This window comes from Diadema antillarum, unplaced genomic scaffold (assembly GCF_040938485.1).
Source record: "Diadema antillarum isolate AM-2024a unplaced genomic scaffold, OU_Dant_1.0 seq00002036_RagTag, whole genome shotgun sequence".
Taxonomy (NCBI): domain Eukaryota; kingdom Metazoa; phylum Echinodermata; class Echinoidea; order Diadematoida; family Diadematidae; genus Diadema; species Diadema antillarum.
In genome coordinates, this window is record NW_027272688.1 from 250,947 (window position 1) to 323,035 (window position 72,089).

Below are 72,089 nucleotides of genomic sequence, written 5' to 3' on the forward strand. Positions count from 1 at the left end.
TGTACAGATGAAACACAAATCTAAAAAGCTTTGGCTGAGCAAAAACAAAAAACATTTGAACAATGTTCATGAACTGATTGGGTCGTTAGGGTCATAATAGGATACGGGAAAAAATGCTTTTAGCATGCATCAAGAGCAAAGATGTAATAAATAAGACATAATAGGCTTGTAGCAAGAGTATCAAAATATCTCAAAAGACGCATCATGTATATGATAAGGAGTGAGAGAAAAAGAAGACAAGTGTGAGAGGATTAGATTCAACATGTGAAGAGGGATGGTCAATTCTTTTCAAAACAACACAATGCAAATTGCCCACAAACGAGGAACACATATTCACCAGGCAGCATCACCTAGCCAGTCCATGCCCCCCGTTCAAGCCACCCCCAACCCTCCCCCCAAAAAGGATCACATACAATGTTGGTCAGTCAACCTTGGGGGCCATCAAATCATCGGCATCATCTACATGCCTCATCTTAACTCTACAAGGCATGTTCAGCCCCAACTCCTCAGAAACACCAGCCAATATTACCAAATCTACTACACATTCTTTTTCATCTTAAAAAAAGAGAGATCACATTAAAGATAGCAACAATGAAAATACTAGATATCTTCCACTTCTTTCTAGCACACATGAATGAATTTGTACAATGTAATATGTTTTCGGACAGTTCAGTGTCATTCTCATTGCAAATTTGAAATTTGGGTCACGATCAGGGTCGCTTTTGTTTTTTGATTCAGTGTTCTCACTTTTAACAAAACATCAAAACTTTGGGGTTGCGATTATTTGCAAATAGTTGATCTTTGCATGTTATGAATGGTATGGTTACTAGTCTATGTCACACAGCCAATTCCATACCTGGTATACCGTGGTGTAAAGTAAAAATATCCAAGAGCGACAAATGCTTTGCACTGTGGGATATAAAAATCAAAAGTTCTTGTGGTCACCATTCTCACTGCACAACTTTGCTCCTTTTGGCAAAAACAACAACAAACAAAATATTGTGATTTGGATCCGAAAGCAAATCTCCCGAATAAACAAATTTCTGTTCTAACAGTAAAAAATGTCAAAATTTGGGTCGTGATTTTGGTTGTGACCCAAAATAGCATGTTATTTTGAATGCAATGAGAATGATACTTTTGTCTCCAAAATTCTGACAAAAAAATATTACACCTGTCCAGACAGGAAATGGGTACGGTATTTTCCCGCTGTACATTTTTCTCCCCTGCCGAGTCCTCTCCGATTCAGAAGGCAATATCCCCACGGGCCGTAGAGTATCGAATGAGCAACTTGCGCAAATTGAGGATGCTATATCAAGCTTTTTTTTTGGGGGGGGGGGTAGAAAAATAATTTCAACACAAAATCACATTTTCTTGGATGACGTATAAACCTTACAAGATATGGGTAAACTTTCCCAGTGGTTAGCCAAACATAATTGAGGAGCTAGTCTATACACGAGGAGCTGGTCATCAGGAGTCAATATTGTTTTCAACAATCCCTGCTACTTTGTCTTGTCAAATAAACGAACGTGGACCTGTTCATTTTGCTTTTATCAGATTGGGGTCATCCTAAATTCATCAGCTGCGGATGAACCACGCAGAGTTTATACTTCGCATACCATACATTGACATTGAAGGTGATTTTTCTTGCTCGTTTGCTATTGCTTGCTTGCTAGAGTCAGTGGCTGAAATAAAGGGGGGGGGGGGAATGAATGGTAGCGTACACAACAAAGACAAACTTTACATAATTTTTAATTTGTGTAACCTGAAACACATTACAGCACTTCCAAACTTGCAAAATCAGTTGTTCCTTCTAACAATGAAGTGCCATCGAGGGCAGACTCAAATAACCCATTGTGTGCTCTGTGCGAGGATTGGCACACAAACCCCAGTATCGAACACACTTTTCAAAATTGCTAGCGCAATCAGGGTTAAGCCAGTCTCCTACTGCACAAGAAAAATGTAATTCACGTGAACTTGTTATCACACATGATCATAAAGCCTAGTGAGCATAATGCAGCATCAAAACTATGTATGTACTCAGCAACTTTTTTTTAAACACATTCAGCAGCGGAAACATCTCTACTCCGTCATTACCAATGACATTTTCATGTAGCATTGACACATTGGACACAACCAAAACGAATAAATGGATGCAACATAAAACATGAAAAAATATCTGTCAACCCACACTGGGATCATAATACTGATAAAATCTGAATGTGCATCGTCATAACGGTCAAATGCACTAGCTTTGTGCCTTTAATCAACAGATGGGACTGGGTCAAATGACTGAAGATTTATAGTTCCGCGGTTGATCGATCGCCGAAATTGAGTAACCAAGAGCCTTGCGTACTAGTGTCTGTCGAAAACGCCTACACGATAATTAATCCAACAACACATACAACGTGCAGAAACCTTTTTCACTACGACAAATAAACCAGCAACACGCAGGGAGAAAATACAAGCTACCAAACGCTGATGACACAGTTGGCTTCTGAAGTCTTCAACATTTTCTCTGACCTGGCCAATTTACTTCACGGTATTAACCCTTTGTGCGCTTTGCCTGCTGATTGGCACAGAAAAACCCCATAGCACTGTGCACACTGTCCAAAGTCTCTGGCCCAGAACGGGTTTATAGGCAACACCTTAACTCTCCCGTAGAGCCTCCATAGACTCGACTTGCATTTTTTTCAAAAACATTCACAATCAGCTGACGTACATGTATACAATGATGTAGATTTTCTCCCTGATACAAAACCTGTTCTGACTTTATGAACACATTTTCTTTTTTTTTTTCTTTTTTTACTCAAGATATATCTCTCTCTCACTCTCTCTCTCTCTCTCTCTCTCTCTCTCTTTGCTTAATATTAGTCTTCTTTTCTTTTAATATCAAGATTCATGCACTGTAACAATCACACAATTAGTGAACCAATATCTATAATCTATCAGACACATACAATGTATTTCTTTTACAACATTTATTTGGTATTTACAGTAACACAAAGACACTAAACAACACAAGACACAAAATACAGGCATCCATGAATGCATGCTAGACGTGAGCTACATGTCCGGGTGATCAAGCAGGACACCCACATATTAAATCACTCCTTATGCCTGATAAATTCTCCAAACATTCATTTCAGAGTTTGGTATCGTCAACTTTTTCCCAGACTCCAAGCTTTTTAGAGATACATGTCCATGACTTGCACTATCGGTACTCTATTACGAAAACTGTATGCAGAAATGATAGGCAAGTCGGAAACCAGATAAATACAGCATGAAGATATGACCTTTAGAGTGAAGGTGCAGTCAAGTATGTCTGCGATCAGGTTTAAACACAACATATCAATTCAAAACGCTGTCGTAACAGGCATCATAGAAACAAAGCAAAACGTTTCCAAATTATCAAAACAATCTTTATAGGCCTTGAACTGCTGACAGGAGGTAGTTCGAAGATTTCAAATTTTCATTTTCAAATAAACATCAAAACGTCAGTCAAAGCACCAAAGTTGACAGTGGTCAAGGCTTAAAGGCAAAACATAGTTCTCAGAAGGGCTCAAAATAATGCTTCCACCATTGGGAATTTGCTTGAATCATATGGAATGGATCTACCAAAAAACCTGTCTGGCTGATGTGATTTGTGGGATAGGCCGAATGAGTTGTTCTGGAGTATTTTGAGATCCAAAGTGAAAAATAATGTTGATTGTAGTGTATAACACCTTTATCCCTTTGAAGCGTTTTCATAGTTCAGTAGTCGACAAGTGTAGAATGTGTAGTTTGTTTGCTAGCAGTAGTGTTAAACTGCATACAGCAAAACAAGCTGCATGTGATTCATTTTCGCCCAATGGATACTGCTATGGCCCAATACTATGTCATCAATGTAATCAATTACAAATTACCACATAGCAACCACAATTTGGTATGCTCCCATAATTGCAATACTTAAGGTGTATTTTGGGGGGTAATATTTTGCATTTTTGCTATTATCCAACCCAAATCATGTTATGACAACATTATTTTACACATTTCTTGATATGCATACGTTTCAATCTTACTGTAAAAATCAGCAGTATTTGCAGACACATGGGAACTATGTTTTACCTTAGAATGCTTGCGACTTTGTCAATGTACACTTTAAATACAATAGTGAGGGAATCACATAATTGTGTGAGGAAAGTGAAATAATTTGCAATACTTTTCAGAAGTATTGACCTTCATTGTCAAAACATTCCACCATAGTCCTCATCCCTTACTGTGAAATATCTACTCACAATACAAAGCTACAATCACCTATCAAATGTGCTGGTTTCCCATTGCCTTATTATCAAGCACATAATTATATATGTTTGCTTTTCTGTTACTTAATAGTGCATGGACATACATGCATTCTTAATTAAGCCATTAAATCATTCAATGACTTAAAATATTAAAGAATATGTCCATGAACTCAAGTCGCAGAAGTCTACAGAGGGATGTCAGGTTTGCAGGTGACAGTCTAGTTTTGAGGTGTGTCAGAACATACGCCAATCAGGACAAAAAACACAGGATATGTATCAGGACATGATCCTATAGCACAACACTTCTACGTTATATGCAGGTACAGTTAATCATTTCTAGTTTCTTTCTTTCTTTCCTACGCTGCAGGGAGCTGCTTGCACATTCCAAGAACTGAGAAGAAAAACGGAAACTGCATTTTCATTATCAAATCCAAGGAATACTATAGAATTTCAAACTACCCCGTAGACAAGTTGAGCAGACATCCAACATTAATTTCCCTTTAAAATCTTGCAACTGTATACAGGTTAATGGTCTGGCGATATCGGAACGGACAATCAAATCAATCGCAATGGCATCATGCCTTTGGTGCTTACGATCAAGCAGGTCGATGACAAGTTTCCCCCTCAGCTTGGTGTTATCAGCTGAGTACCGCACACATTGTGACGGCTACACATTGACGAAAGCCAGCCTAATTCCGCAATCAACAATTTATTACAAAAGCTGATGACATTGCGAATGCATGGATCAAATTTGATATTTACACCCATTACTGTGATTCCCACAAAAACTAAGCGATTGCCAGTATGGTTACTGTATAAGCTGTTATTTTCACTTATAGATATTTTCCTGAATGAGGAGGTCACAGACAATTTCACAAGATGTCATTTATTTTTGTGAATTGACACCAAAACATATCTTAAGTGCACTATTACCCGAGCGCATGGCGACATTTCTGTGTGCTGTAAAATTCCCGGTCCAAAAGTGATTCACAAAATTTGCAAAAATAAAACCATCGCGAAAAATAACAGCCTATACAGTAATGTGCAACGTACCAGCAAAATGCCATGTTTAAAGGGGATGGCTAGTATAACTGATCAGTGGCAATCAGTGGGAATGCTGGGGGATGATTGTTCCAATTCTTGTGTAAGGTTACATTATTATATCTATCGTTGCGTAAAAATTATTTGCTTCAGAACGGTCTCGTATTCAAGTAATGTGCAGTTTAATGTCCAATCACTGTAAAGGAATGCTAACCTAGAAACATGAAACTGCACATTACTTGAATATGAGACCATTCTGAAGCAAGTAATTTTCACACTACAATAGATACAGTGTATATAATGTACTCTTAAATGAATCCCACAAGAACTGGAACAATCATCCCCCAGTATTCCCACTGATTCCCACTGATCAGTTACTAGCCATCCCCTTTATCGCTTTCACATACAGACATCTTATTGTGTAGAACTGCCTATACCCACTGCTCTTGGCAACTTAAGTTGACAGATTTCATTGTGTTGTTTATAGTCAGTCCCACAACGATTTAGAGTCTTTTGCTGGAGACAACTAGTGACACTTATCCCCAAATTTCAAACCAATCTAACACAAGCTGAGAATTCAGAGGACATATCAGTGGCGGATCCAGGGAGGACCGCAACCGGCGCACGCCCCCCCCCCCCTTTTATTTTTTTGTTGAAAAAAAAGAAATAAAAAGAAAAAAAATGGGGGGAGGGATGCGTGCGCCCCCCTTTACTTTTGTAAACGCGCCCCCTCTTTACGGAATTCCTGGATCCGCCCCTGCATATTATTCAGGGTTAAAGCAGATAGATTGACTTTTGACTGATATGTTGCACAACTGATTCCAGAGATGACATCAACCCATTCTGCGCCAATGAGTCAAACGTGCACAAATTCCACATGAAAACCTATGGACAGGTAATCAATGTGTCACACAGAGGGTTAGAGATCAGGTTTGGAGCATTACATCTGGGGGGTGTTTCATCAACGTTTGTCAGCGCTGACAGTTGTCAGCACTGACAATTTCAGCAAAATCCTTGGTTTGGATTGGCTGAGATGCTCTCGTCACTGACTGTTACTATGGTGATTCAAGTTGTCAGCGCTGACAAACGTTGATGAAACACCCCCTAGGTCAATCTTTTATGATCGCATGTTTTTGTTCTTGTTTTTGTCTATGTTTTCTTTTTCTTTAGAAAGGGAGAGAAAGTTAGCATAATTTGCTTCTCACATGATACTGTGAAATCACGGATTGGATTTGTAAAGGTTTGTGTGAAGCCTGGCACAAGTACAGTTGTACCTCGTCCTGCTATTATGAGAGCAGCAGCCCAGCACGGAACTGCACACATGGGATTATAACATCTAGGCAGTACTCACGTGTCCTCGCTAATACGATTTTAATTCTGGTATTTTTCTCTGCTTTTACGGAGTAAATTCTCACTGTTCTTTGACTGACACAATCACTCATAAACTGTCGATATTAATAAACGCTACATCACATGATGACATAAAAAACTTTCTACAGATTTTCACAGGGAATCTTACTTTACGGGCATTATGTCATGCCTTCCCCAACATTAGCAACTGGGAGCAACAAAAGCATCCTGCATGCTGACAAAGCTCTCTCTTGTGAGAGTGTTTTAATAACCTGATTCTGGCTAATCAAATGACTTTGTTATCATTATCTTCTTTTTCTTTGTGTACATCTGAACCACACTTAAACAGACTAGGAGGCTCATACTTTCACTTAAATATGTTTCTGAAATAATATTTGGCCAGTCATGCTCCGCACAATGTCTTGCGATCAAGTTTTATCCAGCCGTTGGTGCACTTTTGTGATCTGGATGGTTTAAGCTCACTTCTGCCATTGTGTGGTAATTTGAAGTCTGCTTGTTTCCTCGCTGGTGAGGACTTCAGGACCGGCTTCTAAGGTTGACCCCATCATCCTCTGTGTTCCTCCTACAGCTACGGTGCATAGCAAGGCACAGACAATAATAGGGACTTTTCGATTTCACCTCCTGGACGTGGACGTCGAGGTAATGACTTCACTTAAAGGAACTACGAATGCTCGAGGTTCTCCAGCACGTCCAACGCTAGAATCGCGAATGCCTCTTCCAAGGATTTCACGTCCCCCTAGATTCAGGATGTGAGTGATGTCATCGCTTGGCACACCAACTGCCAGCCGAAATGTCCCCAATGCCTCAAACAACACGGGTACCTCTTTCTCTTTGCGTGTAGATTGTGGCAGGGGAACATGAGTCAAAACCCGGTGGGGTCACATTTTTTTTCTCTTTTTTTTTTTTTTTTTGCAGCATTCACATCTAAGACACGAATAATATCAGACTCTGAGTCACGAAAGCTGGCATCACTCAGTAAATTACTGGCAGAATATTATCATCTCCTTTTTCGAGCTTTGCACACGGCGTATGCAGCCGAGCATTTGACATTACACATTGTTTTCAACACCGCGTGACACAGATTAACTATTCACAGACAAGAGATAGGAATACCGGCTGGGCAAATGGCCAAAAAAGGGCGTGGCTCTTTAGAAGGGAGTGTGAGGTGGTTGGGGGGGGGGGGGGGGGTGTGCTGTGGTGAACAGGTGGTAGGAAAGGGTGGAACCAAGGGACAATGGGGAGGAGTGGTGGAGATGGGGGGGGGGGGGCGGGGCGGGGGAGCCGTAAACATCTGAAGAGGTCAAGGCATCCTGCTAGGACTCCTCCTTCTGAATGAGCCGGCCCATTTTGGGGATGAGGTCGGCGAACTTTGGTCTGTCGGAGGGGACCATGCGCCAGCACTCCGCCATCATGTCGGCAATCTCGCGCGGGCACGAGCCGGGCGGAGTCAGACGGTTCCCCGCCTCAAAGAAGTCCAGCAGATTGTTGGGCTCAATGGCCCTGCCATCGTAGCCAATGCACCTGTGGCAAATCCAGAACAAGAGAAAAATATGGTTATGATAAAACAATTCAAACACTTCAATAAAACAATGCTTAAAAAACACTGTGAAGATTATTTCTATTAAATAATTGGTGTAGCTATCCTCTCAAAACAGATCAAACTAAAAGGAACAAGACGTCCAAATACCTCTGTATATGTCTCTACACATCGAATTAAAAAAGTTTTTACAATATGGTTGTACTATGTATAAGCATACATGATACAGTGTACATACTCCTCATTTGTTGAACACACTCAACAATCTAGACTGAATGTGAACCACTAGTATGCTTGGTAGAAGAAAAGTATTTGCGCAGTGCACAGCATTGTGCTGGCATTCGTTCCACTGTGCAGACAATAAGATTTGTGTTTATTTTAATATTACGAATCTGAACTCCTCGCCATATTCGCAAAAGTTTCAAGTCGCAAAACTTTCTGGTTTTAGATTATAACAGATTCAAACAGCTTCGCCAATCAAGGTCAACCAGCCAACTTACACTGGGTCCTGGCCATATGAGAACATCTCCCAGAGGACGACTCCAAAGCTCCAGACATCGCTCTCCTTCTGGTATTTGTTGTGACGTAGCCACTCAGGAGCATACCTAGAGGAGGGGTAGAAGGGAGAAGGGTCAGAACGAGTGCATACCACATTTCACTAATTTTAACTATTGTTGAAAACAGATCTCTTTCCACATTCATATAATACTCTCCCTGTTATTGTGTGTACTTTGAATGTGCTGTGATGTATGTCTAATCAAACACGTGAACATTGCTGAATGTGTGATAATGAATAGCTAAGACGCTTAACTGATAAGACAGGAAAGTGTGCGCTAATCCTGTACAAAACAAATGGACAGCACGCAGTCCTGAAGTGTATTACGCACATCACCTGAGACCACTCAAAGACAGCGCGTCTCAGGTGATGTGCATCTTTGCCTGAGACGCGCTGTCTTTGAAGGTGTTGTTGTTTATCAAGCGTCTTTGAGGGAGTGTAGCCTGAACTCTATTTTTAGATCATGTTGTTGCCAAATTTTTACCTCGACGAAATAATCCTTATTACTTCAAAATCTTGTTCTTCAAAATAATCCCCTTAATCGAAAAAAAGCTACGACTACAATTTTTAAATCTTTTTAAGATAATAAAAATACCACTACCTTTGGAAATGAATGATGTTCCTAGGTGTACTGAGTTTGTACTTAGCTCTCTTTTGTATCGTCATGTAGGGTAGCCATTTTGTGCCCATTTTTATCGCGCGCTTTCGTATCTTGTTATCTCTACTATCTCTGATGAATAGTCTGATGAAAACAATGAATACGACTGCATACTAACACAACTGATATCCACGGTAATAATATATGGTTGATAATAATGATGATGTTAATGACATTTGATAACAATAATTATCATCATTCTCATATCAAGAACCACAATGACTAAAATAAATGGAAATAATCATTGTCATGCAATGGAATGGAAACTGTGAATCCCCTGGGGTGTTGCAAAATCTCTGCCACACGGTATTATAACTTGATTTAAGTACCATAATCATCTGTATAAAAATATGAACAAAATCTTTCAAGAAATGAGGCTAGTAAAGCGCACGAATGCAGACCATCAAACATCGAGTGTTTTGTGTATAATGACAGACCAAGCGAGGACACTATCACAAAAAGTTGTAGGCGACGAGATTCTAAATCTACACCCATTTTGAAGAAAATCCATCAGGGAGTGTGACCGTATGTATACCAAGGAATTCAATGATAATAAAAGGTGATGATGAACATGATATGGCTCTCACTGCTTACATACCCCCAGCCACAGAGACAGAGACATACATACAGCCCAAACTCTTGGGGCCGCCATCATCCACATCTTACCATCGGATGGGCACCTTCTGGTCCGCTTTTCTCGCCCGGTAGTAATCCTTTTCGCCAAAGATCCTCGCCAGACCGAAATCTGTGATCTTCACCTCACCCTCGTTGGCCACCAGGACGTTCCTCGCTGCCAAATCCCGATGGACCATTCTCTTCTCCTCGTGCAGGTATTTCATCCCCTGGAGGACAGAGATCAGGACAAGAAACGGAGGCATGAAAAAAAGGGCGCGGTCAGATCATGAGGGAGCAAAGAGAGTGACTGGTCTTAACCCTAACTAGGCCGGGCTATTTAGGTAGATGATAGAGCCGGGGGGGGGCCTCCCAGGTCTCCCTTCCAGATCTCGGCCGTCGACCGCGCGATTGCGACGAAATTTGGCACACACATTGCCTATGATGTAATCTACAGTACCATGAAGTTGATTTTTTTTTTAATTATCATTTTTGCTAAATTATGCAAACTTATGCATAATGATGCATGAAATCAGACAATTTGGTATAAATCACTAAATAAAGCACAAAACAGGCACATTTTTTGTGTTAAATATTCTTGTTAGTGTCCTTAGCAAATGTAAGAGAAAAAAATTGTGCAATCAGAAAAAAATTTCTTAAGTATTTTATTGTTTTTTGAATTTATTATGTTTTTTTTTTTTGACTTTATGTTTTTCATTGTTTTTTCGATGAAATTTGTCGGCGACATTGTTCTGAACAAGAAAATATGTTATGAATTGATTTTAATCAATAAAACCCCCAAATAATCATGCTTTTATGAAAGTTGCCTGTAAACACAGTTTGCATTGAAATTGTACACGAATTCACGTTTTTGAGCAATTTTTGGTCTGACATGCACGTACATATTTATGCGCAACTTCGGAACCGCGGGCGCGGGCATCGCAAATTTGGTGTCAACAGATGCGGGAGACTCAAAAGAAAAAAGTCATGAAACGTCGCGGCGATAGCTTTTTGCGAAAGCGATATATCACGCGAAACGTCAAGGCCATCCCCCCCCCCCCCCCCCCCCCCCCCCCGGCCTAGTGAGGGTTAATGAAGAAATCCACTCCAAAAAGCAAAAATGATGAAAATTGGATAAGAAATAAGGAAGTTATTTGTAATAAATGCTGCCTAAACTAGTTGGTACCGCTGGTAAATAACAAACTTAAGTAATATTTCCCTTTTGGATGCATGTACTTACAATCGCAGCAAGTTAGAAGGAGAGCAACCTCCCTGTATTTACTACAGATGCTATTTTATAGGGCAATGCACATGTGTACTTGGTACCATAATGAAGAGTGCCATTTAGAGAGAGTTTGTGACATCCCCGGTGATGGCATTTACAAGTTTTAAAGGCCTTTTTTGAACTTCAGTGGGTGTGACGCTGTTTAGGGGTGCAAATTTGATGCCTCATTTTACCAGATACGCCATTAACGATTCATTTCTGAGGTGTATGGATGTGGGTGGGTAGCACCACTGTCTGGTAGCGACCCCTCTGTGACTGATATGGTGTGAGCTGTGGATCTATATACACCCACCTGACATATCTGTTGGCCAAAGAGGTAGAGTGTTGTGTGCCCCACGCGGTCCTTCTTCTCCTTCAGGTACTTCTCCAGGGAGCCGAGGGGGAAGTACTCCATGACAAGACTGAGCTGATTGGTGCTGTCTGCAGTGGGCGTGGTGGGGGCGTGGTAGGGGGGCGTGGTAGGGGGGCGTGGTGGGGGCGTGGCGGGGTAGTAGGGGAGATTGGAAGGTAGATGAAGACAGCATCTCAGGAGGGCATCACAGAAAAATTTATGCAACAACAAAACAATGCAACTGATTGACAAATTGCCCTACATCGATGTAAATGAGCACTGAATCGATCAGTGTTTTAGTAGTACCCATGATAAAAAAATCAAGGGCGTACATTCATTTCATGAATTTGAACAAACCAATTGCTGCATTAAGCAACTTTCCCTTGATTGAAATGCGTTTCAATACCCACTTTCATAACGTGTTTGCAAATAAACGCCCTTCGGATCAGGTTTCTCCGGTTGTTGCATTTATCAACTCTGTCGCGAGTTGACTGGGAGGCCTTGTCACTGCGCAGCTCCATTGCGCGGTTTGACCCCAAGAACGGAGATGTGCAGTCGGCAGTGGTCTACAAAAACGCGTTTCTGGCTCAAATGTGTTGTACGATCGCACTATTCTTGGCGTTTTAGAAACGTTTGAGTATTAAACCTCATAATCAGAGCAGCTTTGTGTTTTGAATATCAACTGTCCAAAATCCCTGAAAGTGCTCCAATAAACTCTCCACTCCTCAAAATTATGAAACCTCTACTCACGATACTGTGAAAACAAACAGTTTCATATTATCATTTTTTTTTAAAACTTAGCCGGTGTGAGCACTTGTGAGCTCAATGTTGCCAAAGCAGTTGAGGGCTTTAGCAGCACATTCTGATCGCATTTTGACAATAAACTCACTCATTCTATAGGAGAAGCAAATGTGAAACACACTACAATGACATAACAGTCACAACCTTACGATATAACTTACTTTGAAATCAGAGATACAAAATGATATTATATATTGTGCTAAAGTAACAAGCAGAATATTTGAATGCTTTTATCTTTGCACTCATAATTATGACAGAGTGCAAAATGAGGGAAAATTTCCGTGCCACAAAATTTCCATTTTTACAGTACCCTATGTCCCCCACAAAGAAAAAAAAATTAAAACTCGACCCTCCACAACGATAACTTTAAAAATAGTGAATCAATCCAAATACAATTTCAGGTTATGAAACTATAACTTTTTACCCACAGCTCGCAGAAATCCCCATCTGATTTGCTTCACTGATCAAAGACAAATGAGGAGTTTTGTAGAGCATGTCAGGAATCCCTTCCATCCAAGTTCTAAACCCTGTGTTCACACATTAATATACAGTTCCAAGAGCATCTAAGTACTATACTTAGAAGAAACAGACCCATGACATGCTCCTAATACAAAGATCTAAATTTCTGTGTGACCACTTGAGTAACCAAACTGAATGGGATATTCTGCAAAATACAGATAAGATGTCAAATTCTTAATAGATCCTCAAAATAACATTTAGACAGTTTAAAGGGTGTGTACAGTTCTGGTTGAGGTGAGGATTTAGCATTTAACGTTTTGTGAGATATTCAAAATCCACTCTATGAGATGTCAAAGATCATGCAATTCTATGAGGTATCAAAAGTTTATTTGATGAAAATCAGTTTTGAAACGGCTGAGATATCAAAAAAACAAGGTGAAACAAAGAGATTCTAATAAAGTTGTGGCCTGTCGCCTTTTATTGTTATCACTTTTTGGGATATCTCTGCCATTTGAAAACCAATTTTCATCAAATAAACGTTGAATCCTTCTTAAAATTACATGCTCTTTCATATTTCATAAGAGGTGTCTCATTAGCTCACTTAGGAATGTTCAAAACATGAATCCCCACCTCAGCCAGTACTGTACAGTCCCTCTAATCATATTGAAATTTATTGATGCGGAAATACGATTGTAATTTTTTGGGGGACATACTGTACAGTGTTTCCTTTTCTTTTTTTCCTCATCATTGTCAATCACTTTTACCTTCACAGTAGCCCAGCACTCTGACGATGTTCTTGTGGTCACAGAACGCCATGGCCCTGATCTCCACCTGGAACTGCTCCGGCCGGCTGTCCCGCCGGTTGGTCCGTATCACCTTGACCGCCACGTCATCATCCGGCCGCGGGGAGTGCAAGTGCTGCAGCTTTGCTCGGTACACCATGCCAAAGTGACCCTGGAACAGTTTGGGGGGAAAAAAGTATGGCAACACCGAAATCACCTAACAACTATGCAACACGTTCACACAATCTTGAAACTGATTACGTGTATATTTTCTCTGTCACTTTATATCACTCCCTGTTAAAAAGAGAAGTCTATAATTCATTTGAAGTCATTGTGAAACTTTTTATTATGTTTTCTTTGAAAAAAAAAAAATTACAATACATCAGTTAATTGCCGCATATTTGTATACTCTACAGTTGATCATTTACATAAAGATATGAATGTGTCTCTTACACTGTACTTCGAGAATCAGAAAACTGGTCCCCCACCCCCGGTAAAAGCTTGGACTGAAATACAAGCAGCCCAAAACTTGTTCCCCATTTGATGTCTCCGAATGAGATTCATTTCGCCCGTCGACAGAAAACAGACAGGTCGATAATCCACCTGTGCAAAAGCAGGCATGCATTGTGTTTCCCCTTTCCACGGCCAACCACATGGATTGTCCCAGGGAACAATGCAAAACATTGATTGCATGTGAGATATGAACAGAGCATGCACTGACTGGCTTGCAAACTCTTTTATAATACACAATCAGTGCACCCGAATGGGGTCAGCGGAAGTTAAAATCTAGTGAACTCAGCCTTGATTGCTATGCACGCTTTCATACAAGTTTTATAGCAAAGCAAGTGTACTACTGTTGTACATACAACTGTACGTTGGAAAAAGGTAAATTTGACGAAAATACACACAGTTTTGACTCTAAAATTGATCGAAGAAGCTCTAATCTTTTGATCAAAGTCATTTTATTGGTCAGCAGAACACAAATAAATATGACTTTAGGCCACAAATGTAGACACCCTTGTGTACATTTTGGTAACCTGGCATACCAAATCCAGTTAGGAACAGGTAACTTGTATGAGCTGTTACTTTCGCATACAGATACAACTGTAATTTTGCGAATGAGATCACGGACATTTTTGAGAGATGTTGTTTTCACGAATGGCCACCAATGCTATTAAGTGCACTGTTACTCTAGCTCATGGCGACATTTTCGCGTGTTGTTAAATTCACGGTCTACCAGTGATTCGCGAAATTCACAAAAATTAAACCCTCACAAAAATAAAATAACAGCTTATACAGTAACATACAGTTAAAGCATTACTCTGAAGACCTGAGAATGTCCCCCAAGATACTTACCGCTCCAAGTGCCCCCTCCCAGGTAAGTTGGTTGGGATGAATCCTGTCGACACCAAAGATTGTTATCTCATCCTCAAACAGAAATTACAGAAGAACAAGAAGAAGAAAATAGCTTTACAAAGGCTGAAAAAAGAAAATCATGGGTATTCACCAAGATGGAAATAGACAATATTCTAATAATGGAGAAATGTAAACTCCTCTGAACTGATATGTGTATACAGCATGCCATAAAACCTAAAGTGGTCTTTGCAAGAACTTGACATACTTCGTCCATATAGCAGTATCTGAACGAAGCCTCAAAATGCAACATGCTGGCACACTTGCCTCATTTTGCCAAAAATTCTGTGTGAAATTATGTATAGCATACCTCTACATACGGGTACAGTTTGTTATTCTGACAGTTTGTTAATCTGAAAATAAAATAAGGTTTACTAAATCCGAAAGTGAAAAAAGATTCCTGATTCTGAAGGCTTGTTAATATGAAAATGAAAAAAAAAGTTCATAATTTCAAAGATTTGTTATTATGCACTGTTGTCATGTTTTAACATGAGCAAACCTCATTTCATTTTTGGATTAACAAACCTTATTTTCGGAATTATGAACCTTTGGAATGACAAACACATATAGGAATAATGCCACAAATGCTTGGAATAACAAACCTCATTTCATTTGCGGATGAACAAAGCATCAAGCGAATACAGACTATACGGCGTCAGTCTTCAAAATCCAAGCTCTTTCATTCTTTACTGTAATTTGTCAATATCAGACATGTTTTGTGGCTTTCAGAAATATGAAAGTGGACCATATCTGACAGTTTCGTGGAATTTCAAAGCCAATAAAACAAAGAAAGTACTTGTAGGTATAAACTTCATCTAAAAAATATGCCTATCGTGGGTTTGTATTCGCTCCATGTGAGTCACTAAACACCCCTATGTCCGACCATGAGAATTGAGGAACGCAGCTTCACTCACTGGAGGTTCATAGTCCTGGTCGTTCAGAGCCTTTTCAATCGGCCCCATGTCTACAAATTCTGATGCCATCGCCGCACCGGACAGGCCCTGTCCCGGCACGTCGAGGCTGGGCAGTGCAGAGTCTGTAAAAAAACCAAAAAAACAAAAAACAAATGAAAACATATGCCTTGGACGCTCACGCTTTAATGACCACATAGCATAAGAAATCATGGTTCGGTGTTACAATCGTTACCAGTTTGACCAACATTGCAAGCCATTATTTTAAAAAAAAGTCTACTGCCTGTGTGATAAAACTGAGGTGTAAGTGAAAAGAGCACTAAACACTTCACTTTGAGTGGCTTCATACTCACAACAGAGATACAGTTGAACCTCTCGTATCCGGACAAGTCGGGACCGGGGCTCATCCGGATAAGGGATTTGGCTGGATACGGGAGACTCAATGCTTTGTACATGTACACATATGTACACATGTACTGATGTAGCCCATTGTAGTACCACATGTAGTAATGTGTGTACTGCAACCTTTTCATTGTTACACTCAGTAACAGACCCCAAAATAGAAGTTCGTGTTTGCAAGAATGAAATCATTTTCTTTTATAAATTCTTGGGATGATTTACCTAAATAATTATTAAGAAAAATATCAAGTATATGTAATTCATTGTGTTTGTGTAGGAGATCTCAAGGAGTTGGGAATCCCCCTTTCCTCCCATAATTATTAAAAAAAAAAATCACGGCGAGATTGCGTCCGTATAATAGAGAGATCCGGATAAAGGGAGGGCGGATAAGAGAGGTTCAACTGTAGTTGGTCTCATGTGTGTTGTGCATTTTGTCGCATGTAATATCAAACGACTTACGAAAACGTCCAGTTTTTAACACAAACCGGGTCTCAAAAATTTATTTTGAAGTATTCTGAAGGCTGAAAAGAGGTATGTGTAAGAAAAGTATTTTTACCTTTCCTGGAAAAGCAATAGACATGCACAGTAATACAGTATTGGAAAAAAATATTTTTTTCATGAAACCGGCAGGATTTTGGAAAATAAAAAGGATAAAAAGGTCGAAATACCGAAAAAAAAAGTATTAGTTTGCATGTCTACTACTTTGCATGTCTGCTACATATGTACATGTGGTGCATCATCACGTTACCCATACAAAAAAAGAGAGAATATAAGAGAGAAAAATGTGTTGAGAGCTGATTTCATCAATTTCATTTAATATTTGTTTGCAATGGTGGTTGTTGTTATTTTTTTCAGAAATCACAAGTGTGATTTTTTTTTAATAACTTGCACCTGTTTTGATTAAAAGTCTAAAACCATCTGAAACCATCAATCTGCCGAAATCCCAAACAGATTAAAAAAAAAAAAAAATATTATTTATTTTTTAACATTGCGTACACATATGTGGTTTTCATGATGATACATCACATACAATGTACGCAGCTGGTGTGGCGGATAAATTGCACTTGTGATTAATGGACCTCCAGCCCTTTTTACACATGTGTTTCTTAACCCCGTACTTTCTTTGACCCAGGACTATCGTTAGTCCCGTACCAATTTTTTCAGCTTTTTACACTTGCCAATAAATCAGGTACTAAGCTCTTGTCCTGGGCTAAGGAGAAAACTGACCTTTTTACACTCATATTTCTTAGCCCCGTACTTTCCAAACCACATGAATATTAATGATTACGCTGTGCACTGTACAAGTACATGCACGCACCGACAGCACTTAATTACCTCGTTTCTGATTGGTCAGTGGGGGGGGGGGGGGGGTTGGACTTCGTCTCTGTCGCTTAGCCCCGATTATTTTTTTGTTCTGTTCACACTCGCTTGCTTGGCACCGCAATTGCGGTGCTAACCCTGCTATTTTGCAGGGCCAGATAGTACGGGATTATCGGTGGGGCTAGTCCACTTTGGCAAAAACAAGTGTAAACAGAAAGTGGGCTAAGGAAAGTCCGGTACCAACAGTGGGGTTAAGGCCCCCACTTAGCCCCACCGTTGGTACGGGACTAAGCAAAAATTTGCAAGTGTAAAATGCCCTTACATGTATCACCACTACTATAAAACATACCAATCCGCTCATTGTCTGAGTTCTGCTGCCCCATGGAGTGATCGTCCTCCTCCTTCTCCTCCGGTATCAGCTCCGGTTCCGCATCCTGCAACACCATCATGTACCCGTGGCCCTGCTCTCCATACGAATCTGGACGAGAAAACACATTTCGCATGGTGGAAATCAAGGCTGCCCACCTTATCAACCCGTTGAGGACAATTCCCGGGTATACTCGGGCAAGTGTCTATGGGAAATGGGTGTTGTAGCAAAATCAGTTCATTCTCAACGGGTTAACAGCATTGCAGTTATTGTGAGGGATGGAAAGGTGTATTTCTGCTGGAAAAACAGTTTTTCTTTTCATGACAACACCTGCAGTATTTTCGGCAAAACAATACAAAATTCTGCAAAAAAGGAACAGTTGGCATCTATTCTTAATCTGTTTTAACATGACCTTGCATCACACAAAACTAATAGGTTCCTCAGTGAATTTTTTTTCTTTTTGCCCATTTTTTATAGATGGGCCAGATTTTGAAAAAAAAAAATGGATTCTCAGCTTTAAGGAAGTAAAACCGGCAACATTAACACAACAAAATAGGGAAATTATACATATTCTTTTTGAGATACATGTGTGCTGCATGTGAAGTAGACAGAGGTGAAAATGAACAGCAGGAGTAAGACATACTCAGTTAGTGGATATCTTATACGATTTATAAAGAATTAGAAAAATTTCTTGTTTTATTTTCCATGCATGTGTGTCGGAGAGACACATCTTATGCATGTTTAACATCAAAGACTGTCGCCATATTTTAGGTGGATGGTGTGAATGTATGTGGACAACATATTGTTGAAATGTTGGCATGTTTCAATTCTGGGGGCTGATATCCTGTTGTGTGGCATGAACAGACATCCATGCGAGCCCTTGGCATGCTCCGTACGGGACTCTCACCATAGAGGTTGGTGTAGATGTCTCGGAGCACGCCGCGGCAGGGGGGCCTGTTCCGCGCCTCGTGGCACCAGCACTGCTCCATGATCCTAAAGACGCTGTCGGGGCAGTCGCGTGGCTTCTCCAGGCGTATGCCGTGGCTGTAATGGTTTCTCACCTGCACACAGAAAGAATCGATTGTTGCGTGTATCATAAATTGTACCGACTGCCATGGGATACAGCAGCACATGTTCACTGGTTTCTACATTCGTGAGAAATGCTAGGGGCGCAAGGTGTCAAGTGCGTTTGCCATCAACGTAATTACACGGGGTATACAGCGCATCCCATCAATGTTACAAACTAAACTCTGTGTGTTACTCAATTTTCAGGATAGGTCTATCGCGTCAAGATGTTCACTCTGCCTAGGAACGGAAACCAAATCAGAAGAAACAAGAAAACTGGAGCTCCTCAAGGGCTCCGGCCCTCGATATTTGGTAGTGCGTTAGTTAGGCCTATACTGTATCAATCAGCTACAGCTGGTGCTACTCAATTAAATTGTATGCCATGCATTGTGGCTGGCTAAATGTAGGAGATTTTGAACCACTGATCTTCATATTATGCTGCAATCAACTTGCATCACTGCTCACAGTACCCAAGATTACTACATGACTAACTTGTATTTCCACCAAGTTCAAGCCCTATAAATGCAACATGCTGGATTTAAATGTTATTGCATGCAATATCACCCCTACTAGGGAATTACTTGGGTATACTGTAATACACTGCTTGCACTTACTGTAAGAGTGAAAATTTTTGTGCCTTTCGGGCTACCACAAACTAGTGTGAAAATAAAAGCATGCAAACATTTTTTCCTTGCTATATGTACCACTATATGATGTTTTGGGTTGGCAAAATTATAGACAATTATGGGCAAGTCATCTCATCCAACTCAGCGCGAAAAATTACTCGCGTGAAAATATCTACTTTTACAGTAATGCACAGTCATACAATGACAATTTCAGAGACTCCAACTCTCCCGTTTTCGACGGGAGATCTCCAGCCGAAAACCCATTTTTGCAAAATCTCCTGTTCTCCCGCTTGAGATTTAATTTCTCTCGCCCTGGCTCTGTGTCTCCCGTTGGAAAGGATTTCTTACTTACGGTATTGCTATCATATGTTGAAAAACTAAGCCTTAGATAGCACCAGAGAGCATCTAGAAATCTAGGAACTTCGCGCTTCACACACATCAACTTGGAGTCTCCCGTTTGCTTGGGGTTTCAGGCGGGAGAATCTCCAGATGAGAAGGTGCTTTGGGTTGGAGTCTCTGCAATTTTCCCATTCTCATTCGACAGGAAATGTCATAAATATGTAACAATGCCTGAAAATACAATCCTGATGAGATTGCTTTTCACTCTCTCTTTGTTGCTACCCATAGTCACCACTGGTTGAATGGGCTAGTATTTATGTAAAGGCTATGTATTGCCCCTGTATTTTTATCAAGGGTGATGCAAACAGTTGTTCCTGCATGGCACCGGGGCAGGACAGACACTCACCGTTTCCGGGGGCAGACTCGCGAGAGGTATTGCACCGTGCGACATTATCTCCCACAGCGTGATTGCATAACTGAAGATATCTCCGGCAAGAGTTGGCTCCGAGTTGGTGGCCAGAAGTTCTGGGGCAGTCCAGCGGACTCTGCACAATAAAAACAGAAGAACAAAGCAGAATTCATTATTACCTTGATTTTCAAACCATTATTGTCACCCCCTCCTCTCATTTTTTCTGTTTCACACTTTTGGATCACAGCAGCAGATTCGGTTTCAAAACACGGTAATTTACAGTATGATGGCCATAACTGACGGGGCTTTCAAAATAAGACGAAATTCATCATGTAATGCAATGAGCCAGATGTATTGTGTCAGTGCATAAATTAATTGTTGTTCAGACATATTGAAGCCCACCAGGTATGGTTGAAATAGATTTTATCATAAAAACAGCGGCCACACTGAGCATGTCGTTGACATGCCCCAAGACTTAATGCCAATGTTAAAGTGTATCTTTGGTCAAAAATTTTTTTTTTTTTGATACGTGAAAGAGATGTATTCTAGTAATCTGTTGCACCAACAATCAGAAAAAAATGTTACATATAAATGAAGAAAAAGTATAATTTGATATAGAAAATAAGAACTGAATCAGTGAGTCTGAAAGGAAAGACTATCAACTTTCTTTTGTTCTCAGAAACCAGCAAGGGATTAAGAAACCAGCAAGAGATTAGGCAGCCTGGGAACAATAGCAAAGTTATAGTCTTCTTTTCAGACCCATTGGCTTTAGTGGTATGTTTATAACTTTAAATGTATTTTTCTTTGCTAATATCGAACATTTTTTTTTTCTGATTCTTGTTGTAATAGGTTACTGAAATGTAGCTCTTACACATATCAACAATTATTTTTTTGGCCAAAAATACACTTTAACCTTTGCATACTGAAAGGAAAGCAATGAAAGGAAACAGAAAATTTCCCACAAATGTCACATAATGAACTGGAGGGTGGGTGATACAGGGATGATATGAACCAAGGAGGTTCAACAGCTGAAGTTCCAACTGGCTATGGTCATTCAAACAGCTGTCAGTTTTCTTTGGATGCTCAAAAAGATATTCCACAGGTGCATTTGTGCTTTTCATGATCAGGGTTTATTGACATCTTCTTTACAAAGCAATCTGGAGATTCATTTTGAACTCTGGCATAATTTGCTTGTGTATTCCTTCAACGTGATCCTGCCTTCCAAAAAGCACCAAAAAGTTGGCAGGCATGGATTCTCAGTTGGGGACAGGCTCTGACCCTGCATTCAGACGATCCCCCACTTCGCGGGGGCAGTTTGGAGAGTTTTACGGTCGAATGTCCACACGAGCGTTGAAATCCCCCGACGAAAAGCTGGTGGTTTCAGCTGTGTGTTAGGTCACTGTACGTGGCGCTATAAGGCGCGCAATTGCAAATTTATACGATTGCCTGATTCGCCACCACATTTCCAGCAAGTGCACTGATGAGGAAGACAGCTGCGCAAGAGACCAAGGTCAGTCCCCCGCCAGAATTTTGTTGCCGGACTCTACAAACTTGCGGGGAGAGTGGGGGATGTCCCATCAAGCTTTCACATGATCGGATTGCCGGGGAAAGTCCTGGCAAACGGGATATTCCTCGCAAAGCAGGGGATTGTCTGAATGCAGTGAGTAAGATCAGACTCTAAGCTTTAAAATGACAAACATCTCACTTACAAATGGACTTTCCTATAGACATCTAAATAATGGAAAGAAAGTACACCCTCTGGAAAAGTGCTTGCTGAGAACTGAGGCTTTCCAGTTCAGATTCTATTCAAGTGTCTAATCTTGCCTAGCGATGCCTTGGGCATGAATGAGACAAAACTCTAGATGTATATACATTTCAGAGATACTACCTTTACAAAATTATCAGATTAGCTGACATTTTGTGTCCTCATTAAAAGTACATTCTATTCATGACTTTCACTAATTTTCAGTGGAACTGGATCATCGCTTTAAAATTTATTGGAGTCAAAAGTAAGGAAAGTGTAAAAGGTCTTTTAAGAAACCTACTTAAGAATTTATAAATCAAACAGACTGAAAAGGAATGTTCCAGAAAAAATGCTCAGGAGGACTGATGGTCTAGGAAGACCAGTTGAACAATGCTATTTTTACCACGTCATCCCGTCTTGCAGAAACCATAAAAGGGACTATTGCATAGGGCATCTTTTGGTTTTGTCCATCACCAGTAGCAGTACACACATGTAGTGCGACAGACCAGGGAGGTGTTACAGAAGAAGAAGAAACAAGTATCTCTCCTTTGTGTCTTCATATATGTATGTTCCGGGCCGCTGAGAAGTTATGTGCTCAATCGTAGGGTGTTAACCCTAATCCCACCGGGTTTTTTGAGGGACTTGAAACCACCGGGAGGGGGGGGGGGGCCTTTTTGCCCCCCCCCCCCCCCCCCCCCAGATGTCGGTCGTGGATTGCCCGATCCTCGCGAAAATTTGCAGTAAGGTAGAGGCCAATGTAATCTACAAGATAGTAAAGTTAGATTTTTCAAATTTTAATTTATGTATTTTATATTAATTAATTTATGCTAATTTATGAAAAAATATCTTTTTTGCCTATGAAATAAAGCTCCAAGACTTCTAATTTTTGGCAAACATATTCTTTTCAATATCTTCAACAATGATATTGAAGCAGAATTTCGGCTTCTTAATCATTTCATATGTATTTTATTGTTTATTGAATTTACTATGTATTTCTTTGTTTTTCAGTTTCTGTTTTTGTTGTTTTTTTCGTCAAAAATTTGTTGCAGAAACTTTTGAAAACATAATCAGGCTAAAATAAATCATTAACAGCCATCGAAAGTAAAAATATTTGTTTCTATATGAATTAACTGCAAAAACACAATTTACATTGGATTTGTACACAAAATCACGTTTTTGAGCAATTTTTGGGTCGACAAATTTTTTTCAACGGGGCGTGGCTTCAAAACGGTATGCCCGGGAGCGACAAATTTGGTCTCAAAAGTTGCGCAATACTTAAAAGAAAAAAGTCATAAAATGTCGCAGTGAGAGAATCACACGTTGCGGAATAATCACGCGAAATGTCAAGGGGGGGGGGGGCAAAATGGCCCCACCCCCTGAGGAAATAGGGTTAATAACTTGCTTTGACAAAAGACAACACTTACAAGAGTACATGTATGTGTAAATATGAATCATTCCTAAAATACAACATACCTAGCCAACAGCAATTTGCTGTCCCCTTCAATATATTGGACATGCAAGAAAATAAGTAAAAAATGTATCTATTTACCTGTAAAATGCTACTACACAAGCAGAAACACACATTAAGTAATTACTTAAAATTTAAACAATTTAACATTCCAGTGCTACACCTTGCAAACAATATCATACACAAATGTGTACAATATTGCTGAATGCTAACATATTAATGAGGTACTAAAACTACTTTTTTCAGTCCAGGGGTATTAATAGCATGCCAAGGAGATTTGAAGAAAAATATTGAAAACTCTAGATGCTCCATACAAGATTACCACCAAGTTCCACAGGACTTCAACATTTCTCCTGAAACACAGCTTAACCCGTTGAGGACGAGTCCGGAGTATACTCGGGCAAGTGTCTATGGGAAATGCGTGTTGTAGCAAAATCAGCCCGTCCTCAACAGGTTAAAATTCATAAAATCAAGAATCTCTTCTCTGGTCTCTAGATCTGTATCAAAACTGTATGGAACAGCAGCTTGGAGCACGGAACATCAAAGCCATTGCAATGATACCCATTCAACTGTCATGCTATAGAACCTACATGTACTTAATACTATAAATTTGCACAAATTACACAGCGATTCCACTCCTCTAACACCTCCCTGGACAAACAACATGACAAGATATTCAATTTTTGAGAGAGCCCCCCCTCCCCCAGTAGAGTCAGGGAGACTTGGTATAATGTAGCTCTGGTACAGTGCATCAACTCTCAGCGCACCATGTACATGTGTGTGACTATGCATGGCTGAGTGTGTTGTGCATGTATGTGCGTGTGTGTGTGTGAGTATGTGTGTACATCCTATATCAGGAAGTCAAAAGTGGATGTTTGCTCAGTCTTGATTCTGGACTCTTGCCATATCTTCATTTGAGCTGCTTAACATGTACGCATCAAATCGAGTGATGGCATGCTACCGAGAACTGCATGGAGTTAAAAACGAGTCCAAACAAAATGCTCTTTGCTAACGACAGGGGTCAAAAGTTCACAGCTGCCCACACTTGCAATTTCCGCATACTGTCACTCAAAATTCTGCGATCGTGTCGTGTTAAGCATCTCGAATCAAGATAAGCATGAAAAGAGTCCTGAATCTGAAATAGTGTTTGGCTGACTATGAATCGGTCTACTTACCGTTTTAACTTCGCCTTGTCAGTCAGGTGAAGGCTGTGGTAGTAGATGCTGAACATCGGGTCGCCCAGCTTAATGTGCAGGTCTGGCGTCCCCCTCACCACAAGAGTGTTGTGGGCACTCACGTTTCCATGCACAATCCGACGGGATTCCTGCAATGTGGATGACCGAAGCAAGGTAGAGTAAAGTTTAAGGTGCAATTACATACTTCAGATCAACAGGATGTTAGAAATTTCATAAGATTTAAACCTAAAAAAAAAGAAGAGACATTTGTTAAATTTTAACCCATTGACAATGGACTGACTTTGCTACAACACGCATTTCCCATAGATAACTGCCCGAGTATACTCAGGACTTGTCCTCAACAGGTTAAAGTTTTACAAATAATAACATTTTCACTAACTTGTATTTCTAAAATTTTTTTTAAGAGTTAAATCTATAACTATGTAGTGTGTAACACATGTAACATGGACAGACAAAATTGTCATATTTTTGTCTGTCCATGTTATGTAAATACCCCCATTACAGTGTAAGGCTAGAAATGGTATAAGACATCATGTTCAATAGACATATAGGGCTCAAAGCCTGCTATTAACTTTTCCAATTTATATTAGGCTATTCAGTCGAGAAACAACAAATTTTCAGTGAACATTCATTATTTGACTTGAACGTGATTACATACAAATGTAGATGTTTGTCCAGTGTTTTACATACACTATCCCCCAAATATTCATTTTGGCAAAAATTTTTATAGATTGCTTCTTTGAAACAATTTCAAAGGCAAAGCTATCTCTCATTAAAGCACTCTAAATGATCATATTGTATTGGGGGTAATGCACACTGGAAACAGAAAGTGCCCTGACATCCCTGATATGCACCCTTTTCAAATGGAAATACCCATAACTTTTCTATTTTCTATTCTTATTGTATCATTATCAATATTGTTGTTATTATTATTATAGATTATCATTATTATTATTATTATTATTATTATTATTATTATTATTATTATTATTATTATTATTATTATTATTATCATCATCATCATCATCACCATCATCACCATCATCACCATCATCACCATCATCACCATCATCATCATAATGATGATGATGATGTATGGGTGCTCTTGCATCGCATATAACGTACCAGGTACTCCAAGGCTCGGATGAGCTGGGTGGCTGCATGGAGCTGCTCAGTGAGGGTCATACCGCTGCCCCCGTGCTCGGTCAGGGCTCGCAGGTATCTATCAAGGGGTCCCTGGGAGGCGTACTCCATGACCATCATGTACCCCGCCCCAATGCCCTCAAACTTGATGATGTGTGAGTGCACCCACGACGACATGCGGTCCACCGACTTGCTGAATTTCTGGATGGGGAAAAAAAAGAGAGAGATAGATACTATATATACTTTAGTAGACAGATTGGTGGATGGATGGATAGATGAGTAGATAGAGATAGAGATACACTATAGATATATGGGTGTGTGGATAGATAGGTAGAGAGAGATAGACATAGAAAGAGACAGATGGATGGGTAGATAGATAGGTAGATAGAGATAAAGGAAGATGGATGGATGGATGGATGGATGGATGGATGGATGGACGCAGGGGCGGATCCAGGAATTCCGTAAAGAGGGGGCGCGTTTACAAAATTAAAGGGGGGGGGGGGGGTGCACGTACCCCTCCCCATTTTTTCTTTTTATTTCTTTTGTTTCAACAAAAAATAAAGGGGGGGGGGCATGCGCCAGTTGCAGTCCTCCTTGGATCCGCCACTGTAGATGGATACACAGAGGTTGAAATAGAGATAGATAGATGGATGGATGGGTAGATAGGTAGATGGAGATAGAGATAGGTAGATAGAGAGAGGGAGATAGAGATAGGTAGATAGAGAGAGGGAGACAGAGATAGGTAGATAGAGATATATAGATAGAGATAGACATGGAGATAGGTAGACAGAGATAGACATATCCAGATAGAGATAAAGATATATAGATAGATACAGACATAGAGACAGGTAGATAGACATACGGATAGGTAGATAGAGATAGAGATAGGTAGAAAGAGATAGAGATGGAGATAGGTAGAAAGAGATAGAGATAGAGATAGGTAGATAGAGATAGACATACAAATAGGTAGATAGAGATAGAGATAGATAGTAGAGATAGATATACATATAGGTAGACAGAGATAGAGATAGAGATGGAGATAATGATAGAGATAGGTAGATAGAGATAGATGTAGGTAGATAGAGATAGAGATACAGAGGGAGATAGGTAGATAGAGATTGTGACAGAAATAAAGAAATAGTGATAGAGATAGAGATAAAGATAGACAGAGAGATAGACAGAGAGAGAGAGATGGATGGATGGATAGATAGATAGGTAGATAGAGAAAGAGAGAGAAATGGGATTATGGGAAGACTTCAAGGGTGGTTGTGAGAGGTTAATAGTCATTTCTCTTGAGGTAGTAATCACCAGAACGGTGTTATATGACAATATAATGTACTTCATCTAAAAGTGATTCCAGTCAAGTGAGGCTCCTGTTCTCGTCAAGGTGTACTCTTAGCTCAGCACTCTGGTGCAACTATTTGGGCATCCACTGCTCTTACATTGCAAACTGGTGCTGTGTGCTTCTGCAATACAATGCTGCATAAACAAAATGTCTTGTATGGTTAACCCAAAAGCTCCAGCATAATTTTGCTGTAGACTTTATCTTTACATCCTCTTTAATTTAGCAGCTCCAGATTCAATGCATATCCCACACCATATATTAGGGAAAGACTGGATTGGATTGGACTAGATTAACAGTGCACAAATCAGAGAAAGGTAACAATTTGCAAATTTGAGAGAAAACAATAACTTTTGAGATTTCGCTAAATTGTGTTGTGTTACCTAATTTTAGGATTAGTTTTACATTAAAGTGATTTAGTCAGAGGCTTTTGATAATCCTACAACTGAAATAACAATTTACATGATCAAAGCACTTCTTCAATGAATGATGAATTCTACCATTTGAACAACCAACAATGAATGTTAAACTTAAAACAAGAATACAAAGAATCAAGCGTGAGAAATACAATGTCTGGAAATTGATGAGATGATTGAATGTGTTATTAGTTATGGTCTGCTGGTCTGTGGAAAAGTCTAGCATGGCATGCAATGAGTTAAATCATCAGCCTACATTTGAGATGGTGGCGGTCATCTCTACAAGCTTGTCTTATATGAGGGTCTCTCATTTCCAATAACAGAGTGATTTTGAACAAATAGTTCCATATACTTGCTCATTTTCTTCTTTCTTTCTTTCTCTCCTTTCAAATGTGTGCATAAAAAATTATTTTGCATTCCATTGATTTTTTGGTAATTGTATCTGGGGAAAAATATGTGATATTGGAAATAAAAATTTGATTGAAGATTTGAAGCTTTGAACCTTTTGCATGCAAGGGGAAGGAGGGGAGTGGTCAAGTTAGAGACTGACCTCTTGGATGATGCTTGAGGCGTCCTGTTTCGGCCGCTTGACCGCGACCCGCTGCCTGCACGTCCTCTGGTCCACGCGCTTCTTGAGGTCGGCCGCGTAGACGCGGGTAAAGTCGCCGTCTCCCAGGTGCCGCCACTCGCTCTGCAGCGAGAGGCTGTCCTCGGGGATCCAGGGGACGCGCAGCGCCATGTCCGGTTGCGGGGGGAGCTCCTCGTTCAGGGCGGAGTTGTCAAGGAGTCGCAACGATTTGTCTGTGATGGTCCAGAAAATTTCATTTCATTTTATTTCATTTTATTTCCACATCTGATAAAAAAGCATATCGTTGTTGGGGTGACAAGACCTCGTATCTGCAAAATTTTAAATTTCCAGGATGACAAAAAAAAAACAAAACAAAACATGGCAGCCAAAACACCATTTCAAATGGGACGGCCTTTCTTTTGACATGCGATGGTGGCATCATTTTTGGGGTAGGACTGCTAGGATTTGGACAGGACAATACTTGAATGATTATCTGACCATTAATCCAAAAAAAAAGTCATTTTCACAAAAATTTTAGATACAAGGTCTTGTCACCATAGCGACAATATACAATGAACGCAAGAAGTATACGTAATAATTACATACACTGAACAAGTGTGGGAGCGATACAGCAAAAAAGTGCTATGACACTCTGACAACAGACAGAACACCCTATGAGAAAATGTAAATGAAGAAATATATGCGAGTCTTTTTATTCTGAATGTTCCTAAAACATTTTTGTCTCATTCCAGTTAAGTTTTCACTGCTCTGGTTGACTTTATTCTGTAAATTTTATCGATCAGTTTGAGCACAGAGTGGATATTTCACCCCCAGTTCACTCCAAGTTTTTGTGAGGCTCCTGGGACATTGAAAGCCAAATTCAGTGCCAGTGCAAGAAGAGTGCATGTAATAGACACATCATGCCCATGATAAGATAACAGCGCCCCTGCAATCTGCCCCGCCCCTTCTCACTCACCATTCCCCCACCCCTTCCCTTTTTTTTTCAGCCTGCTCTTCATACCCTGCTGTCACACTGGGTCCCCACAAACAATGCAGAGAAAGTCCCATGTCATGGGACTTTCCCCTCCAAAACCATGTTGTGGACACTCATCACGAGGACTTCTCCCCTCGTCCCCGTGAAGCATGTCAGCTCCAGGGACAAAATTTGGAGGAGAGCTTGGGCCGTAATTGACAGCACCTAGCTGTATTCATCAAATATTGGCATGCACCAAGTCTGGTGTCAAGTGGCAGGGGTCACCCCAAACCCGACTGCCCCACAGCTTGGGACTAGTCAAGAAAGCAATGTGGCTGGTTAGTCGTAACCTCACTGTCCCCACAATGCAGGTCTTGTACCCCATTTAGAGTTCCCCTGTCTAGGAGGACCTCTCGAGGACCGCTAGAGGACATGCCAGACAAAAATAAGCATTTTTTTATACTAACTCAGTGGAGGCTTAATAGAGAGAATCCCGTTTCGAGTCACCAGGGCCCCATTTCATAAAAGATGTTAGGATGGCAACTCTTGCTGGAATGGCATTTTCCAAAAGCAACAGCCAATCGGGAAGCTTGATTCTTGGTGTTACCTTGACAATTGCCATTGCAGCAGGAGTTGCTATCATATCAACTTTGTATGAAACGGGGCCATGGTCGTCTACAACAATGTAGCATGATGTCAGGACACGTTTCTATGGAAACCAGTGGGTGTGCCTTTCTCCTGGAAAGAGGCAGCAGTTTCTGGTGTGCACATAATGCTCTCTCAGCCACAAACATCAAAATCCACCCGAGTGTTAGCTGTGCTCATGCCGAGACCATTTAGAGTCCCTTCATCAAGCGTGAGCACCGTACAACCTCTGGAGGTTGTGCTAGACTTGTGCTAGGCTGTCTAGCACAACATTCATGCCAGACTCACACCAGACTCACTCCAGACTCACTCCAGAATCACTCCAGACTCACTCCAGACTCACGCCAGACTCACACCAGACTCACTCCAGACTCACTCCAGACTCACTCCAGACTCACGCCAGACTCACATCAGATTCACTCCAGACTCACTCCAGACTCACACCAGACTCACTCCAGACTCACGCCAGACTCACACCAGACTCACTCCAGACTCACTCCAGACTCACGCCAGACTCACACCAGACTCACTCCAGACTCACGCCAGACTCACACCAGACTCACTCCAGACTCACTCCAGACTAGTGCTAGATGCTTTGTGCCATGACCGTTTAGAGTCCCCTTCATCTGGGGTGAACAGAACGTTTAGAGTCCCCCGAAACCAGGCACAACCTCTGGAGGTTGTGCCTGGTTTCGGGGGACTCTAAACGGGGTATTTGGTCCAGCTAGAACACAGGGGCAGTCACTCACCCTTCGGCTCGATGGGCACAGCCTTCTTGAGTTGGCCTTCCAGACACCAGCTGTTTTCTCTCTTCCTGTAATACTCCACAAAAGAGCGCAGGCTTTTGAATTTTGGTTGCTGGTCCATCCCCACATGGTCATCTGGAGGTGGGTAAAGAAAAAGAAATGAATATAAAGAAAAACTTTTCTATTCTATGCTACACAACTGATGAATAATAAATTGTGCAATAAAAAGAGATAACAGTGCCAAATAACCACAGAAATGTTGGTGTCTGGGACTAAATATGCCATTATCTTAAAACTCACTGCATATTCTAAACCTCAATACCTCCTAAAACCAACACAAGATTCCTAAATAAGATTTCTGAATTTACATCAAATTGTAAAAGAGCAGATTTTCAGGCGTATTAAAGAGATCATATCATTTTCACTGCCGGTTATCAAAGTCATGGGTTCTTTATCATCGTGAATGATGGAAAAACCAGCATGTAGGATGTCAGTTTCAAGGCTTTGTTCGAGTGCACCGGACACCCTTAATTGTGCATGGACCATAAAGGAAGTTATGAAACACTATGACGACTATCAATTGTGATGGGATTATTGCTTAAACCCAAAACGTGCTACATGCAACATTGTAACTGCTGCAGCATTAACAATTCATGATTACACAATGTATGTCAAAGTATCAAAACTGCTGCTGACTGATCACTCTAATTCTGTGAGGTTTTTTTTTTTCTTTTTTCCCCCGCACTTTCACAATTTATAGCATACAATGTACCTAACCCAATCAATTATGGACACCCCCCCACCCCCCCCCAAAAAAAAAAAGATTTTAACTACAAATTGCTATCTTTTTTTAATGCCAAGAAATACTCATTGATATGCTAGAGGGTCTTTTGTTTGTTTGTTTTTTCCCGGATACAACAAAACACAAATCTGCTTAATTGAGCAGAAGTACATGCACACATCCTAAGACCAAGTGGAAAATCAACAAGTGTGACTGGCTGTGGGAATTAATGTTGCAGGGTCACATTTGATTTAAATCCATTGTTGTGTGCAATTTGCATTCACATCGCCATCAAGCTGTAGGAGGGAAAAAATGCCTGGAAAAGGAAAGAAAAATCTTCTCATTGTATAATCGTGTCTGTCTTATAAAAGGTAAACCCAAAAGCAAGTAAGAACATTTTGCCGTCAAAAGACAGCTGCCTCCCATAGAGAGTTTCTGTGAAGTAGACACCCCATTTATATCATCACCATCACCATCACAACCAGAATCTGATTATCAAATACATCTTTAATGGCAGTATTTTTTTGTTGTTGCCATAATCAACTACTATGTGCTATGAGAAAAAAAAATTTGACTCTTTATGTGCCAAGTTCGCATGCCCGACGCAATTGACGGCGCGCCAACTTCGCGTATCCTGCTCAAATGCATAAATCCGCCCAAACTGATCGATAAATCGCCAAACACCATAGTATGATGAAAGTGTTTCTCACAATTCCCTTCCTCTCACACCAAGCTACGTTCCCTACTGGATTTGAGTATAAATTCTATTAAATTTCTGTCACTGTTTTGTGTGCAAAAGTCATGCCTTTAAAATAATGTAGCTACTGGTCATTTGAAAGAAAAACAATCATAGATTTGTCATACAATTTACATCAAAGTAAAGCTTGGTACAATTTCTTTGCAACTTTGCTCACTACATGTCCAGCTTATCAGATATCCATAAAAGTTTCATAGATTTGAAAAAAAAAAAAACCCGAAGAGAATGTTTGCCAAGCATCACTACGTTGGAGTCTCATAATAATGTGGCACACAGGGGGTTTCCACCGTGGCACATAAAGAGTTACAAAAAGAAGATACTTCTATTTAATACAGTCACACAAGAAAGACACGCTCGTGCCTCCTTGTGATAAAGTCACACTCTATCTTTCTGTTATTCATAACACCAGACATGTCTGGTCATTGACACTGATGATGGTTTGCCATATAGCTTGCAGAGGGAATACTTCTGTGGTACTGGCCGATCGTTATGGCGCAACTTTTTTATCTTCTTGAAAACAATATGCACACTCGACCACAGCACAATATAAACTGTAAATCCATGTAAATGTCAATCTGGAAACATCTTTTTTGTTTGCTTGTTTGTTTGTTCTTGATAAGGTGAAAAGTGCGACAATGAAAATGTCTTATATATTACGCATGTTTCATATTTTTCTTGTATCAAAACGCAAAGGAAACACAGAACGTCCCCTCCGGGGCATTGTCAGAATCTCTCCTCTTCCTTTCAATCATGTTCTCCAGGCTGAGAAGAAACCACCGCTCTTTGGTGTCATTAAGACATTAAGACGTCAGTCGTTGTCGCTGGCAGAAATCCTCATTATAAATAGGCAGGGGCAGGTGAGGCATATCATCGCTGGGCCTCTCAGAGAGCTATGTAACATTACACCAGCCTTATACCCTCGAGGTATACATGTTGCTTTTATTCCACGTACATTAATCCTCCATCCGTTCTTTGTTGATGCCAAAGCCATTATGAAAATTTAGCAGCCGATAGGAAATGATGAATGAATCAAGCAACACACAGGGGAGAGGGAAAACGGGGGAAAAAGAAATCACATAGAAAACAAAAAGAAATGATGAAGAATACAGTATTTACGACTGACAGAGATTGATTGGTACAGAATTGATCCCCACATACACACAGCACATTTTATTTCTTTTTAAACCATTTTGTTTAGATAAAATCTGTTATACAGGAGATTCAAGCATCCCTTTATATACACGTACAAAGTAGACACTGGGACCACTCCCTTATTCTTCTTAATACATATAAATTGCGCTTTGAAAACTTGTTTAGCACTGCCCACCAAACAAATTTTTCAAGCTTTGAAAAATCTTTACAGGTGCATGCACTTCAACATAGTTTATCTGCATCATTGCCGGTATACTAAAATGGTCATGAATGGTCATGCTCATCAAAGAAATTTTTCAAACTTTGTAAAAAATGTTTAGCACTGCCCATTCTCAGTGCTCTGAAAACTCACAATGTATAACAGCTAAGTTGAATAACCTCAAACTTTCTTGAAGTACAGTCAAGCCTGTTTATTGTGGCCACTGAAGGGAGAAAAAGTGGCTGTCAGAGACAGGTGGTCACTATAGACAAGGTCCCTAAAGGGATGGTACAGTTTTGGTTTAGATGGGGCTTGACATTTCCAACATTTTTCGATAACGATTTTGTGAGATTATGAGAAATTTCTTATGAAATATAAAAGATCATATAAATTGCAATTTTAAGAGGACTTCACAGTTTATTTGCTGAAAAAATAAGTTTTGACATGGCTGAGATATCCAAAACAAAGCAATCCTATTAAAAGGTGGGACCCACCTTTTTATTAGGATCACTATGTTTTCGGATATCTCAGCCATTTCAAAGCTGATTTCCATCAAACAAGCAATGAATTCCTCTTAGAATTGTGTATGCATTTTAACATGAAAGTGGTTCTTAAGTATGTATTGTATCATGCAAACAGTTGAAAGCTAAATTCTCACATCAACCAATACTACACCATCCCTTTAATATGGCTTTCTCTCCTTTAAGGGGGAATTATTTTAACCTGATGAGGACAAGCTGACTTTGCTCCAACATGCATTTCCCATAGACACTTCCTGAGTATACATTGGACTAGTCTTCAATGGGATAAAGTAGCCATACATGACAGGTGGCCACTAAATGGCAGGTTTGACTGTACCACACATGCCCTGTTTTTCATTCCTTCAACCCTCCCTGACATGTTATTCTATCCCCATTCAATATACTGGCACTGATGCAGATACACTACGTCTATTAGTGCATACGCCTGTCGTACAGCTACTGTACGGCCTATATGGCACGGCCGTACACACATTTCTTGTGCTTGAGGAAAAATGGATAGCTGGAAGTCATGGGAGTAATATTGCAATTTTCTGTGGTGTGCCTTCTCATTACAGAAACCTTACCTTCCAGAACACCTTGCCAAATTTTGCTCCAAGTTAGAACAAATCATACTATGACTTGCATTTCTACTTTTCAGAAGTTTTGGGTGGAGTGAGTTTTGTCCAGTTGCTACACAACCTGCAACTTTGCGATATACTGAAATCTTTTATTCCTAATGAGAATGTACATGCTGTAAAATTATCACTCTTGACAGAGACTCCAACTCTCCTGTTTTCGACGGGAGATCTCCCGCCGAAAACCCATTTTTGCAAAATCTCCCGTTCTCCCGTTTGAGATTTAATTTCTCCTGCCCTGGCTCTTTGTCTCCCGTTGGAGAGGATTTCTTACATATTTCTATCGTATGTTGAAATAACAAGCCTTAGATAGCACCAGAGAGGGCATAATCGTGATATATAGTCCCCACCGCTGCGTGATCGTATTAAATACAACCAGCTACCTAACCCTATATACCCTAACCCTAACAATTAGTTAGTCCGCGGGTGCACGCGCACTGCGGTGGGGCCTATGGTGGGGACTATATCACGATTATGCTCCAGAGAGCATCTAGAACCCTGGGAATTTCGCGCTTCGCACACATCAACTTTGAGTCTCCCGTTTGCTAGGGGTTTCAGGCGGGAGAATCTCCAGATCAGAAGGTACTTTGGGTTGGAGTCTCTGTCTTGATCCTAGGCATAGTTTAAGACATTGGCAGACCCATGTGCTTCAGAAAATAGAGTGGGTCAAGTTTATCAAACATTGCATGCTGCAGGGTGCTACATAACCTCTTTTTTTTTTTCTTCTTTTTTTTTCACCCACTTGCCCAGCCAGGTAAGAGACTTTCAAACTGTTGCAGAGCACTTGCCTGAACATGAATTTTACTTGCCTGAAGAGAAAGTCCCAAAACATAAGAAAAGGATATAAAACAAGGCAAGTGCCAAATTGTGTCTCGCCCATTCGCGTACAAGAAATTAATATTATTCTAACTCCCAGAAGTTTATTGACCCGCCTATGACCTTTGACCTTGTGGTGACCTTCAACTCCCCAAGGGACATTTACCATCCAAGTTTGGTCACAAACAAAGGGATCAAAAGTTATGAGCCACAATCGAAATGCGCCATAAAAACGTAACATTGGGCCCTAAAAGTTTGTTGACCCCTTTCTGTGACCTTTGACTGTGTGATGACCTTCACCTCCCCAAGACACATCTACCATCCAAGTTTGGTCACAAACGGACAAAGGGATCAAAAGTTATGAGCCACAATCGAAACGCGCCCTAAAAATTTAACATTGGGCCCTTAAAGTTCGTTGACCCCTGTTTGTGACCTTTGACCTTGTGATGACCTTCACCTCCCCAAGGGACATCTACCATCCAAGTTTGGTCACAAACGGACAAAGGGATCAAAAGTTATGAGCCATAATCAAAACGCGCCATAAAAACTTAACATTGGGCCCTAAAAGTTCGTTGACCCCTGTCTGTGACTTTTGACCTTGTGGTAACCTTCAACTTCCCAAAGGACATTTACCATCTAAGTTTGGTCACAAACAGACAGATACATCATAAGTTACGAGCCATAAACGAAACGCGCCCTAAAAACGTAACATTGGGCCCTAAAGTTCATTGACCTCTGCCTGTGACCTTTGACCTTGTGGTGCCCTTCATGTTTGGTAAAATGTGTAACTTTGTATAACCACTCTTCCCTCCAAGTTTGATTGAAATTGAAATCCTCAGTAGAGAGTTATTCAAGTTTTTGTAGCGTTACGGACAGACGACGGACGGACGGACGACGGACGGACAGACACTGCAGGCGATCCCTAATAGTCTCACCACACCTCCGGTGGACTCGACAAAAATCACTTGTAAGTCAAGGACTCGATAAAAAACAATAATTTGAATAAACAGTAGGCCTACAAATTAGCCGTGACAACACTGGCAAAGTATCGTGAAGTTTAAGATCACAAATTCTTCGGGATCTTTGGTCGTCCATTCACACTGGCAGCCAAATTTCTCGATCTTTGGATCTTTGAATCAAGAAGTTTGGGTCACTAGTAGTGCAGTTGCGCAAGACAGAAGGAGGAGTACGCCATCTGACAGCGATTGATTGTGATGTAACAATGCACACAGGTGTATCTCAATGAGGCAATGCCCTAAAACCATCGATCAATGCCGCAAACAGGTGGTGGACTGATCATGTGACAAACTTTGTGAAATTCCAGTTGCAAGCATTCAAATAATTAATATCCATTAGTTTGGGTGAGAGAAGTTTTGTGAGAAGTTTCACAGGAAGTTTGAGGTTTCAATACTGGCAAAACTTCCAGATGTTTAAGATCTTGATCTTAACCTTCTAGATGTTTTGCCAGTGTGACCACAACTATATTGATTCATGCACTTAACCCATTGAGTACGGACTGATTGTGCTACAACACACATTTACCTGCCTGAGTATACTCGGGACTCGTCCTCAACGGATTAAGAACACTGGAGTAACAAACTTGGTTCGATTGAGTGTTGATGCTTTGGGGCCTCTTCACATAAGTGTTGTAAAAGTTGCTGAAATCAAATCAAAGTGTGTTGAATCACTATTAAACAGTCACTATCTTTGGGCTATCGTATGGTTTACTTTGTGGGTTTATTATAGGCATCAAAAAAGGTGGCTTGAAATCCTTCGCTTGCCCAATCTGGGCAAGCATTTTTTCCTCATTGTTCCAAAATGCTTTAATACCCGACTTTGATTTTCACTTGCATGGGCAGGCGGGCAAGTGCTTACCTAATTATGTTTCACCTTGCAACAGGAAGCAGCCTCTTTCTTTCTCTTTTTTTATTTTTCCTGGCATAATTTAAGTAGTACCGGTATGTCTATCATCTTAATACATGACCTGGTAAAGCTTGATATCAAATTCCTGTTCTGTAAAGAAAATAATAATAATAGAATAAAGAAATAAATAAAAAGAAGTTGTCCGGTATCTACATGAATTCTGAATAATTTCTTTCAATATCATCTGATATTTCTACTTTTTAAATCCACAGATAACTTTTTCCTCTTTCTTTCACTGACTGATCCATTGAATTATCTCTTTGTGACCTGGTAAAGCCTGGTATAAAATGACGAGTCACTGTTTGTAAAAATAAAAAGAACAAATGGAAAGGTTACAAGTAGCCTGGTAACTGAAATATTTTTTTTCTTTCATTTCATTTACTGGTATTACTTTTTAACTGTTGATTTTTGCTGTTGCAATCAGCTGACATGTTTTGACTTGACCTAGGAAAGCTTGATGTGAACTACTCCCCCCCCCCCCAAAAAAAAAAAATAATAAATAAAAATAAATAAATAAATAAAGATAAATAAATAAATAAATAAAAAATAGAAAAAAGTATGTGAATAATGGTAACTGCAGCTGGTCATATTTGTTGTGCTTGTAATTATAATTTTATCTACAGATTCTTTGCCACATTTAATACTTAGCCTATATCTCAGATGTACTTTAAATACACCGTAAGCAACAATAAGCAACAGGCAAAATCAAAATCGAGGTGCAGTGGATCCAGGTATAGCGATTAAAACCAATCTTGATAGAATGAAATCATGACTCCTGTAGAATTGTGAGTGAATTGATAAGGACCATCTAAAAGAAAAAAGAAAAAAAAGGTAACTTCACAGTGGGCCAGCACATTCAAAAGCTCATGGTCATCCACTGTCTATTATTTTACTCTTTTTTTTTAAATTCTTGCAATAATTTGCCCTGCGCAGTATATGTGAAGTAACAGTGGCAAATAAAATCACTTCTTGCTTCATGATGCAACTATGGATATTCTCCTGTGTAGATAGCAGAAGCTAGATAGCAATAGCAGAAGATTGATTCCAGTGTGAATGCAGCCAATATGTTTACCACAAACAATTTTATTAGCTACAGAAAAGAAGCCCATCTTGCTGCCGCAGCATTGTTTGAGGGGAGAGAAAACCAGAAGCAGGATATGATTACAATCCTACAGGCAGCTAAAATCTTCCATCTTCCATTTTTTTTTTTTGGTCTTTTTCTTCTTTTCTTTTTTTCTTTTGGCTCCATTTATTTCTTTCTGATTTTTCTGCAGGTACAAATTGTATCTTCCATCACCGTCTGACTTTATCTTCAAATTGATATATCTTGTGCTGCCTATTCTCATCGTTCCTGACCTACTTGCATTGATTACAGCCAGTGGCATGTACACTTACGTCAAAAGACCATGTGCATCTTTTTTTCATCTTTTTTTTTTTTCTTTACCACAAGAATGGAAAAACATGCGGCTTCTCTTTCATTTCACAACAGTACTGAGAGATAGAAAGAAGAGCTCATGTGGTATAGAAACACTGCGGCTACAGTTCTGGGCTATAGACAAAAAGTAAAACTTTGCTCAAGCACTAACATTTTGACAAACGATCTGAACGATACTAACAAATTAGAATTCGCGGAAACCCCTTGTACAACCCCCAACCCTTTTTACAACCCCTAACCCTATGACTTGGTCTTGTTATCTCTACCAACAGGGTAGTGAATAAAATGTAAAACTTAAACAGAATTCAGTTGAACTCGCATATTAGTTGTAGCTTGAAATAAAGTCATGCAAGCCTTGAGCATGCTTACTTTGGGTTCTGAACAACCACTTTTCAATCAAGCGTGCATACAAAATCTAAAGTATGTTTGGCACAGGTATGAAACAGTCGAAATGGCGTTTACCTAAAATGAACCCCTTGTCTGCATATATAAAGAGAATATCACACCAGCATGGTGTGCTCTACCAAATGCAAAGTCGTACAGTTTTGTTTCATGAGCTTCTATTTTTGCCAGTCCAGAGGACTCACATGTGAATAATTTGTGTTTTTATGACCCATTTCAAATATAAAATATGAATCTTTGCATTCGTGTACATCTCACCTCCAATTTCTGACACAGGCAGTTGATGCTGCTCAGATTTGGAAACGATTCAGAGTTGATTGGATTTTGAGGACAATTTAATAGCTTTCGTGAGATTTATAGGTTTGTCATAAATTTATGTCTTTGACCAATACAAGGAAGACCCCAAAAAAGTGTTCCAGATTACATCCACACGGGTGTAAAGCATCGAGACTTGTAAACACGCTGAATTTCAAATGCCATACAAAAACAAGGATCTTCTCGAATTTGACGCCCTTGACAAGTTTTAGAAGCCCCGGAGGTACTGGTGGACAGAAGACAGTTGAAAAAAAGAAAGGAAGAAGAAAAAAAGAACAGGAAAACATTTCCAGGGCGCAAACTGGAAGGTTAGAATAACGAATTAAGTATGGATGATACCCTAGGCCCCCGCGGGAGAACGCAGAGATGGCACTCGCTGGGTCCGTGGAGATTGCTTGTGTATCAGATGAGCAGAATCAATTGGATCTCGTGAGCCAACAGCGCCCGGCCAGAGATAATTTGGGTGATATCAGACACGTTTCTTCGCGCTCATCCTTTGTTTTTCTTCCATTTCTCTCACTCTTGAGGCCTTTTTTTTTTTTTGCTAGCCCGATGCAAATACGTCGGCTTTAAATGACAAAAACATCCTAACAAAGGGTTGTATAAAAAACAAAACAAAATCAGACCCCCCAAAAAAGAAAGAAAGAAAAAATGAGCATATCGGCAAGATTTCAGCTTTCACCGTCAGCCTTTTACTGCTTTATAATATCCTGATCAAACTTTTTTCTTCCCCCTAACTTCCTGCAATTTTCTCCATCAGCTTCTCGAACAAAATTTGCACTAGTGGCACATAAACAACACTGTCAGAAGCTGTGAAATTCAGAACACCGAAGGATATATGTGACAGTGCACCTCAAAACAAACAAAAAGTCGCCAGACATGAATTTTTAGTTAAGACCACATTCTGAAAGAGCAGACTTTAAGCTTTAAAATGATGTATAACTCAAATCAAATGGACTCTCCTAACCTATCTAAATATTGGAAAGAAAGCACAACCTCAGGAAAAGTGTGAACTGAGAAAAGAGGCTCTGAAGTACAGTGTCTATTCAAGCGCTTAATCTTTACCAAACCGTGCTGGCTGTGCGATGAATGGGACAAAAAACAGGAAGTAAACCACTGGAGTAACAACAATGAAGGGATTATCAGATTAAACTGAAATTAAGCATGCCTCATTAACACATTCTGTCCATAATTAATTCCAACTTTCAAAGCAGTAGCATAATCCTTTCAAAAGTTATTAGAGTTGAAAGTGAAGAGTGTGGACAAGGTTTTTCAGAAATGAAAAAGGGATTCTGAAGACACACCTAATCACACTATTCTATCAAAAATGTTCGAGATAAACTGCTAAAAAACACACTTTCCTGCCCGTTTTATGATACCAAATTTTAGCATAATGTAAAAGAAGACCTGCTTTTTCAGAAAATATGAAAAAGTCAAGTTCGGCTAGGTTGACGCATTTCACTTATTTTCAGTCCTCATGCAAAATCAGTGTGTGCGACTTTATGTTCGTTTTGAGGTGCACGGTCACATATATGGCCTTGCCCACTATATTATAAGGCATAAATTTGCTTTCAGAATATTAACCTTGTGCATTATCAGTGCCTGGTGCAAAAGTAGAAAATTGTTCATCATGATGTGTCTGAGCACAGAATCCTAGAATATGGTCAAACAATGACCGGCAGTTTTGAGGAAAATCACTGAAACGGATGCAATGATTAGAATGCTAATCCGGTATTGAAAGTCACTCGAAACAAAAGATCTGCAAGCTTGAAGAATACAGACAAATGTGTCACTCCACAGAACAATGTAATTCCGTGACTGTGACTTTGAACAAGTGTGCAGTATTAAAATCCATGCTTGAGCAAGCAATTAATAAAGGGGGAAGTCCACCCAGAAAAATCAATTTGTGCAAATAGGAGCAACAACACCAACAAAATATTCTGTAATATTGTGGACAGACAGACAGATCTTCCTACTTTCCTGACATATACAGTCTGTAAAAGAAGCACCAAAACAAAAACATGTTTTGGTTAATTATTTTGAATAGCAAATACTTTCCCTGCACAGTTCAAAGTCATCATAGTTGGTTCATTACAGCACAAACTAATTAAATGCAGAGGATAATGTAATTCATGCTTCTTTCGCATGAAAGACTTGTTTGCCATGGTGTACACTGTACGTCCTCTGTGTGTCACATCTTTCTGAGACTGGAACGCAGGAGCTCTTTTTGGAAAACTTGCAACATGAGCCTTTCTGCTAGAAAAGCAGTACAGCTCCATAAATTTGTACAACTATCGAGAAACTTGCAAGCTTTACTGTGAAGTAAATCTTGTGACAACGTTGTTTGTTTGTTTTTTTTTTCTTGCAAATGGTTAGTATTCGAAGTGGGCGCAGTTAGGAGTTTGAGGAAACTATATGCAAAGTCATCGAGTTGTCAAACAAATTGGGCCTGCAAGCGAGCATGGCACCCAAAGAGTTGAAAAGGTGAAATTCTTAAAATGCCAATGGTTGCTTAAAAAGATGGTGCAGTTTTAGCGGAGATAGGAATTCAGGCTTTAACTCCTCACAAAATAATTAGAAACTTCTTACATAAAATACCGAAGAGCATACATTTCTATTAAAGAGCAATGCAAAGTTTATTCAGCGAAAATTGGTTTTGAAATGCTGACATATCTGTACGATGTTTTATGATATCTGGCTGAAACAATTTTCATCTGAACTTTGAATTCCTCTTGGAATTGTGTGCTCTTTATAGTTTCATACAAACGGACGCATAAAAAGTTAAAACCTGAATCCATATCACAACCAAAATGATACCATCCCTTTTAAATACAAGGTATCAAACTGAAATTCTACGAAACTTCTGTCATTCTTGATTTTTTACACTCCATCAAAGCCAACTTAAAGGGATGGTATAGTATTGGTGGAGATGAGAATTGGGCTTTTAACTTTTTTGTGAGATATCAAGAAACGAAACAAATGGCATATACAGTATCCCTTTAAGTATGCTGGAGTGTACAATTACACAATGTCATGGTACTCTTCAGGCAATGACAAAGCGCCAATAATCTCATTTAAATGGTATATTTCAAAACTGTACATTGGAAGAACAATTTTTTTTTTTTTTGCAAGCTTGATCCTTTTTCATGGATTGATTTTTTCTTTCTTTTTTTGAAAAAAAAAAATCAAGAAAACAGACGTTCCTTTTCCTGTCAACTAAAGCTTGTTTCAAATCAATCTGGCAGACTGATATCCTTGTGTGATGCTGTATAACAGGTAGTAGTAAGCCACAAAAATAGATTACATTGTACATTACATGGCGCATTATAGGATGAATTTTCTAATGGCTATTTAATACTTGGGCTGCGTTTTATCAACTTTTCCATATTTGAAATGCATTTCAATACCCACTATCAAAACACATTTGCAAACGCCTTTCGGATCATGTTTCTCGAGTTGTTGTGTTAATCAACTCTGTTCGTAGTCGACTGGGAGGCCTTGTCACTACACAGCTCCACTGTGCAGTTTGACCCCAGGAGCAGAGATGTGCAGTTGGCAGTGGTTGGCGTAGGCAGGTCTGAGCAACAGTGTATAAATGCGTTTCTACACGACTTTGTGTTTATCAACTCTACAGAAACACGTCTCTGGCTCAAACTCGTCTGCATTAACACTATTTTTGGCATTTCAGAAATGCGTTTCCAATCCCACAATCAAAACAGCTTTGCGTTCATCAACTGCCCATAACTCCCTGAAAGTTGTTAAGAAACTTTAATTCTGCACCAGAAGTGAGTTGATAAATGAACCCAAAGAATGACTGACATAACAGTGTATTAGACAAAACTCACACTGCTTTGGATATTAAACAAGGAATACGAATGAAATATGTTTCATATTAATATAATAATTCGCGGTGTGCTCTGTCGAAGTCAGTGATCACAGTGTATGACTGGATGACCTGATTGAAATCGTAGTCAAAGTTTGACTGCACTTTGAGCGATGATGAAACGACACACACAGACACATGTATGAGATGGGACTACAGAACTGCAATAATTGCATTATACAGGTAAACATACGAATAAGGATATCCCTTTACAAAAACAACTAAAATCTTTTCCTTTCCTCATAAAAAAACATTCAACCTGGGTCCTATTGCATATCAAATGACTGCTTAAGTCAGGTATCAGCTATCCAGAACTGAGTATTCAGAGACTTAAATGTTTGATTTTCTGATTCATATTTGATTTCAACTTTTATGCAACAGGAACCTGACCCACATTGGGTGCATTTATCAACTCTCGTTTTTTTTTTCGGCAAAAACAGGTTTTTTCCAAACGGCTTTCAGGGATTTTTTTAGAGATGATAAATGCAAAGCTGTTTTGATTATGGGGTTTGGAAAGCCTTTTTGAAAACCGCAAATTTGTGCTTTCCGAAATAGGTTTCAGCCAGAAACGTGTTTCTAGAAGCAATATAAACGCAAAACTGTTTTGAAATGACTTTGTACTGCGCGCACCGTATATGACCCACTCTCCTTGGGTCAAACGGCACAATGCAGCTGCACAGTGACAAGGCCAGTTTTCGTGTTGGCGATGAGTTGATAAACGCAACTTATTTTGGAAGGCATCTGTAAGGGGCTTTGGAAACGACCTTTGATAGTTGGTATGGAATGCTGTTTCAAACTGGGGAAAGATGATAAACGCAGCCATTGACCAACAAAACAGAGTTGCAGGGAGAGTGGGTGTGAGACACTCCAGAAGGCACGCAGTCTGCCCCAGAACCTGGGACACTTGCAGCAGATGTAAACCAAAAATTAGGATCAAGCGAGCTCTTGTGTTTTGCATCACTGCATGGATCTACTGATGACAGTAGTAGATCTACCCCAAATTCTATGATTGATTTTGATGAATCTAAACACTGCATACAATCAATTTCTCTCCTATCTACTCAACATGTAGGCAGGGTTCACCATGCCCACTAGCTTCACCTACAAAATTGTAACTCAGACTTTGCACATCACTGGATTCAATACTTTTTCGAGTAGTTTTTTTTTACTATAATGGTTGAAATAAAGATTTCAATGCTGCTGCAGATATGCCTGGAACTCTTTCATTATTGTCATTCTGCATATTCTTTTTCTTAAATTATTATCATTATCATTATAATTGTTTTACTATTGCTACTGTCATCATGTTGCACATTAATAGTAGTAGTAATACTGAATGTATTAACTATATTGTAATTATTAACATCATTGTCATTATCATAATTAACATTGATAATATCACTACCATTCGTATTATGATGATTGATCTGTCGTTCATATTCCAGGGTTGGAGTTCCCCCATTCAAACCCAGGGTAAAGGGTCCAGGGTCCAAGGTCCAGGGTACTGGATATGATATATGGAGCCATAAATCACCTGCTGGATTGCTTGGCTCATCTTAATGAGATGGACCGCTCCTCTTAACCCGTTGAGGACTGACTGATTTTGCTACAACACGCATTTCCCACAGACACCTGCCCGAGTTTACTCGTGACTCGTCCTCCACGGGTTAATATCATAGAGTGTAGGGCATATCTCTCCAGGATATTAACCCTAACACAAGTGTCCTAGCAACTTCGCACAAATGTACATGAAGCTGTGCCATATCATTGGTAGTTGTGCCGTACCATATTAACCTGTACCATGGAGCTGTCATGTTGCTCTTGATGGTTTTGGCTAGCTTGTTTGTTTGTGACTGTCTGCAAAAATGTGAATGTGCTCTATATCCTATTCTCTTGTGTCTACACTACTTGTGCAACCTCGACTTCCAGTTCACCACTGTCCTTCGAGTGTAACAATTTCTCAAATTCTTGCCACAACTTCTTACTCTAGGTCCAGTTTGATTACTAAAACAGCTCTACAATTTGGTATGATTTTTACTTTGATCTTTTTATATATAGACCCGGTGGTGTAAAGGGGAGAGAATTTTGACCTGATTGATCTTCATTTGCCGCCAACCTGCATAACATTCATTTGCAAACCATCACCAGTACACGCCTGCAAGTGCAGAGAATTGCCCGTCAGTTAATAGATGCATTGACACATAGTATGCATCGGTAGCAGTTCACTCCCGTCGAGCTTCTTTAGCTGCAGGCAATAATTTTCTAACTCAAAACTGATTAGCAATTTCACCTGATGAACAATATTTCAAATGGTATCCTGTACACTTCTATGGAAGAAAACAGCTACACAAAAGATACAGTTTATGCAGCAGCGGTGTAAAAATGCATAGCAAATTGCGATGCGACACCAGGAAAATTATTCCCTGAGTTTAGTGTGCACTTTCATAGAGATCAGTAAAAAAGCTCTACACAATTGGTAACAAGGATTTCCAAATTTATTCGAGTCGGGCCAGCCTTCCCATGGCACGGTCACCCCACACTACAATTGTCTATTCGGCCAACTTGAGCCTGAAACAGATTGCCCTCAAACCTGCATATTTAAGCAAACATACAGAACAAACTAAATCTCACCCTCATAATGATTGATCTTGAAGTTCTTCAGCTCGTGTTCGATGCGGACGGTGAGGCAGTAGCTGTTGTGATCCTCAGGATTCTGCCGTATTAGGTACATTCCCTCCTGGCGACCTGCTTCCTCGATTTTCTGCTTCGCTTTCGACAGCCTTCGCGATGAGACAACAGGAACAAAAACAGAGGAGAAAAAAAAAAATACACAGCACCAATAACTTTGTTGTTGGATTTGTAGGGTTCAGACATTTTTGGGGTCTTTCATTTGTTTTAACTATAAAGTCTCTGGTTCGTTTCACTTTTGTTTTCAGGGAATTGCCATGAACTGAAGATATAGCGCAAGTAAACATGAAGAGCAGAACAAGTGATGATTTTAAAAGATTACGCTGTGTGACGTTTCGGTGATGACAAATTATTTTCAGATGAATTGTGTGAATTTTGTTTTGAATTAGAACATTTACAAGCAAATGATCTAGTTAAATATGTAATTCTATGGACAGGCAAGAATTACTACTTTCCTGGCATGTAACAGAATTACCCAAACAAAGATAAACGTCATGTTATGCACCTGAAATGTCTTCTTTTCCCATTTTTCACTGACTAATATAATATTTTATTGCTGGACCATTTACAAAAGAAGTAATGTCACAAGGAAACAGAGGTGCAATGAAGTTTTTCTCCACACTAATTTGAAAAGTTGTCCATACATTGTAGGTTTTCCTCCTGAGTATGTGTGCAGGCGATTTTAGTCACAGCTATTGCTAACGCCGAAGAAGCGGCAGTAATTTATGTTGGTGACGTAGTTAGGGCAATTTGTCTATCGTATCTTGTTCCCAGATTAGATCACTAGTCTCTAGAAGTCATTACATTTCAGAGAAAGAGATGTAATTCAGCCATATCCTTTGGGATAGTGATCAATGTCAAAACTACCATTCACTATAGAGTTTTTAAACCTTTTACTTTGATAGTATTTAACCAACTCAATATATGCGAGTTTGGTTTAATACCCTCTTCAGACCAGAACCAATCTGCCACTTTCACTTTCTGCACATTTTTGTTGGTGTTGTGGTCACATTAAGACCATTGCAAACACACAGCACATAGTCTGGGACTTAGGACCGCATGTGAAAGTTTGTCCATACAAGGGGGGTGTTTCATCAATTTACTCAGCGCTGACAAGTTGTCAGTCTCTGACAATTTTAGCAAAATTCTTGGTTTTGATTGCCTGAGATGCTCTGGTCACTGACTGTTACTATGGTGATTGTCAGAGACTGACAACTTGTCAGCGCTGACTGAATTGATGAAGCACCCCCCAGGTCACAGACTCACTGGCCTGAATTCAGGAAGGAGGTTTAAACTTAGACCATGGTACAAAATCTGTACCATAGTCTAAAACTAGCATGAAATGGGCATACTTTTGATGTATCCATCATTGCATGTTTGCTACTGGACATGTTGGCGTGCGCAATCTGTCAATTGTATTTACGCAGAAGAAATTGGCATAAACCATGGTTTTACTTGTACCACAATCGTGAATTCGGGCCCTTAGGTCAATTATGACTGTGCTCATCAGCCAGTGGGGTGCCACGCTCTTGTAGATGAGGTCTGATGTCTTCCCATAATTTAAAAAAAAATGTATTAAAAAAAAAATGTATTTCATCTCACTGGACCTCAAAAAACTTTGTACACGATAGGTACCAAATCTGGGCTGGGGTAAACAAAAGGGGGAAAAAAAAAGGTTCAGAAGCACAGACTTACGGGATTGGTCCATGACAGCGGTTTTTCACCAACTGGACAAGCGAGGGCGGTGCAATTCTCTCATTGAGGTAATGGTAGTAGTCAACGAGGAGTCTGTAGTAGCCATCAATGAGACTCGCGAAGGACTTGGCCTCTTGTATTGTCTTCATTTCCAGGAACTATGGAAAAAATACCAAGAAGAAAAGACAGGGATAACATACAAATTCAAATCAGAGGAAAAACAGCACGAAGCCAACTAAACAGCATTCATATGAAATCTTTGACTGTACTAGATGCAAATTTTACAATATGCAGAAGTCTTAGTTTGATTGAGGTATGAAACAAAAATTTATATGAAGAAAACTGCAAATATTGACCAATGACAAGGTGTTAAATAGACACGTACCAGTTTGCTGTCTTGTGGGCTTACAAATAACATGCACAGTAACGTCATCTCTTCTGTAAGATACTGCCCATATAAATTATTTAATTTCCCCATTTGATTATCAATGCATCCCGTAAACCACGATATTTTCTCAGCATGAAATTTTCCCAAGTTGGAGCTGACGTCCTTTTTCGCAGCATGAAATTTTGGTGAATTGTCACTTACATGTACATTCAATGCATTAAATACAGTAGACAAGACATTTTGCGAGTCTTGGCTCTTGAAAAATTCGCGAAATTAAAGGGGTTGAATAGTCTTGGTTGAGACCTAATTTCAGGTTTCTAACATTTTTTTGGTGCGATAATGAGAAACCTCTCATTAAATATGAAAAAAGCATGTAATTCTATGAGAAATGCAATGTTTATTTGATAAAAACTGGTTTTGAAATGGCTGAGATATCCAAAGAAGAGCGATTCTGATAAAGTGTGGGACCCACACTTCATTACGATCACTTTGTTTTACTTTGTTTTTAGATGTTTCAGTCATTCCAAACCCGATTTTCATCGAATAAACTTTGAATTCCTCTTAAAATGGTATGCTCTGTACTATATGTGTTTTCTTGGTTTCTTGCAAAAAGTTGGAAGTCCAATTCTTATCTCCACCAATACTGTAACCATCTCTTTAAAATGCACGTGAACATTCCTTTTCTTACAGTACTATTCATTTACATGATAGCCCTCGACTACAAAAGCACATATAACAATGTACAATGTATACATGTATGCGCTTTTGTGCAACGTCAGTCCAGGGCTATCATTTTGGGAACAGGCAGCATCTATGGTGGTTTTGAAGAGTTAATAAGAAAGAAAAAGGAGGGAGTGTGAGAAAAACAAACTTTAAGGCACGGAGACTATTGGTCTTCTATATCTTAACAGTTTGAAGAATGTAATTTCTCGATGTCAGTTGTTACTACATACTGCCCAAATGTCTGAACTCCACCTGCGGACCATATTTTAAGGAAATTACAAGTATCAACGGAACCTGCACAGCTAGCAGCCAACCCTATTTGCAAAGTATGTGCAGGTACCTTCAGCAGCAGCGCCGCTAAATTTCAGGTTTTTTGTCACGAAGTCCTGATGTGAGGTCCATTAACTGTTGATGATAGGCCAATGCTTTTACGCTGAATTGCTTTGATTGGATTTCACTCTGGAGATTAATGAACATTTTACTCAGAACTAAACCCCAAGAAGAAAGGACACATAGGGATAACAACAACAACAAACAACCATAAGACAGAGTGAAACAAAACAAATCACAACAACAAAAGCCAGCATTCTCTAAATAAAGTTGATGCTCTCTGGAATCCCTGCTGATTGGCAAAAAAAAACCCAAAACAAACAAACCCCTCTCCATAATCCAACCTTGAAATGACCTATAGGTGACATTCATTAATCACTCAACCTCCTTCGTCTTGCCACGAAGTTAAAAAATGCTCCAAGTCTGTATAATCCAAATGCCTTGGGACAAGACATAACATGATACTGTAGTTCTGTCTGTGCCCATACATATTTGTATTTAAGAACAATGAAAATTCATGAAATTTTGTGTACAAAATGAAAGGGGAGTGGTCAAAACTTACATCACACAAGTTGCAAATTTGTCTTACTTTCTATTAAGTTCTGTTATGATTTAAAAGTTGTTTTGTTTGTCTGATCTATTTTTTCAGAATTTTCACTTGATTTTATACTTTTGTGATTTTTCTCTTTTCATGCAAAGAAAACATATTACACATGGGTGAATCCTCCCTTTGATAGCACACGGGGAATTGCTATGAAGAAGATGCTTAACGTCCCAAATTTTCTCTCTTTTTTTTTTTTTGGTACAGATGTACAGCGAGTCCTTTATTACGCACTGACTTCACGGAGCACATGAACAATTTGGGAAGAACGCAAAACTTGTGTAAAAAAAAATGGCAAAGTCCAACATTTACATTTTAGTCTGCAAAGTATTGCCAAACCAACAAAGGGATTTAATAGGAAGCTTCGTCAATTATTCCTGGGTGTCATTTTTGGTTTCAACGGTAATTTAAAAAAAACAAACTTTTATTTACTTTTTTTTTTGGGGGGGGGGGGGGGAGGGAGGTTGATGGGATGGCATGAGGGTACATTTATCAGCATTTGTGTGTCTACATTGTACATGTATGTGACAATTTATGTTTGCATGTTTACATGTTTGGGCTGTACTTTAAACAAAGGACAAGTACATTGTACATTGTACAAACTGGTGTTGTACTTTGAACTGAAGTACAAGGACATGTACACTGTACATAAAGGTATTAAATTTCTCAACACATCCTTGATTACTGATAGTTGCTCTGTTTGCTTGCTTTTGTGTTTCTAAAAATTGGAAGTACAGAGTTAATAACTCAGTTTATATAACTTCTCTTGGGTTAAACAGAAATTTCAGTATTTGTTGGCAAAATGACTTGAGTTTAAAAGAACTTTAAAACAAGAATAAAAAAGAGATACAAACTGTACACTATTAACAGGCACAGGTAAGAAGTTTATAAACATGGACATATAGTATGTTTTTAAATCCCATCTCCCCTTCTAGTGAGCCAATCCTTAGCTTGTCTCTTTACCTGTTGAGGTTGGTTTGATTTTCTACAACAAGTATTTCCCGTAGACACCTGCCTGAGTATTCTCGGGACTTGTTCTCAATGGGTTAAAAGTAGCTGCCTAGATTGTACCTTCAACTTCAAGGGGGAAAAAAAAAGAAGGTTATGTTACCCTTAAAAGAGGAAGTTGTTTTGATATCTTGAGATAGGGATGTGAATATTTGAGCAGAATTCTAGACAGATGGCACAAGAGGCATGGTCGCCTTGATGTCCGTAAATTATCTACCGCACTGTCCCTGAGGGTGCCCCAACATACCCCATCCTGTCACATGACGGTGAAACCCGTCATCTAGAATGAATCCATATTTTGATCTGTATGCAGATTCACTGCATATTTGCTTTACCAGAAACATAATGACATTGTGCATTATCAATTATGATATTGGCACAGAGTCAATTTTTTAACCCGTTGAGTATGGTTTGATTTTGCTACATGTACAACACACATTTTCCATAGACGCTTGCCCGAGTATACTCGGGCCTCGTCCTCAACAGGTTAAAGTGTATTCCACAAGTGACTTTGATTATTTAAAAAAATTAAAAGAAAAAAAAAAATCATTCGCTGTTTGGGTCTTTAGAATTGTTACTAAATAATTTTTGGTGAGTAAATGTTTATTACTATTTTCATTTGTAGAAAATCAAATGAATGAATAGTAATGGAAAAAATGAAATGAAGTCAAGTGAAGTCATTTCAAGATGTTGGCCATGCACTTTATAGAGGTTAGACGTCACATGGTGCACATTTGCCCCCAAACATACACAAAACATTCTTGAGAATATCTCAAAAAGTATTCAAACAGCTTGCTGATATGTCATAAATAATCGGAATAAGTCGTAAAACATATATATGCCAGGTATTCTCCAAGCTGTTGGGATTTGTTTTTGGTTTCACAACGATTTTGTGTGCATTCAGCACATCCTGGAAGGTTGTGCGCATATGACAAGGCTTTTGAGACATTTTCAAGAACAAATCATGAGTAAATCACAACCAAGTGGCTGGAAAACGTTCACAAAAATTAAGGGTCTACACACACACAATTTATACCACCACACATCAGTTTATGGCTGGTCATGAACTCAGAATAATTGGGGGGGGGGGGGGCATTGGTAAGGGGAATAAACCAGACTCCCTCTTTGCCGGGGGAATAGGAAACAGCCTTAATGAGAATTATCTCTTCCACTTAATGTGGGTGATTACCTTTCAAGCCTGATATTTAGGATATAAATGACGTTTAAATCATGCATGCTCTTGGATGGATGGCATTTCTACCACAGGAGCCACTTTAGCACTCTTGCCATGGAATTTTTCTACAGAAACTGCACACCATTTCCCCATTTCTCAAACCAACTATTTCCCATTCAAACACAATCATGCTTTCTTTCAGCGAATACAGTGTACTTTCGCCAGACTAGCTGGAAATATTGACAATGAATTTATACAGAAACGTGCTGACCCAACAAGTATGCTTCCTTCTCAATGACTAATTTATGGTATTATTCCTATGGGTATCAGGGTACTGAGTCTTACTGAACTCGACCATTCCTTGAAAATCTTTGACAAATGCATTCAATACTTGGAATACCATTTACTTCCTCATCTGTTGCTATTAAACATTACGTCTGACAAGCCACGGGGAAAGTCTCATGCAAGCTTTCATTCAACAAATAGACCTATTCTGTATAAACCCGTATTCAAATTCTATGCATGATTTGTTCACACACACAAAAAAAAAAATGCCCTTAACCTATTGAGGACGAGTCCAGAGTATACTCGGGCAGACTTGTGTCTATGGGAAATGCGTGGTGTATAGCAAAATCAGCCCGTCCTCAATGGTTGAGCAACCACCAAGCTTGCCGGAGACTTGCCCAACCTAGCAATAACTACGCAAATTCCTGCCTATGAAGCTTAATGGGAGGGAGCAGGAGAACGAAATGCTTTGTTACTACATTAGGCTGTTCAAAAAGAACCATCCATCAATAAATTCCAAAAATGGTCCATCTTAGATTGAAAAGTTTGAAATAATCATAGAAGTCACCCAGAATGAGCTTTTCACTGCACACTGATTACTTGACACCATTCAGATTTATATGGGAATGGAACCCAAATATAATTTCAAACTAAAAAGGGTGTCAATGACATAAATGTTGTGTCGATTTGATGTACAGTTGCAGGATTCTGCTTCCAGCAGCCATAGGGATAGGTATGTTTGGTCAAGATAGTTGTGCAAGCAATTGAGTTTTTCGTGATACACTGGCTGAACTTGAATGATTGAAATGAATGGTGTTGCCATACGTGACCACTATGCAAGGTAGCGTTGAACAGTGCTTGCAGGCTAGCAACCAGAGTACCAACAGCTCGCATAGAGATTTGACCTGTGATGTAAAAGCATGTCATTGCTGTGAGCGCTCTAAACTTATCTACTAAAATGAAATAGATAAATACACACAGAAGTGATATCATTATTTTATTTAGTTCAACATTTCTAATTTTGTAAATACATTGTAGCACAAATATGCATTCATCATGCTGCCTTGCTTTAATTTTTTGTGATACATCGATCTTTTTATTCTTTTATTTTCATCTATTATCATTTCATATCTTGCTCTGATGTCTTCACTCTTTTGTTTTAATCAATAAAAATGGAAAAAAAAAAGAAGGACTGACAGCTTACACTCCCCTTTGAGGAACTATGTGATGTGTAGAGGATGAAGTCCCTAGCTTTACAGGGTACTGAAGCCAGGGGGTTAAAGATAATAAAAAGTTTTGGTACCTCAAAAGTGTCCTTGAATTTCCTTGTCTTAGTTTGTGTTTCAGGTTAAAGTACCTTTCATATAACTAACACTGTGAGACTTACTCGCCCCAAAGTGCTCTCATGTCTTAGTAATCATGCAATTAACTGCGACCAGCAGCCCCATACGCATAGCGACCAGCAGTCCCATACGCATAGCGTAATCAGGCTTCGCATTGTAGCATTCAGGATCACGACAGATTTAGTATCGCAGGGTAAATGTCAACCTAAAATCCCATAAATTCTTCAATTTGAAGACTTACCAATTAAGTTGAAGTATTGAAAACAGGCTTCGGGCAACGTTTGGTTCTGCCTATAGTCCCTTTCTGTTCGAATTGACGACTGAATGTGACTCGGTCGACAGGACCTTAGGAGAGCTACATACAGTACACTGAATACTACAGCCAGTGCATGCGAACACATCACATGCAGCCCGCACACAAATTTCAAATCCATGAATGGATAAGATGTTTGTGTGCGCATGCGCTGGCCATGGTATCCAGTGTATGTAGCTCTCCCAAGGTCCTCTCGACCGAGTCACATTCAGTCATCAATTCGAACAGTAAGGGACTATTGACAGAACCAAACGTTGTTCGAAGCCTGTTTTCAATACTTCAACTTAATTGGTAAGTCTTCAAATCGAAGAAATTTTTGGATTTTAAGTTGACATTTACCCGTGATACTTATTCTGTCATGATCCTGAATGCTACAATGCGAAGCCCCATTACGCTATGCGTATGGGGCTGCTGGTCGCAGTTAGCTATGCGTACAATGGGCTGCACGCTGCTGGTCGCAGTCAGTGGTTTCGTACAATATTTATCGACGCTGTACAGCGTTGGCTCTGGTACGAAACCATTATTGCATGATTACTAAGACATGAGAGCACTTTGGGGCGAGTAATTCTCACAGACAACGTACTTTAACCTGAAACACAAACCAAGACAAGGAAATTCAGGGAAGCTTTTGAGGTACCAAAACTTTTTATTATCTTTAAACAATGGTGATTGTAATTGACATTCTGTGGTCTAATCCACTATCAAAGCCACAACACCTATTCTTTTCTTTTCGTTCTTCCAAGAGTGAATGGGGTCCTATCACTGTAATACATCTCTGTAGGATGCATGATGGTAACCCGTTCAATACTGGATTCTGAAATGTCCATATATATAATACACAGGCCACCAGGTTCCAGTACGTAATGGGTTATAATGTTCTGGGGAAAGCATACAAACCTTTGAAAGATGACAAATCTTTCTTGCCTTTTTCTATCAGATTGAATAAAAATAATACTGTTTTAAGAATACTGCTATGTGTATTTGATTGTGCTGAATGGAGTTCCATTTCAGTACAACTCCACACCACATATCTCCATAGGCGCGGTCAGACTGGCAAAAGATCTAGAAGTTTTTAGATCATGAAGTCTTCGCAATCTTTTCTCATCCAGTTATGCTGGCAGCCAAACTTCTCAATCTTTGGATCGAGAAGTTTTGGTCATTAGTGTACACAAAATATGTATAAGGAAGAAGAAAGAGTGCGCCGTCTGATGGCTAGTGATTGTGATGTAACGATGAACTGCTTCGTAGGCACTGTCTGCAAACGGGTGGTGAACTAGTCATGTGACAAAGATCGCGAAGTTTCAGTTTCTAGCGGTCACACTTTGGCAAAAGATCGAGAAGTTTGGTGGGAATGGGGGAACATCTCTAGTCGGAGTGGGAAGTTTCGCAGGAACTTATGCGGGGAAAATATGCGGAAGTTTGCAGTCACCCTGGCAAAACTTTGAGACTTTAAAGATTGTGATGCCAAACCTCCCGATCCCTCGCCAGTCTAACCGGGCCTCATGTTACTTTTTATATCTTGAAAGGATGCAGCTTGCATTTTCCAGTAGTCAGAAATTTCGACAGCATTCGTCCACAGGTGCTATTTTCTGTTGGTGTGAGCGAGTGTCGCATTGCAGCTGTGACTCAATAGGCCGGCCAGCCAATGCATTCAGCAATTCACTTCGACATCAAAACAGCATGCATCAAATTTCGGCTCAGTCGCCCCGTACCCTTCAGCAGTAGTGGCGAGATATAAAAGTTTTCCTTGAAGTGGAACTTTGTCCCATGAATGCTGTGGTACGCGCTCTGTCCTTCTTCCTGACTGCAACTATTAACCCGTTGAGGACAGGCTGATTTTGCTACAACACACATTTCCCATAGACACCTGCCCTCGGGGACTCGTCGTCAACGGGTTAAATGGAAACTCACCAAACTTTGGTGATAACAATCTCCTCCCCTGGATTTCTGCACGCATCCTATTTTAGCTTCTGTACAGCTTTCCCCCTCTATTTCCAAATATCATACATAACATATCACAGACATATCTGCCATCATAGGAGCAGGACTACGTCAAACACAGAACAAGGCATTCAAAGTTCTCATTTGGCACTAGATTTGAGATTTTCCAAGAACTACACACAGCCATTCAATGAATCGGAGTGTAATTTCCTTCACAAGCACAGTCCTGTACCAATAACCCATTCCTTGAATTTGAATATTTATGATGCACTTTTCCCCAAGTCTCCTACTCCTCTCACTGCTGCAAACTGTGAAATAAGGAAATATTGCCCCTATATGTGTTTTCCTTGTTGATCATTTCAGGTGTACGACAACCACACAATTGCTGGCTGCTATTGCCCAACATTACAAATGAGCCATTCTCCACTCACACTGCAATCTGTTTTTGTTTTGTTTTTTTAACACCTTTCACTCTTCTTTTCTTCAAACTGTCTGCAGGTCAGATTGCTCTCCAAAACATTCTCAAACATCATTAATTCTATGAAATGGCTGATCAACACTATAGATGTAAGAAATGCTCTTCTCCTCTCTAAACTATTCAAAAATGCCTCTTTCAAAGGGATGGAACAGTTTTAGTTGAGAAGGGGAGTCAGATATTTACTTTTTACGAGATTACTAGGAACCACCTATACAAAATGCTAAAGACAGAGTTCAAACAAATTCTATGAGGAATTGAAAGTTTATTTGAAGAAAATCAGTTTTGAAATGGCAGAGATATCCAAAATTAAAAGGATCAAATTAAAAGGTGGGACCCGTAGGACCCACCTTTTACTTGGACCCCTTTGTTTCGCTGTTATTGGATATCTCAGCCATTTCAAAATCGATTTTCACCAAATGAACTTTTAATTCCCCTTAGAATTGGTTGCTCTTTAATATTTCATATAGGTGGTTCATAATCATCTCATAAAAAGTTCAAACATGAATCTGCATCTCAATCACAACTACACCATACCTTTGTTAAAGTAAATTTTCTTCTACAGTTGTACAAGTACTTTGCACATCTACTACTTGTCGACAAGTCATGTGGTAATCAAAATGTATAGTCTTTTTTCCTTCCTCTTTTGACTGAAACTTTCATATTCTTTCAAGATTGTTCATCAAAATTGTTATACTTCCATGATATTGTGATTTCATATAAAGCTTTGATAATGCATCCCCTAGCTCCAGTAAGGAATGTGTTAAAGAATACCATTGAACATGGTATATCATTATAAAAGGCACAAAACTGGCAGAATTTATAAATGCAACAAATTCTGTAAACACCATTGATTACTTCTTGAGTTTTTTATTCTCTGCAAAGAAATCATAGCCATGCCATATTTTACTGTTTGTGCCATTGCATGAAGTAAAGATAGACAAATAATAAATAAAGTCTTCCTTAGCATTCATGGGCATCCAAATTGTACAATTGTAAAGGCCTTGATTATCTTCTCTATTTATTGCTCTCTCCATCCATCTCTCTCTCTCTCTCTCTCTCTCTCTCTCTCTCTCTCTCTCTCTTTCTTTCTCTCGGTAAGACAATTTTTGTACTTACTTAGCATACAATTCTAAGAGGAACCTTATTTGATCAAAATTGGTTTTGGAGTTGGCTGGGATTATATCCAGAAATAGAGAGGTCCTAATAGAAGGTGGGTCCACCTTTCATTACGACTTTGTTTTGCTTTTTTTTTTTTTTGATATCTCAGCCATTTCAAAACCAATTTTCATCAAATATATACAAAACTTTGAATTCCTCTTAGAATTGTATGCTCTTTAATATTCCGTTAGTGGTTTCTGATTGTCTCGCAAAAGGTTAAAATCTGAATCCCCTGTCCCAACCAAACCTATACCATTCCTTTAACATCAGACAACACACCTGACATCATTTCCTTTGTGATATTTTAGAATATAAACCTCTATATTGACAAATCGTAAAACAATACCATTGATGTCTGTTCCCCAATATCTACAAAAGCCTGAAAAGAGACTAATAATTGCCCGTCATGAGAGATGCTCTTTATATTAAAATCAGGGCCTACGCACTCTCTGCAACCGGGTATCACCTTCCTTTTTCCCTCAAACAGATGCTAAATTTAGCATCCAATGACACTCCCCACAGGTGGAAAAAATCACAGAGAGCTAATTCGGTTCTTACTCCACTGATTACCTTCAAGGGATCATCTGACACTGCACCTATACCATACAGCGCTCTACATCCTCTGCCCCCTGATTCGGCAGGTACAAGGCACTATGGAAGGCCACCTGAAAAAATAGTGCCCAATTTCTTTGTAGAACGTTCTTTCATTATCATATGAAAGACAGTGGGTCCTTTTCAGATGGGCAAAAAAAACCAACATCAGCTTGCCATTCTTTATCAAAGCATACTCAGAAATGTGCCACATGCTATTCAAGTATTACATTTTCTGAGTACGAAAAGCATACCAGATTCACGCTGCTCGCTGTTGTGATGATATTGAAGTATTACATTTTTCTGGGTACGAAAAGCATACCAGATTCATGCTGCTACTTGAAGAGTTTGTTTGCAAAAACCGATAGGTCCATTTTTGAGGATTTTGAAGTACGGTCTCCGTCATTAAGTACGAAATGATATCTTTTAAATGATATATTGGTCACTACATATAAAGGTACATTTTTGAAGTTATTGTCAAAAGAAGCAAAAATTTTCTTATTATTCTCCTTATTTTTCTTGACCTTTAATCGCAAATATCTCCATATGACAATTTTGGACTTATCGGTTTTTGCGAACAAACTCTTCACTTGTACATGTTTCTAAAATCATGTTCGGCAGGTTGTTGTCTGTTGGTGTCTTCTGATTGATATTTGCTCCACTGTGGATACCATGTGCGAGTTGTGTCTGAATAATTTACCGTCTTTGATACATGATTAAGGAGATGTGTTCAGGGGCCCTACAGCTTGTATTGACTATCTATTCACTTCCATTAGGTTGCATGTATGATACATAACCGACTCTTGCATAGGCCTAATGAGTGTCTCAAAAGTCGTGCGTTTGATCAGACTGTGGCATTTCGTTTGGGATGGGATGCCGTCTGCTGCTAGCACTTGCACAGGAAAGTCGGAACACTTCCCCAGTCTCATGAAAAATTCAACTGAAGGGAAGATTTGGGATCGGTTGAGATGGTGCTTCCTATCTTTATAATTATTATCATCTTCTTTTTCTTTTTTTATTTTTTATTTTTTTTTGAGAGAGAGATAATGAGGAACTATCTACAAAATATCAAAGAGCACACAAGTCTAAAATAAAATCAGTTTATCAGTTTATTGATGAAAACTGGTTTGAAAAGGCTGAAGTATCCAAAAATAAAGTGGTCCCCATATAAAGTGGGGAAGCCCTTCATTGCTTCATCATATATATGCTGAGAACTCTAGAGAGCACTATGGAAAAGCACTTGAGGAAAAAAGAAAGAAAAAGGAGGAGAAGAAGACGAAGAAGAAGAAGAAGAAGAAGAAGAAGAAGAAGAAGAAGAACAAGAAGAACAAGAAGAAGAAGAAGAAGAACAAGAAGAAGAAGAAGGAGAAGAAAAGAGGCTCCTGCAAGCCATCAGCAAGAATAAAAACAGTTTCAATGTTGTCCAAATTACCTTCACCCAAAAATGTCTTGGCTTGTTTGCATGCATTTGTTTTAGAAGTACTGCAAAAAGGCAAACAAACAGCAGAATAATATCTGAGTTTTTAACTCAAAATTCAACATTTATATCCATTAGGCCCTACATATTACAGTTTCAAATCCACATGTTTTTAACTATGAAAAAAAAGTTTCAATGTTGTCCAAATTACCTTCACCCAAAAATGCCTTGGCTTGTTTGCATGCATTTGTTTTTGAAGTACTGCAAAAAGGCAAACAAATGGCAGAATAATTCGAAATTAAACATTTTAATAATCCATTACATATCAGAGCTTTAAACCCACATGTATGGTCAATTGCTCAGGGCAAATCTAATCAGGCTCAAATCAAAACATGCCCCCTCCCCCCCCCCCAAAAAAAAAAAAAAGCACCACAAAACCAGAAAACTAACAAACAAAAACACATCACTTTCATATGAAAAACAAGTGGGGGAAAATCTATAATATTTCAATTTCAGTCAGTCAAACAAAAGCATGTGAAGGATGCACTAACAGTCACATGCTCAGTACCCCTTTTGGCCCCATCCTCCTCCACTATTCATCAATCACGAACTTCGTATCAAGTCACAATCATGAATCAATTATTTTTATCCTTATGATCAGAAATGTCACCATTAGAGGATTGTTAAAAGGGGTCAAGTTCTCTTCCCCAACCCTAAAAAAAAAAAAAAAGACCCGAGAGTGGTCTATAAACTGTCAAATTTACAGGGGAAATAGCTCCTTGTGATGCCAAAAAGTGTCTATGACATGTTTTTATTTGTATTTCACTAATACAAAGAAAAGAATTATATCGCATGGTTGTTACGGCATCAATAGTTTATGGCATTTCAGAGTCTAGAAAACTGCGTGAAGTTCGATAATATCCTGGTTAGTGGGGTGGCTTAGTGAAATTATCGTGACACGGCGGACAAAAGCATGATTTTTTCACCAAAGGTACTTCATGATGTACCTTCTCAAAAAATAGGGCGCTCCAAGAAAATTGATGCTGGGAAGGAGGTCAGAGGTCAAAGTTCAATGACCTTTATTTGTGAAATAGGTTTTTTTGCTATTTGTCAGGTCAGGAATATCCAATCTGGATAAAACTTGGCAGGAAGAATATTGAGAACAAGGAAAATATTTTGATTGAATTTGGAGTGAATTTTCCAAAGGTCAAAGGTCAAAGGTCAATGAACTTTTTCTAAAAATCATGTTTTTGTTTATTTCTCCAGGTAGGAAGATTCAATTTTCACAAAATTTGATATGAACGTTGTATAGAAGGTACCAAGAGTATAAACCAGGAGTCAATATAATTGTTGATTTGTGCGTTGCCATGGCAACCCAAAACTAGGGTTTTTAATTGAAGTTAGTGACAGGAGGCTATTTTCCAGTTTGGAAGAGATTCCATTTGAATAGGTACAACTGATCGACGGGATGTATAGAGGTTTGAAATACTTTTCATTAGTGTTAAGTGGTATGTTGCCATGGCAACTACATATATAGATTTTGGTTAAACTTAAAGGAGACTTCAGAACTTATGAATTTGAAGAGATTTCCATCAGGGTTGGTATAATTGATCAACAAACAAGTCGCCAGACAAAGATTTGTCACCTTTATAGCATGTGGGTTGAGTGAGTGCAGCAACGATGGTGGAACACATCGGTGAGAGTTTGAGGAGAGTTGGGCAATCCGTTCTGAAGTTGTGAATTTTTGAAGTTTCTGCTCATGCAGTCGAGGCTGGATGAGAAGACTACTATACCTTGTAATGTCACATGTGTACAACGATATAAAGAATGAATAAAGAAAATTCAACATAAATTATTTTCGCTTACAAAAGGATACTCGACTTCTCTTTCAGAAGGCAGGGGGAATAATATTACCCTTGACATACGTCAGTAGCAAGTCAAAGAAACTATGTGAACTTTATTCAAAAAGTATGGTTTTGTGAAATTCTCATTTTATTTTCCTTAGAATGTGCGCATGTGACATCATACACTGTGGTGGTCTTTTCATCCAGCCGCGACTGTGCAGATACCTTAGGGAATCATAGCTTTTAAGCGGATTGTACGATTTTTTCTGGGCTTTCTGTGATGTGTCCTACTAGTGTTGTTGTATTCACTGAATCCACGTGTGCATGAAGGTGGACTTGTCCTTTAAGGACAGATTCTGAAAGAGCAGACTGTAAGCTTTAAAATGATGCATCACACAATTCAAAGGGATTCCCCTAACCTATCTAAATAATAATACCGGTACTGGAAAAAAAGCACACACTCTGGATAAGTATGAACTGAGAAAAGAGGCTGCACTGTCTATTTTAGCGTTTAATCTTTTCCAAGCTGTCTCATGTCATTATGTTCATCTTTTCTTCCCCCCTCCAATTTTCATTTGAGTTTGTCATTATTAATTTTTGATGATAAGAACGATGCCACAAGGCATTGTTTCTTAAAAATGCTTCAACTGCTCCTTCAGGTCCAAAATCTACATCAATATATATAATTTTCCTGATCTCCTCAACATTTTCCAAAAATAAAGCATACACCTTTTATGCATTGAGTCCTCCTTTTTGTGGATAATTAAAGGCAAAAACCCAAAATTAGTGCTTGAAAATTATTCTTAAGTGTGAGTTACGGACAGAAAGAACCTCTGTAAAAAAATGAATCTGTATAATCAATGTTAAGTATTGTTAATAACACAAAATGTGAACAATATTTCTATGATAACATGTTTCCAGACTAAACCGTCCGCATTTATGCTTTAATGAGAAAAATACTGATATCTCTTTATATGTTTGCTCTGATTGCAAAAACTGTATATGGTAGGATGTCTTGTGATACAACAGGGGGGCATTTCATGAAGCAGTTTGGTCAGATATTTTTCTGACAAACTGTTACAAACTACAGAAATCCTTGCATCTGATTGGCAGAGAGCAAATTTGTCCGACAACTTGTCAGACAAAATGCTTCATGAAATGCCCCCAGACCTACACATATTATGCATAAAATGTGATATCCTGAACATTTTTTTCAAGTCACTCTCCCAAAAGTGTATATATAGGACCTTAAGTTTTTCTTGTGTTTGTTCCTGGCAGATTACTAGTACACAAATGCTCCAATCCATGATGACCTAACGGAAATTAAGGAAATTAAAATGAATATACTGAAAACCAAAACTACAGATACTAATAACTTACTTCATTCTTCTCTCCCCACCCCACCCCACCCCTTCTTTTTGGTTTCTTGATATACTAGTAGATCTAGCTGACTTTGATAATTATCATTATGTAACATCATCTTCAATTGACAAGGCGATAAAACTTAACAATCATTTCATTATGCTGCTGGACTAATGGGGTTAGTTGAACTATATTGTTTTTAATGTACTATACTTTTTCCTCCTATCAATCACATGTATTTTGGGTGGAATGTATTTTGACATAAAGCATCATAGAATCAACCGCCTTTGGGGTCGGGAATTTTGTCATATTATATTGTGATTTAGATTCTGCTCTATGCCGATTTTGTTTTATTTCTATCAACTTTTTAAACTTCCCCATAGACTTTGTTCCCCAGCCAACTACATCCCTCCCTCTTTGGATAATGTGAACCAATCAAACATTGCTTTTACTTTTTAATAACATGTCTATACATAGCTATCAGACCAAAAATATTCAAACCGCTTTAAGTCTTTATGAGTGAAATTACAAATATCAACATATTTTTAAAAATATTCAAATTGTCTAAATTCAACTTCATCTATGAAAACAAACTTTTAACCTTTTTAAACATTTGAATAACCCCCATAAGAAATAAGAAACATATAGAGAGGGGAAGTGCAGACTATAAAAATTGCTTACGGGAACCAGGTAATCCCTGCACTAAACCTATGGAATTCACACAATATTGGAGGGAAACGGGTTAAATTTGTTAGGAAATATGTAGGGCAATTCCCAAAACCTTAAGTTCTCAATGGAATATGCAGCTCTTCTACTGGTAAACTAGTAGTTCTGGGAGAAAAAATGAGCTGTGACATAGTCCTACACCTGGCTCAGTCATTGCCCAAGATTTAAAGTATCTGAGCCAGAGTTATATGTCACTCTTTGCCATTTCTCTACAGGAGGTAGACAGTACTAAAAAAAATCCTTTACCAGAAATTATATCAAATTATTTAATGAAAAGGTGCTTAAGAAAACTGGACTATTCCAACACACCTCCCTCAGGTCTGCAACACAGATTAACCACCTGTTACCATAGGAAAACCAGTAAAAATGGTGTATTACTGTAAACATGCACATAATATGTCGCATTATGGGTCTGAATTTTAAGACTAGCAACCATGTACATTGCATTGCATTGTACAGAAACCTGGTGAATGCCCTGTGTATAGTCTTTGAATTCAGACATTATTGTTATGTACAAATTAAGGGCATTTTCTCATTTTTTCTGTTAGCGGATTTCTTGGAGCACCCCCTAATTTTGATCCTCATATATATACAAATGTCTGAGGAAAAAATGACACTTTTGTCCGGCGTGTCACGATTATCAGTATATTTGTCACTAAGCCACCCCACTAGGTTTATTAAATGTAATTTAGTGATCATTCATAACTGTGAAATGAAACTAATTTCTTTTGTGACAGTTCTTTTTTGTTTCCAAATAAAGTAGATCCTATTGTTTTCATCCATACAACTGTGTAAACACACATGGTATGACACTGTTTCACCATAGGCAGAACAATCTGTTGACACTTTTTTTTCCCTGAAATGTTTTTCTTGTTTTGCCTAATTACCGCAACCGCACAGAGGCTTTAAAACACGTATTGTGATACCCGCTGATGGTCCTCAAATGATCATGGCTCGGCAGCCTTCTCCTCTTACACGGCCGTATCAATTTCAAGAGCCTTTCTACTTGTGATCAAGTCTGACATTTCAATGCAATTCAAGCATCCCCCTGATTTCCGTGTGTCCACTCATCAGACTTGCCCCATTATCATCAGGCACCGAGCAAAACAGAGTCCCCCAAAAAACATCTTCAGGAGCTTTCACATTGGAAATACTGTGATAAGTAGCTGTAATAACTACCACAGTAATTTGTTTACACCATCCTCACTGACCAGATACCACGGTAATAGACATACTGTAGTATTTCAATTTAGTTTTGTTCTTATTCTCGAAATACAGGCATATTTCTAGCCAAGCATTGCGTACATGCGGGTATCTCCCAACGTGAAAATACACAAAGTGTGTCGGGTCATATGTGAGAATTTCAAGAACTCCCCTGATCATACACAATGAGTGAATATTTTGTGACATAATTCCCACTCAAATCTTGCATACTACAATTTGTGCAAAGTATGAATTGCCGCCCAAATGTGGTGTATTTGCGTTCACATTATGAAATGTCATGCAAAATACTGTAAAAGTGGATATTTTAGCGTGATTTAACTTTTCACGCCTTGGCTGGGCAAGGTTAATCTCACATTTTTAATTCTGCAGAAAACATAAAAAATGTCATGAAAAATCTGTCCCCAAATCAGAATGCCCCTTCACCCAAATCTCTCGCTCAGAGCCAACATACTGATGGTAAAAAAAAAAGTGTTGTCAATCTAAGATACATAGCAATTCTACGGCTTATGAAAAATTTTATGTATCTGACACAATCAATAATATCTGAAAACAATGAGCTCAAATGAAAACAATAAGAAACTCTGCCAAATCAAACAGCAATGAATAGCAATCCATAATAATGAAAAAGATGTGCAACAAACCTAAGAAATTCAATTTCTGGGATTTGTTTGAATGAACTGTCTAAATTTCCTCATTGTGAACTCTTACCAACAGTTTTACTGCTCTTTCTGCGGTCACTGAATTCATGTTTATTTTGCAGGGAAATTCCCTTTTATTGGGTGGGAGTTTACGCACTATAACAGGAATATTCATTATTACGTCTCTCATCCGGCCAGGTGAGATAGCACTTTATTCCTCTGAAACTCCAGTATAGGAATCTCCAAACCTTTTTTTAAAGGCCTGGGGTACTTGCTGAATGCGCTAGCAATGAGTGCACTCACATTCGAATTACCAGTCATATTTAAATACCATTGCAATTCGTTTGCACTGTTCTCATTGGCAGAATACCATGCAGCATTTCTGGTATGCACTACACTTGTCCATATCTCCAAGGATTACGACAAAAGATTTGTTATGAATGTTGGGTCACATGTGAAATGGATACATAATGTACCATACTGTACAATGCTATTATTTCGTGAAACAACTTGCTTGCACACACACATTTCGCAGAAGGTTAGAAAAATTTACTAACACCTTCGATGACTATGGTTGATGCACGGTGTACGATTAGGATTGTGATTCTGCCTCCGATTTTTTTGTAGATAAATTCACACCACCAAAGTGTGAAAAAAAAATGGAGCTTTGAAGGGAACTCTACATCTACAAAGAGTCCTGTGCTTAAAAGAAAGAATGACAAGAAAAGGGTTTTATACACTGCAAACCTCTGTACATTCTAGGACTTTCAAATGGGAAGGGCACATAATCTACCAAAGTGTGCCCTGTAGGGTCCTATCATTTTCACACTATGGCAGCAAACATGATTAAATGCACAAAATTCCAGGAATTTTACCTTCTGGGCATAAATACTTTAAAGGTAGGGGATACCTTTAACAGACCTCCAAAAATGGAGCAAAACATTAAATATGAACCTCAGGGGAGTTGTTTAGGTCACTGCTGAGAAATTTGGAAGTCAACAGTTATCTGCAATTTGAATAATGCACAAAACTCAACTACTCAGTAGTTCTGTGTGTCAGCCACACTAGCCTTTTTGTTGCAGTCTTCTGTATTTTTTAATCTATAAACACAAATCTAAAAGTATAAGAGCTGATGTAATAACATATAGAGTGTGTGGCAAGAATGTATATAGAAATGTTTGTAAGTTTTCAGTGATGAACTTTCTTCACAAAATATACATGATGGACACACATGCAGTGCATGGGTCTGCAAAGGTAGCCTAGTAATGTACTGGAATTTACGGTGAGCCCCGAAAAAAATTCAATTCAAAATCTAACGGTCAATACAAATGTACTAAATGTTACCTTCCACATTCAATACTTTATGGGAGATTCTAAAATGATACTCTCTTCAACATACCACTGTATTTATACAACTCTTCATTTAAGGCATGCAAATGGGATTCCCTACCTTTAATACCAGGCACGAGACAACGAGTGGACTCCTTCGGAACTACACGTACACTTTCCTTTTCTCAGAACAGACCAGCAAAAAACCTACACTCTACATTCAATAACAACCATGTAGTTGCAAAAGAATGTAGTTATACACAATCATACATTGTACAAATTACTATAATAAAAATAAAACATTATTAAAGGAAAGTAAATTATACAGACAGGATACAGAAACAAAGACACAAACTACACAACACACACAAGAACAGGCAATTAATCTAGAGAAACTTATTATTCTGACCAACAAAACACAGGGATGCCAAGTTCAAACAAATTTTTTGAGTGAGATTTTCATGACTCGGCATCTCGGGCGAGCGAATCTAAAGAAATCAATACCAGTATTCTCTTTTTCTCCTCTCTGAGAAGGTAATGAGTGAAATAATCAATCAGATCACTAAACTGTGAGATGATCCAATCGCTGAAGGCGAACTGGTATTCTTTGTTCATGCTTTCCTTTGCCCATTTTTTTGCATGATACTCGGTAGACTGCACACTGCAGTTATGGCGCTGACAAGGAGCTGGCTTGGCCAAAAGTTGACTGGCATCATATGTGTAGTAGCTATTAACTTCAGTAAAAGTGGAGTCCAAACTAATTACAATAGTTGCCAGTAACTGTAAGTCAGGAACTGTGAGAATGATCCTGTAGTTGGCTTTAAATACTTTATATCAGAGTTACAATAAACATTCATAATCACAAGATTTCTTGCGGTTCAGTCACAGAGTCACATGTGATGCTCATTGACAAAAATTACAAGGCATAATACTTGTACATGATGTAGGCCCTACTCGTATCACTGATAACCACAATAGCATAAAAGGAGCTCATAGTTGAGAAGCAAATTCACTCATGAATCTCTGATAGTGGTGAGACTCAATTACAAGTTCACTGAGTGAGCACAGCTTTTATCTATACCATGCAATAAAAAAAGAAAAAAAAATGTAGACACTTGAATATTTCCAAACACTTTGCACTGTTCAGTTGGGGTGATACCTTTAATGGTCCACCTTGATAATCGTTTGAGAAACTTCGTCAAAAACTTGGGGTTTTCAGCCAGTAAGGCCGAGCAGATACATTTTGTACCTCGTCGTCCACCAGCCAAAAGTGGGTAAATATTGAAGGATCACGTCGAGAGCCTGCAAAATATCCCCACAATTGAAATTGAAGGTATCAAGGCAGAGAACCATTTCTTTTGACAGGCAGGTATAATTGGAAACTAAAGGCGAGAGGGTGGAGAGGGCAAGGGAGGCAGGGAGGAGGGAAGGTGGATATTGATACATGGCACAGAAGACGTCTCCCTGGATGGCACTGACTCTGGCCCTTTTCATACTGCTTGAAAGAAAGGAATTAATAATCTGATTTAACCCTTTCACACCCACCAGTTTGATGGCAACACTCTCTTTGTGGAACAGATCTCACCCAGAGCATGCCAGTTGGGGAAACAAATCCCATTCCTGCTGATGATTAATTGACATAACCTGACATTTACAACTCTGCGAAATGTTACGCCACTCACTCCACCACTGAGGATGCACTTCAAGCAAGTCTCGTTGCCACGGTAGCCAGCGGAGGTCAAGGTGGATGCACGTGATATTTGCACCCTGGGCTTTAACAACATTTCTGAAAGCGGAAAATACATACAACGTGCAGATCCTTTGGCATGGTGGCATTCTTAGTATTCAACTTTTATGAGTTGTTTCTTGAACTACTATCATTGGTATGTTTATTGACCTCAACCATCTAATAACAAGTTGGTCTAATTCAAGAAACATCTAATAACAAGTTGGTCTAATTTAAGAAACTGTTCTGGAGGCAAGCTACTACCTGTACCTGTGATGTCTTCTACACATTCACCTGATCCTGAATATCAGTGTTTTGTTGTTGTTATTTCTGAAATAAAACTAAAGAATGGTCCATGAAGTCGAGGCAACTCTCCTTTGGTGCTGATGTAAATGTCGCACCTTTTGCAAAATTACATACTATGAAGACACTGACATCTAAACCATCAAAGAGGAACCTGGAGGAGGAATCAATAGCATACATAATGTGATGACAAGAGGCAATCTACAGGACCTTCATCTTTAATCCCAATCATCAGTTACAGAGAAATTGATGGCGAACTCACATTGGTATGCAACTGGCAGAAGAAAAATACTTTTGATTGCATTATTTATTGTCTTGTACAATGCCATAAACTTTCCATTAGTTTTACAGCCCAGGCAAATTTGTGGATGTATTATTTAAGTGAAGAGTTATATCTTTTTGTTCTTTCCTTATCTCCCCTTACATTTGTGTGTCCTAAATGTTTTGCACTACTTTAGGAGTTCCCCGGAATTGCACAAACTATTCCTATCTTTACACTGAAAGTTTCGTCTTTTCCTATTGCTGCGACACCTCCGTCAACATTGCATGAGTCAAGAGTCAAGAGTCAAGGTCCGACTGGTTCCATCATGTATTCAGATTTGCAAAACCCGTCTTCTCTTTTAAATGTGAACGGGAATCGCTGAGAGACTGAAACTCACTCCTCAGCAGGAATGTCTGGGTGACTGGTGTCATTTTGACTTGGAGCGTTTCACACTTCTGAGAAGATGCAGGCCATAAAATTGTGTTAGTGTCAATGGCCTGTATTCTCAAATGTTTGCTAAGTGCAGTATACATACATATATTAGGTGTGGCTGTCGTTCTCATCGAGGTATGAATTCCTAGGCATAATATGAGTGAACACTATCCATGACAAAAACTAGAAGATTCGTGGTCTAAATATAAATACTGTGCATGTCACAGCCTAAACTTGAGCATTTAATTGATACAGTACATTATCACAAGTGACACTCAAAAGCACCATTTAATTCTGCTGCCCATTTGCAAAATTCAAGCAACATGGTACTCAAGCTACCAAAAGACTGTAGTTTAGGCTTTACACAATGCATGCAGCTAAAGATTAACTTGCAGTTTTAAACTTTTTAATGATACAGTAGGCCTACCTGTGTATTAAAACGTATCCATGCATTTATCATGACTATCATATCAGGAAATGGAATATACAGTGTATTCACACTATTTTTACCCAGTTCATAAATATTACACTGTACAGACAAAACAATAAACCTCCTGTCCCCAGAGAAAGTTGAAATCTATAGTTTATGCCCTAGATTGTTTCAAGGTTGATTCTTTTGCTTTGAGTTGTTGTTTTCTCTCTCTCTTTTTTTCTTCAGGGAGGTTGGGTGGGTTGACTTACAATCAATCAATTCTTTTTAAATCTGTATTATGGTAGCCGATGGCATGCAGTGTACAAACAGCATCAGCAATAAAAAAAAAAAGATGAATTTGATAGACCAGCAATGTTGAACAGACTGCAGCAAGAGGAGGAGGAGGAGGAGGAGGCTTGATGAATTCAATCAAACTGTTGAGGGTATCTGAAATTGAATCTATGGTCAGACCGGGAAGCAGTTAATCTAAAAAGTCGGTCGACTTTTATGCAAATGACACATGATACAAAGTTTGTGCACTGTGTTTAAAGTGAAAACTAAGTTTCGGTAAGTGCTTGAGAACCCGTCTAGCACCATTTCATTTTTTCTTGCAATATATCGAAAGAGTCCACTAAGAAACTTACCTGGCTGACGCGGTTTGCCGGAATGATGAGTCCGTTTGGAGTATTTTTAGAAAAATAATAATAGTAGGAAAACCGACTTTTATTCCAGAAGGCTCCAGACTAACTCGGTCTCGGGAAAAATTCGACCCTACTTCAGACAATTCACACGCAGTAAGTGATCGCCACATTCTACTGGCCTCTGCATAATACCAAATGAGGCCTAACTGAATGGACAGGAAAGTGCGTGCTAACGTAATCCTGTACAAACAAAACAAAAATGACAGCGCACGGTCCTCAGTTGCTGAGACGTGCGGTCTTTGGAGTTTTTGTTGTTGTTTATCAAGCGCCTTTGATTGTTTTAGAGGTGCTTGATAGGCGCACACTAATTTTGCACGCGCGCAAAAGAGGTTTTTGATGCTCGCGTTGTAACAACTCGGACCATTACTGCGAGTAGCCAGAACACGAAGCGCTAGTTTATACAGGCCGCTCCCATAGGACAACACTGTACAATCAGAGGGACAACCATTACAACTCATCCCGCCGTCAAAGCGAAGCCAAGTTATCCCCGAGTCCGAGTTTAGCCTGACCCCGTTCGGGTAAGTACTGAGACTGAACCTTTTTGGCTAATATTTCGCATTTTCGTCGTTACCCATCGAATATCTTGTTATGAACATCGTTATCCTGCACATTTCCTAAGCATACGTTCACATTTGGGAGCGAAATTTGACAACTTTTGCAGGCGTACCAGAACTTTGTTTGGGCTTTAACTTTCTCCCCCATCCCCTCCCCCCCTACCAAAAAAAAAAAAAATAATAATAATTAAATGAATAAAAACAGACGGAGAAAAAAAAAATTAAAGAGATATAAAACATATACTGCACTTGTAAAATTGTGGGTTGTAAATGAGTCGTGGAGCATTGAATGTCAGGCAGTTACGTGTACGTCAGAAAAAAAAAGTGCCTCATATTGCAATATCCCAGAAAAGTTACTGTGTAGTTTTTTATTCTGACCGTCAGCATTTACGTCACTCTCCTTGGTATTTTCCGACTAGTGCAGCCAGCATTAATTGTTTTGAATGATTCAGCAAACAAAATCTACTCCCTTTCCAGCAACAGTAGAATGTAAAAAAATTATCATTATCCTCTCCCTTTTTGTTGTATCTTTTTTTTTTTTTTTTTTTTTGGGGGGGGGGGGGGAGGACAGAAAAAAAAAACACACACCAAAGGTAACTCTGTATAGTAGGCCTACATGCACACCAAAACAGCATAGTCATCCTATAGATGTATTGGATTTGGTAATATCGCAAGTTCAAGTTTCTGTTTCCTTTGGTTTTATGAAATATACTTACACCTCGTAGTACAATGTCAGTTTTAGTTTTTGTCATAAAAAACAAAGACAAAAGCAAAACCAAATCAGTATTAAATGTATTGATGTATTTGTGTTGTTTGATTCA

At 39.1% G+C, this 72,089-nt stretch overlaps 2 protein-coding genes across 2 annotated transcripts; both read right to left on the reverse strand.

Annotated features, from left to right (window-relative positions):
- Positions 1-8,005: 8,005 nt before the first annotated feature.
- LOC139713703 (tyrosine-protein kinase ZAP-70-like) lies at positions 8,006-20,439 on the reverse strand. Its single transcript, XM_071625408.1, has 10 exons — positions 20,395-20,439; positions 19,031-19,184; positions 18,106-18,234; positions 16,041-16,162; positions 15,070-15,141; positions 13,696-13,885; positions 11,633-11,760; positions 10,110-10,285; positions 8,730-8,834; positions 8,006-8,213 (listed from the first exon to the last, which is right to left on the reverse strand). Exons 1-10 carry the CDS (start codon positions 20,437-20,439, stop codon positions 8,006-8,008), a joined length of 1,329 nt encoding a protein of 442 aa, XP_071481509.1.
- Positions 20,440-25,189: 4,750 nt separating this feature from the next.
- On the reverse strand, positions 25,190-46,429 carry LOC139713704 (tyrosine-protein kinase JAK2-like). Its single transcript, XM_071625409.1, has 5 exons — positions 46,254-46,429; positions 30,807-30,938; positions 28,422-28,672; positions 26,096-26,314; positions 25,190-25,195 (listed from the first exon to the last, which is right to left on the reverse strand). The coding sequence occupies exons 1-5, from the start codon at positions 46,351-46,353 to the stop codon at positions 25,190-25,192; spliced, it is 708 nt and encodes a 235-aa protein (XP_071481510.1). The 5' UTR covers positions 46,354-46,429.
- Between the last annotated feature and the right edge of the window lie 25,660 nt (positions 46,430-72,089).

Bases quoted from the DNA above. Each gene is read 5' to 3' on its own strand.
- LOC139713704 (XM_071625409.1), bottom strand. From the start codon at position 46,353: ATGTACCTAATACGGCAGAATCCTGAGGATCACAACAGCTACTGCCTC. The intron at 30,939-46,253 runs GTGAGATTTAGT...ACCCACCTCCAG, and splicing joins CAAGATCAATCATTATGAGG to ATGACCATGTGGGGATGGAC. The intron at 28,673-30,806 runs GTGAGTGACTGC...GGACCATCACAG, and splicing joins TGTGCCCATCGAGCCGAAGG to ACAAATCGTTGCGACTCCTT.
- LOC139713703 (XM_071625408.1), bottom strand. From the start codon at position 20,439: ATGGGTAGCAACAAAGAGAGAGTGAAAAGCAATCTCATCAGGATT. The intron at 10,286-11,632 runs GTGGGTGTATAT...TCTGTCCTCCAG, and splicing joins TTGGCCAACAGATATGTCAG to GGGATGAAATACCTGCACGA. The intron at 8,835-10,109 runs GTAAGATGTGGA...CCCCTCCTCTAG, and splicing joins CAGAAGGTGCCCATCCGATG to GTATGCTCCTGAGTGGCTAC.